This window comes from Sorex araneus, chromosome 1 (genome assembly GCF_027595985.1).
Source record: "Sorex araneus isolate mSorAra2 chromosome 1, mSorAra2.pri, whole genome shotgun sequence".
Lineage (NCBI taxonomy): Eukaryota > Metazoa > Chordata > Mammalia > Eulipotyphla > Soricidae > Sorex > Sorex araneus.
The window spans coordinates 35,120,439-35,192,527 of record NC_073302.1 but is presented as its reverse complement, the minus strand read 5'-3'; the positions used below and the strand labels follow the sequence as shown (position 1 = coordinate 35,192,527).

Genomic DNA, 72,089 nt, shown 5'->3' with positions numbered 1-72,089 from the left:
GATATTTCAGAAGGGCCACAGGTGAAAATCACATAAATAGGGGACCGTGCTGCAAGACTTGAGGGACAAATGGTGGGACCAGGGGTGGCCACAAGAGAGAAGGTGGGAAAGGGGCAAAGGTCAGAAAAAGGGGCAGAGGCAGCTCGAGGTGACATTCCTGGTTGCTGTCAGTGTGTTAACTCAGTGGCCTATGGGGTGGGTGATCTCCATATTTTACCCACAGTGACACAAGGCCGTGGAGACCCTGAGTGACTTGCCACAGATTGCGTGTGTGTGTGTGCACGCATGCACGCAGGGTGGAGCTAGGCAGTTTCCTGTAACTCACATGTTTGGCGAATTTTATCTTGTACAGCCATATGGTATCCCAGTAGATACCCAAAGCATTTGGTCAAGAGTCCAAATAAGAGTCCTCTGATTTAGTGCCGGTGGGATGGGGTGGAGGTAGTTGAACTTTCATAAAAAGGAATACGTGTATTTTCCTTTCTTGTATTGGAAAACTCTCAAACGGTCATTGTCAATTGATCATTAGTACTAGAAAAATTAAATGCATTTGATGGAGCAGTTTAAGTACAGTTCCTAGTAAATAATAGCAAAACAGGAAGCCACACCAAAACTTAGTTGGAGAACTGTAAGTAGGTTCCAGAGAAATGTTACCTACTATATCCATTTGATAAAATACTGTGTAGCTAGTCAAAACTGAACTATAAGAAGGTTTGAAGTTAACAGTGTTGGGACCAGAAGGATAGTACAGTGCATAGGGCATTTGCCTTATGCAGCTGACCTGGGTTCAATTCCTGGCATCCCATGTTGTCCCTCGAGCATCACCAGGAGTAATTCCTGTGAGTTTTGAGCCAGGAGTAACCCCTGAGCGTCACTGGGTATGACACACAAAGCAAAAAAAACAAAACAAAACAAAACAAAACACCAAAAAACCCAAAACCAAGTGCATTGTTGTACAGTTTGCTTTTTCACTTTTGGACCACACCCAGTGGAGGCCAGAGCTTATTCCTGGCTCTGGGTTTAGGGATCACTCCTGGAGATACTCAGGGGGCCGTATGGGATGCCAGGGATTGAACCCAGATCTGCCATATGCTAGGCAAACACCCTACTTGTTGTACTTGTAGTTTTAAAATGGTATCGTGGAGGCTGTGTCTGGGAGTGGGGGTGGTGAGGCGACTGAGGCAGACAGAGGCGTCTCCCCCTCAGCCTGAGCTGCAGAGAGCTGAGCAGTGGCAGCCAGAGGAGAGGCTGACTGCATATTTAATTAACTTAGGATTTTTTTGTTTCTCTGAAAACTTGTATTTTTAATGTAGAGCTTAAAAAAAAAAAACCTCAAAAAATCCCCCTCTTTTCTCTAGTGAATTTTGTGGGGGAAGGTTTGGGCCGCCTGTGACAGTGCTCTGGGCTTCCTCCTGTGTCTGCTCAGGGCTCGCCTGTGGCGTGTTGAGGGGGACACGGGGGAGCCAGGAAAGGAACGCACAGGGGTCGCTTACAAGGTGAGCGCCCTCCCCGTTGCACCATCTCTCTGACCCTCCTGCGGTGGGTTTTGACTGACTTCATTTACCCGACTGCCTCTGCAGTTTGACCCCAAGGAATCTCAGTTGACAGGTGATTCCACACCCATTACTCCCCAACCTGCCGGAATTGGAAAGACTTTCTCTCTCTGAACCATGCCTGACTTGGATTGTCCAGGTTTCAGTGGGCCACGTTTCCGGGCATGTGGGGACAGGCTTGTGGCTTCTTCCTAGTGCTTAACTGCATTCAGATCAGGACCCCCTGCTGCAGCGGTCAGTCTGGGGAGGGCTATCTGCTGGGCCTGTGCCGTGGTCAGCGATCTGCCTGGCTCAAGGGCTGGGAGTGGGTGGCTCAGGTTCTCAATTTATTTGGCCTAACTAACAACCCCCCTTCAGAAGAAAAAATATATCTTTACCTGCCCAGAGGGGTGTGTGGAGACACACACATCTCCAGTAATGTCTCCAGTGTGAGACTTGTTACTGTTTTTGACATTGAATATGCCATGGGGAGCTTGCCAGGCTCTTTTGTGTGGGCGGGATACTCTTGGTAGCTTGCCGGGCTCTCCGAGAGGGAACAGAGGAATCAAATCTGGGTTGGCCAACTACAAGGCAAATGCCCTACCGGTACGCTGTGCTATCGCTCCAGCCCGTGTGTGTGTGTGTGTGTGTGTGTGTGTTGGCCAACTACAAGGCAAATGCCCTACCCGCTGTGCTATCGCTCAGCCCGTGTGTGTGTGTGTGTGTGAGAGAGAGAATCAAATCTGGGTCGGCCAACTTACAAGGCAAATGCCCTACCCACTGTGCTATTGCTCTAGCAATGTGTGTGTGTGTGTGTGTGTGTGTGTGTGTGTCACATAGGGACCTCTTGAACTCCACCTGTATGCAAACAGGTCTCTCCAATTGTACTAAGGCCACTACTGCCCACCCCCCATTGCCTCCAGTGCCCCCCAAGTGGGCGGGTATGTTCCGCTTTGGAGCACACTGCAGTAGATGGAGCGTAATGCTTTTGCACTCCTCATCTTTCCCACATGGCCCCGGGCTCTTCTCAAAGTCACTGTCCTGAGAATGGGCGCGTGGGCCCTGGAACTGGACTTTCAGGGCCCCAGCTCCCCCCACACTGCTGTGGCAAAGGGCAGAACCCTCTTCTGCTTGGCGACGGGGGAGAGACTCATTTAGGGGACTGTCCTGAGAATGAACACCTTGGTGCCCGTGTGTGCGCCCCGGCCTCCCAGTGCCTCATGCCTGAAGGTGCTTTTGTGAGCACCCAGCACAGCACCGGCAGAGCACGTACCTGCCGGCCTTCCTGAGGCCCGGTCTCTGTGCCTTCTCCTGCTCTGAGTCTCGAGCGCCTCGCAGAGGCCTAGTTCAGAGCGGCCCCTCCAGAGGGTCTTTGTGGGCAGAGTGAAGGAGTGGCTGCTCCAGTTCTCCTGGGAGAACTTCAAATCTGTTTCAGAAGGTTAATTATGTTCCTACTGCTAGGTAGTACTTTCAGACTGATTCCCGAGATTCTCAGATTTTTCTGGTCTCATGACCACTGTCTGCTTCAGTAAGTTATTGTAGATTCCAAGGAATCTTTGTGCAAGTTAATAGTCATGGTCTTAAACCTTTTAAAAGAAGAAGAAAAAGTTAGATCTGGGGCCAGAAATTTAGGACAGGGGTTAAGTTGCTTGCTTTGCACACTGCCAATCCCAGTCCGTCCCTGGCACTGCCGAATGGTCTCTGAGCACTGCTAGAAATAATCCCTGAGCACCGCCATGTGTGGCCCAACACCCTCCCCTTCCCGATTAAATATGTATTAATATGCTTTGAGATGACATTTCTTGGGCCGGAAAGATGGGTCAACAACGCGCTGTAGCACTTGCATTGCGTGCAGAAGCCCCGGGTTTGATCTCCGGCTCCACCTATGTCCCCCTGCCTGTTGATACCCAGAAACCAACATGAAATGATAATAAGTTCAACCTGCCATTGATTTCATTCGTAGGTTAGAAATTCTTCATGAGGAAGGAAGCTCTGACGCATCATGATGGATTCGGAAGCTCACGAGAAGAGGCCGACCCTCCTGTCCTCGCCCACGCAAGAGCTGTCCCCTCACATCGCGAGCGTCAGTGAGATGAAGCATTACTTGTGTGGCTACTGTGCGGCTTTCAACAACGTGGCCCTCACCTTCCCCATCCAGAAGGTCCTCTTCCGGCAGCAGCTCTACGGCATCAAGACCCGGGACGCGGTGCTCCAGCTGCGGAAGGATGGGTTCCGGAACTTGTACCGCGGCATCCTCCCGCCGCTGATGCAGAAGACCACCACGCTGGCGCTCATGTTCGGGCTGTACGAGGATCTGTCCTGCCTGCTCCGCAGGCACCTCCGCTCCCCCGAGTTCGCCACCCGGAGCCTGGCGGCGGTCCTCGCGGGCACGACCGAGGCGATTTTCACTCCGCTGGAAAGGGTCCAGACCCTGCTTCAGGACCACCGGCACCACGACAAGTTCACCAACACTTACCAGGCGTTCAAGGCGCTGAAGTGCCACGGGATCCGAGAGTACTACCGGGGCCTGGTGCCCATTCTCTTCCGTAACGGCTTCAGCAACGTCCTCTTCTTCGGCCTCCGCGGCCCCATCAAGGAGCACCTGCCCGCCGCGGACACGCACAGCGCCCACCTGGTCAACGACTTCATCTGCGGAGGCCTGCTGGGCGCCATGCTGGGGATCCTGTTTTTCCCGGTCAACGTGGTGAAGACGCGCATGCAGTCTCAGATTGGGGGGGAGTTCCAGTCTTTCCCCAAGGTGTTCCAAAAAATCTGGCTGGAACGGGACCGGAAACTCACTAACCTCTTCAGAGGCGCCCATCTGAATTACCACCGCTCCCTCATTTCCTGGGGCATAATTAATGCGACTTACGAGTTCCTGTTAAAAATTATATGAAAGAAATCAGTAGCTCCCTGACATTTTATCAGTGCAGTAGACAGTTCTAAGGAGAATGCAATTTGGCTTCATTCCTAATTGGCAAAGTTGGTGTCTTAAGTCCAGGACACAGTGAAATACGGGGGCACAGCTCTTTTTTTTTTTTCCTGAAGCACCAACAAGTTCAGAATAAAAGGTTTCAGGAGGAAATTCTAAGGGTTTTGTTGCCTTTTTTTTTTTTTTTTGGTCAGAATTTTAACCAACTGCCTGGTTATCAATGTCTGTATGACGGGCTTTGCCAAGAGACGACTGGTCCCCTGTCTCTGCTGAACTGTGTTCAGTTAGAGACCGGACTTCCAGCCCAGAGGGAGATGCCTCAGGCTTGCTTTAACTCCTCCAGTGCTTGCGTCTGCCCCGAGGACTCGGAGGGCAGTTCCCGTTAAGCTTATGCATCACACAGTAGGACCGAGGAGCCGAGCACAGCAGCAAGAGCAGCTTCTTAGGGAGAAATCACTTCTGGTAATGAATCGCTTGCCTTTCTTTTGCTCAGAAAGCCCCTACGGCTAGTTGGGACCCGCTCTCTCTGCGTAGATGTGCTAGAGTCGGGCAGCGAATGGCATTGCCTGTCGAGTTCTGAATGTGACCTTAAACCCTTTCGATCCATTTTCATTGCCAGAACGTGGGGAGACTTGAATTTGCAAGTGTTTTCCCCCTAGTCAGAAATTTCCTATAAATTGCTTACAGGGCCCTTGGACTCCATTTCTTTGAATCGTTGCTGCCAAACGAGCCAAGTGCTTTGCCTGTCTCCCCTGTGATAGCAGTTGGTCATTTTCAGGTGTCAACTCTTGGAAAACAAGGATAGCTTTCTCACCTGTCGGGCTGCTGGCTGTGCTTGTTTTACTCTTGGAAATGAATTCCTGTTGGCAGTCTTAACATTGTGGGAATGCCGTTTACCGCTTCATCATTAAATCAATAAACCAGTGAAGATGCTGGAAAGGTTCATTTTAAGTTACAGGAGTTGGTGACAGGTGGAGAGCAGACTCCCTTCTGCCGGACACCTGTTGGTGACTAATGCTAGTGGAGTAAACCTGCCCGTCACCCTCGAGAAGCGGCTTCTGACTGTGCTGAGCTGCGCTTGTACATACTAGACGGTGAAGATCACATTCCAGCATCCGACCTGGCGGACACGTCCGGTCGCTCACGCCCAGGTTTCCGTCGTTCTGGGTAATTGCTTGTAAACATGTGCTCACCCTGACCAATCAGAGTCAGGCTCTCGGTTGTTTACTCTGTTTCTGGGCCGATAGTCTCCCCCCACCACACCTCCGAAAGAGTTACCTCTAAGATCCCAAACAGCTGGTCAGAGCAAACGAGCATCCTTCCGGCAGCAGCAGGCGCTCGCCAGGCAGTGAGGAAACACGATAGCTTTACAGCAGCTGGGAGCGGCGGTTTACGCTAGGAACCTCCATGCAGGTGCGGGGTTGTCAGAAACAAACTAACACCAAATAAATGTGAGTAGCATCCTCCGGTCCATGCCGTAGTCGGGATTGAAGTGGGTCAAGTTCCAGCAGGGACCCGGGCACTGCGGTGCTTTCATTCAGGCGGGTGTGTGTGTGCGTGGGTGTGTGGGCTTGGCTGTCCCTGAGTGTTCCCAGGTGTGTGTGTGTGCGTGCGTGTGTGTGTGCGTGGGCGTGTGCGAGCGCGAGCGCGAGCGCGTGCGCGCGTGACCCCCGCTCAAGCAGGTGAGTGATGCTGGGGTCCAGGGGTGGTCTCTAGGAGCCTCCCTTTGTCTGTACACTCCATGCTAGTGTTAGGAACCTGATTTCTAAGGCACTTAAGTGAAATCGAAATGAAGTGAGGCTGACGTGGCGGGCAGTGGGGGGAAGGGTGCCTTGGTTTCTGCTATCTCGGATGTGTTGCTTTTTATTTTTTTTTCTTGTAATAAACCAAGTTTATTTGACATTAAGTTTCAGTCGCTACAATCATACTAGAGCTCTGTGAGCATTTCTCTAGAACACTTCCTGGAGGCTAAGGTGAGGCACTCATCAAATATGTTGCTTTTAAAAATAATAAATGTTTTTAATGGTTTTAACTCAGAAATTTTGGCTTTATTTATCACTTTTTACAGCTTTTGAAGACCAAACCACAAAAACTTTACCAGGGAAGGTTGTCTATTATAGACTTTCTTCAGTTAGACAACAAAATAATTCAGACTGGTGGTTACAACAGCTTTGTATGAACTTTAAAGTAGCCAAACTGTGTTCGTAAGTGACTCTAACATGTTTTTACAACTTCATTGTGAACTGGTGTGATGGTAATTTTGAAAAGTCAAGATGATGGGATAATCTTACCTGAAAAGCTTTACAAGTGGCCTTTCTGGCACAGCCGGGCACAGAGGCCGTTTTGGGTTCTACATTTAACACAGTAGTTTGAGCCCCGGGAATTAGCCCGAGTAAAACACAGCCTGTATGGGGAAGCCAGTTGTCTTCATATTTAATTTGTGGCTGGAGACAGTTGATGCTTTGTCTGGATAGGCAACACTCCCCTTCTGGTGGGATCTTGTAGTTGGATCTACAAGCCTCTGCTCTAGCTTACGAACCGGTGCAATAAAAACAGTTGTGTGCGTAGTTCAGATTTAGAGACCCGAACATCCAAGTACGATAGAATTGGGACAGGCTGCAGAGAGGCAAGGGAATAGTGGGTGGTGGACAGAAAAGGACCCTGGGTGGCTGGGGGGGAGGGGGGAGCTTTACAGGGCTGATTGGGTTGGCCCATGCCGCTCGGCAGAGGAAGAATATTGTGTGCAGGCCCTGTGGGCATAGGGGAGGTGAGACGGGCCATTTTAGAAGGGAGAGTAAACCCTCGGGCTTGGTTTCTTCTGAGGTACAGTCTGGTTTTGTCCTTGGGTGAATCAGGGCACATTGAAGACTAGAAAGGTGGTTTCCTCGCTTTTGAGGATTTTTGGTTTTTAATGCTCTTTAATAAATGCTCGCCGAAGCGGCTCTCTCTAATTGTGTTGGTGTCGGCGTTTTCCCTTTTAAAGTTTCATCATCAAAAGTGGGTAAGACTACAAAAACACACAGCCTGTTTTTTTGATATATTGAGTTTTGTGACTTGAGTTTTGTGACAATGAGCTAAATGAAATCTGTTATATGTTTCAGAGTTACATGCTTTTCTCTCTCTCTCTTTTTTTTTGGTGATTATGTGGAATAAAGTTTTTTAAGTCCATTCTATTTGGTCTCTTTCCTAGCACTCGTTGTGGTAGCTGGGTCTGGGTTGTAGTTGGTTTGGAAATGTTCTTCCCCATTTGTTCTTGGGCCACGCCCCGTGGTGCTTCTGGCTCTGCACTCAGGGACGCTCCAGACCGTGTGGGGTGCTGGGGACTCGGGAGTGGCACCCGTGCGGGCTGCATCAAGGCAAGAGCCTTGTCTGGATTATCTTTTCGGCGCCAACTGTGAGGCATTTTGTTCTTAAAAGTGTTTTCTCATGAAATTCACTTCACAGAGGACGCGCTGTCTCGTTGATTCCGTTTATCCGCCCTTGTTGGGAAAGGTCTTCTAGGTCGTTCAACGTCGACTCTGGCTTTGCAGTTGTCTTTCTTCATCATCTGGCAGCTTCCTTCAGAGTGCGCTACTCTGTCAGATGGTGACGAAATCAAGCCTCGTAAGAAATTTGGGGAACTGGAATGATGGTAAAGCACTTGCCTTTCCTGCAGCTGACCCCGGTTTGAGCCCAGGCACCACCTGAGCCCCACCAGATAACAATTCTTGGGTGCAGTGCCAGGAACTAAACCCTGAGCACTGCCAGGTGAGGTCCCAAGCGCAACCATTCCTGTTGGTGCAGTCTGACGTTACATCCAAGTGTGAGGCACCAGTGTTACGCCCTGGCATCGGTGTGTTAATCCCAAGCCGGATGGAGTTCGGGGCTGTGTATTAATCTGCCCTGGCCTGGACAGCAGCTTTCACTCTGCGCGTGGGTTCTGTTGGTGCAGTCACCCCCCCCCGCCTGGGCGGCCCATGCTCGCCGTGCACGTGGTCCTGGCACAACAAAAAGGGAAAGTCGGCGTGGGGTCGTTGGTAGGTGTGTGTTCCTATAACAGATAGGAAGCCCACAGCGCTCTCTCGCCGCCTGCGTTCGGTGGTCTCAGGCCGCTTCCCCACCCTGGCCTGCAGCTGCTGCCAGCAAATGCATGAAGGAGGGAACAGGGCCGCCAGGCTGGCTGGTGATTCCATTCTCCCCACGCGCCTGTTCCAGTCTCACACTGCCCTCATTCCCATCCCTCCTCCCCCATGCTCGTCTCTCAGTCTCTCTCCCTTCCTCCAAACCTTGGCGGTAGTAACCACACCCAGGGCCCATAGCGCAGTCAATATATGAGAGTCTTGATCTCCAGCCGCCAAGGCCCAAGGGGTGTTTCGCCTCTTCTTACTCCACTAGCCCATTTACTCCTTAATGATAATATTTTGTATGGACACTTAAAAGGACAGTCAGTCATCCTATTCTAAAGATAAATTTCACCAATTTAAGTTATTTATAAGATCTTGTACTTATTTACTAAGGCAGAGCAACTTTCAGAGTCACAAGGTATTCATTGGTAAACATTACCTTTAATATTTCTCTTTCCAAATATTTGTTACATAAATCAATTTAAAGGATACTATTTGAGGAGATCAATTGTGTGTGTGTGTGTGTGTGTTTTATATTATTCTACGCCAAGACCTTGGGGTTATATATGCTATTGTCTCTTAATTACACTTTTTAAAAATTCAGTTCCTTATTTCTTCATTATATTACTGGACCGCGTGGCCAAAACACATCATCATAAAGGGAAATATACATATATATGTGTGTATGTGTGTATATATGTGTGTGTGTGTATATATATACACACACACACACACACACATATATATGCCTCTTGGAGAGCCCAGCAAGCTACCAAGAGTATCTTGCTGCATGGAAGAGCCTGGCAAGGTCTTCATGGCATATTCCATAAACCAAATACAGTAACAATAACAGGTCTCATTCCCCTGACCCTGAAAGAGCCTCCAATTGTTGGGAAAGATGAATAAGGAGAGGCTGCTAAAATCTCAGGGCTGGGAGGTGAATGGAGACGTAACTGGCACCCACTGGAGTAAATTGATGAACAACTGGATGACAGTGACAGTGTATGGACACAGAGATACATTAAGCTTGTTGGTTGGTCTCCTGGGGGCATCTCGATATAGATCTCAGACTATAGTGCTCAGGCCAGATTAGTCTTTCCTAACCCTAGCAGGGTTCAAATCTAGTTATTTTTGGATCATGACAGAATTTGTCCATGACCATGCTCTTACAGTTAACTATTATGGTGCTTCTGGCCTATTTCGATGCCAGGGTAGCTCACAGCTTGCCCTGGGTCTATCCAGTCCCTCGTCGGGACCCTGCTTTTGGGGTGCTAGGAAGTAAGGGCAATTTAGGCTTAAGTTGCGAGAACAGATGCCCAGGGGTGAATATTATTTGGAGTTTATTAACTCCCAAATTACAAAAGCATAGCATTAACTGTCTTCCTGTGTTTATACAGAAAGGACATTGCTCTGAATTAACTATGCAAAGGACTTAAAGAGAAGAGTAAAGCAATATTTATAAGTTAATAGCGTCTGATTAGGAGCATAAAGAAAGAGGTTACAAAGAAACACAGGAATGGGAGCACTGTGATGGGAGTAACCCAATAAACCTAAGCTCCCTGTGGCAAGGCGGAAAGGACAAACCAATGTTATCCTACAGGTGGATAATGCAACTGTGACTATCCTGAGCTCCCTGCTCAGGGATCCTGTTCAGTGCCTGGGCTCATAGGTCATGTAAGCACAGCGGGCTTAGCAGGGAAACTATTTGCATTCCTGTGTTTCTGGGGATGGGGCTGGACAGACCCTGGTTCCAGCTGAATCCATTTAGTGTCTGGAGTTCTGTGTAGACATTTTCTGGTGGCTTTGGTTTTGGGGACCCACCTAATCATGCTCAGAACTTATTCCTGGCTTGGCATCTCCTAGGGGCATCTCGCTATAGATCTCAGACTACAGTGCTCAGGTCTCGGGGGACCATATGGGGTGCCAGGGATTGAACCCTGGTTGACTGGGCGCCAGGCAAATGCCCTACCCTCTGTACTATCTCCCCAGCGTCCTAAAGTATGGAGATGCTTTAAAGTAGCATGTTACTTAGTTGAGGGCAGAGAAGGGGAGTCTACCTGCTGGTGCTCGGGGGGCGGGGGGGGGTTACTTCTGACTCTGTGTCTAGGTGCTGCTCCTGGTAGCACTTAGGGGATCCTGCAGTGCTGATGGTAAGCCTCACTGTATGCAAAGCGTGGTCCTCAGTCCGCTAAGCATCCTCTCCAGCCAGTATTTTATTTTTGGGTTTGGGGCCCACAATCAACGGTGCTCAGGTGATCACTCCTGGCAGGCAAGGGTGGGAACTGGGTTGGCCATGCTCAAGGCAGGCCCCCTACCCGCCACACTGTCTCTCGGCCCCCAACTTAGGTTATTTTATTCCGTCCCTTTCTGCCCTTCCCTTCACTCTTGCTGTGGTGACCGGGGGCCGTGCAGGCTATGGTGCCCACTGAGCTTCACGCTCCTTTGGCCGCAGTGCTTGTATGAGCACTCACTGGGACTCACACTCTTAGTTGAGGCTCACGGGCTGTGGTGGGGTAGCTCACGGGAAGCCTCTCCAGTACTGACACATGCTCACCGTGGTCACACTTACAGGCCCTGGCACTCAAACCCCTAATTTAAATTGTGATACTTTGGGGGATTACAGCCCCCTCTTTTTCTTTTTGGGGTCACACCTGGCAATGCACAGGGCTTATTCCTGGCTCTGCACTCAGGAATTACTCCTGGTGGTGCCTGGGGGACCATATGAGATGCTGGGAATCGAACCTGGGTCGGCCGTGTGCAAGGCAAACACCCTACCTGCTGTGCTATATCGCTCCAGCCCCAGGTTACAGCCCTTTTTGTGGTGCTCACATACACCTGGCTGCCATGTGGCTGGACTCCTGGATAAGCGCTGAACACTGTCAGGTGTGACCTACACCCCTGCCTCCCTAATAAAATTAGTTAAAAGCTTGTAGGAGGTGGAGGGTGGAGTTTTGTTTTTGGGTCACACCTGGGAATGCACAGGGGTTACTGCTGGCTCTGCACTCAGGAATCACCCCTGGCAGTGCTCAGAGGACCATATGGGATGCTGGGAATCGAATCCGGGTCGGCTGTGTGCAAGGCAAACACCCTACCTGCTGTACTAGTGCTCCAGCCCCAAGGTGGAGTTTTAATTTTAGATTTTTGAACACGTTTGAGTCCAGTTTTCCATGAACATCTTTACTAGAAGGTAAAAGATACTATAATACATTGTATGTCAAAAATAGTATCTAAGCAGGTTCAAGCTACGTAATCATTTGCCGAGTGCAAAATGAAAATGAAGACCCCTTGCTAAAGAATCCCAGGACAGAGCCGGAGTGATAGTACAATGGGTAGGTCACTTGCATTGCATGTGGCTGACCTGGGTTTGACCTTGGCCCCGTATGTGGTCCCCTGAGCCCCGCCAGGAGTGGTCCCTTGGTGCAGAGCCAGGAGTACACCCTGATCACCATGAGTGTGGCTCCAAAACAAGACAAAAAGGATTCCAAGATTAATTTTTTTTTTTTTTTTTTGCTTTTTGGGTCACACCCGGTGATGCACAGGGGTTACTACACTCAGGAATTACTCCTGGTGGTGCTCAGGGGACCATATGGGATGCTGGGATTCAAACCCGGGTCAGCCGCGTGCAAGGCAAACGCCCTACCCGTTGTGCTGTCACTCTAGCCCCTCCAACATAAATTTCAGCAGTGTCAACTGAGCGATACAGTCTTTCTCGGTGCTGGGTCCTATCTGAATGCACCTCACACACCCATGAAGCCAACCCAATATCTAGGGCAAATTCAGTTACACAGCTATGGACCACCAAGACCTTAGTTATCTGTTCCTTGCGTCCCTAGTACTAGATTAGGCCTGTAGTAGGGATTCATATGTTTGTTGAATGACAAAGTGGGTCTTGGCAGGTTTCCAAATCAGAAATGCTTAGCTTTTTGTTTTGGGGCCACACCTGGTGATGCTCAGGGGATCATATGGGATGCCAGGAATGGAACCCGGGTTGTCTGCATGCAAGGCGAGTGCCCTACCCACTATACTGTCTCTACGGCCCCAGAAATGCTTAGCTCTTTTTTTGTTTTTGGGTCACACCTGGCGATGTTCAGGGGTTCCCCCGGCTCTTCACTCAGGAATATACTCCAGTATATTATCTACAACACTTCCAATTTCCTGAAAATTTACCAGAAAGCAGAGTTTGCAAAAGGAAGATTGTGGTAAAATTTAAAAAAAAAATTCAAATACTCAGCCTTTAATGTAAAAACCATGACATCTAAATGTGAAACGTAGAAAAGCTGCACTTTCTAGTTTAAATGCTTTGAACCAGATTTAAATTTTAAAAATCATTATCATGATGCTCAGGGGTTACTCCCGGCTCTGCAGTCAGGAATTACTCCTGGCAGTGCTCAAGGGATCATTTGGGATGCTAGGGATCGAACCTGGGTCAGCTGCATGCAAGGCGAAGACCCTACTAGCTGCTGTATTGTCACTCTGGCCCCATGTCAGAACATATCTTACCTGAAAGAATACATTCTGTTCAGTGTAATAATAAATGATGGTTTCCTCTAGTGCTGAATAACTTGTACTTCATATTTTGGCTTTGTGGGAACTTGAGGTCACATACACTAAAAGTTCACTTGATTCAATCAACAAATATTTATTGAACAACTACTCTTGTCAGATCCTGTCCCAGGCACTGGGGATACAAGAATAAATAAGACAGTCCCTGCCCTCAAGGAGCTTACAGTCTAGCATAAAAACACACAGCACCTTAGAACCTTGTGAGAAAACTTTCTGGTGTCCAGTATAGTATCTGGAACACTTCCAATTTCCTGAAAATTTACCAGAAAGCACAGTTTGCAAAAGAAAGATGTAAAGTTTAAAAGAAAATTCAAATACTCAACCTTTAATGTAAAAACCATGACATCTAAATGAGACACTTAGAAAAGCTGCACTTTCTAGTTTAAACGCTTTGAACCAGATTTAAATTAAAAAAATTATTTTATTATCGCTGGGTGACATTTTAATTTATGACATTTACATACACACAGAGGAAGTGCATGTATTCCTTGAAGTTTTTGATAAAATCCACACTTACTAATTCATTTATAACTCAAGAGAGCAGCATACAGACAACTTTGAGACTTTCCTTTCGATAGTAATATTCATCATCATGTAAGTAGAGATGCTTAGAAAGTGTTTTTTTGGGTGCAAGGTTTGTTACAATTTTATTTTGCAATGAAACTAAACTGGGATTTTTGTAATAGTGATGCTTATATATTTAAATGGTCATTGACAAAGTTTAATGACATCAAAAATACTCTTTTAAGTCTAGATTTTATTTTTGTTATTTTTCTCCCCCCACCCCCCCACCCGCCCCACACTCTTCTTTTTTTTTTATTTTAATTTTTGAAAGCATAAAAGACCCCTGTACAAATACAGAGCCTTTGTTGTTGCTTTGGTACTTTGCTATTTATTCCTTAATCTAGCAGCATACTTAGTTTGTAATATTCTACTTAGTGGCAACTGAAAAGTCTCTAGCCTAGACTTAGCTGGGAACTTCTGTCGTCCAGAAGGTATCGTGAGCTGTGGGAAAGGAGTAAACAACCAAAAGAACGTCTCAAAGAATACGCGCCCAGAGCCCGTTACAGCTCTTCAGGCACGACGTGGGTTTGGTTGTCTCATGCCCCAGCTCACAACGGATGAACACAGCACGTAGCAGGACGTGGAAGCCTCCGGAAGCTGGAGACAGGCCTACTCATTAGGTGGTAGGAGACAAAACTACTTGGCGGACATACTTTTTTTTTTTTTTTAATTAAAATAAAAAAAAACAGCAATCTGAGGCAAATGATTTATGTACCTCAGGGCCCAGGGAATTACTTTATAATAATTGATATTCATTTTTGTATAGCCCTTTATATTTAATGAAGTTTTATATATATATACATCAGAGCTCATTGGGATTTTGTAACACATTATAAATATAATTTTTACTTTTCATCATGACAAAGTGAATGACACTGGACATGCATTTAAATAGAAGGCAGGGAGGTATACTAACATCTGAAAGACTTGCATCAAAAATAATTACAAGTTTTAAATTTTGGCACTTAAGAGATATGCATTAGTTATTCAAAAATTCACATAATATGGTTTCCTTCAAGACCAACACAGGATGTTACTGAGTGAATTTTCTAAGCTCTCAGTGACTGCTAGTCGGTCACTCAGTGGGGATGATTGTCATTGGTTATCAGACTATGTCTCCTGCATCAAATACAAGCTTAAAATATACTTACGGTGCCAATACCAATATTCCGACTAGTACGGTAAATGCTAAGCAGCTAAAAGATCTAAGTGTTTTTCCTATATTGCACTTTCTAGAAAACAACTTGATACATCATCTTGGTTCTCTCTGTAGGAGTGGGGAATGTGTGATTTACCTTCTTTGATTTCCAGAAAATTTTTCCTGTTAACATTTTCCTAATGTTCTTCCTCTTTGTTTCCCTAAATTTTTTTTTGGTAAAGCCTCTTCTCAGGGGTGTACCGAGGAGAAATAACAAAATGTCTGTGTTCTTTGGGTTTCTGAGAAAAAAAGACCACACACTTGAAAAAAAAAACAAAAACGAACATAGACTTGTTTTCTGCTTCAGCCACTCCATTTTTCATAACTGAAAATAAAATAGTATTTGATGTTCCTGCAACCACTCCACATAGCATTATCACATTGTTCTGCAGAAAGCCTTTTAAGACAGAAGTATGATTTATACTGTTTACCATATTACCAATTATAATACATTTGCCAATCACCATGAATAAAAATGACTGAATAAAACTGAATAAAAATGTCAGGTTAGATTTTTATACTCTATGTGAAATGGGGCCTCAAAATTGTAAGGGGTAATTTCTTCCACTGTTATAGCATCCCTGATGTCCTTTAATTCCTTTATTACTATCCTCTGGTAACATTTTGATGGTGACGGCAGCTCAAAGAGGACAAAGGTCATTATGTTGAGTTTGTTAGATGTTAATTTTATTGTTTTGGGGGAGGGCTGGGGATGGAACCTAGGGGACCCACACATGCAAGGCATGCCCTCACTGCTGAGCCAACATTCCTGGCCCCTGACTGTTAGTTTTCAACTCTCCTCTGTGTGTCTCTAATTTCATACTTATCCTCCACTTCCTTTATACATACTTTGAGGTGTTTTAGTTAGGAATGGACTATTGTACGGCCTGTAGCTTACGATAGTAATCCTAGTAGGAATTATCCATCTTTTTTTTTTTTTTTTTGCTTTTTGGGGTCAAACCTGGGGATACACAGGGGTTACTCCTGGCTCATGCACTCAGGAATCACTCCTGGCAGTGCTCAGGGGACCATATGGGATGCTGGGAATTGAACCCGGGTAGGCTGTGTGCAAGGCAAACACCTTACCCACTGTGCTATCGCTCCAGCCCCAGGAATTGTTCATCTTAAAAGTCTTCTTTTACATGGTGAAAATCAGCCAGCTCTGTAATAAAGGAGCTCCCAGATGATGCTAAACAGGCCAGCGTACCATCTTTACAAACTAAGGGACCCAGTGGAGGAGTGAGCATTAGGCAAGGGACCACAACAGACCGAGGCCTGAGCCCCAGTGCTGCCCCCAGCTGGCCACGCTCTGACTTCAGGCCAATCACTTAAATCTGCTGACCCTCCTTGTACTCCAAAACTAGTACATTCTCTTGCCCCTCTACCTTGTAAGGATTTTGTGGGGGTTAGTAGTACAGTGTGTACACTGTCTGACCCGTGATATCCTTGACAGGGGTTCGAGAACTAGAATCAGACTGAATTTATCGAGTTGGGGAACATGTGAACCCACCATTTAATGTGAAGTCCTCTCCAAAGGGATGCAATTGATGAAATTTTCTTTTATCTATACAGAAAATGAAATTTTATCAGTACATATTTTTAATGATTTCTTGTTGTGAATAATACCAACAAAAATAGTTTTTGTGTCCAAAACTATTTCTTTTAAATACTTATTTTTAAAATTTATAGTATTTCCTGCTGGGTTTTCACTGTGCTTTGTGGATATATATATATATATATATATATATATATATATATACATCTATATATGTATGTATGTATTTTTAGTTTTGGGGCCATACCTGGTAATGCTTAGGGGCTACTCATCACTCAGCACTTGGGGATCACTCCAGGTGGTAATCGGGGACCACACATTGTGGGGAATTAAGCTGGAGTTGGTCACATTCTAGGCAAGTACCTTAACCCTTAAACTATCTCCCCAGTTCCTGAGGCAAAATTAAATAATTTTTTTTTCTTGCTTTTTGGGTCACACCCGGCAATGCACAGGGGTTACTCCTGGCTCTGCACTCAGGAATTACCCCTGGCAGTGCTCAGGGGACCATATGGGATGCTGGGAATTGAACTGGGGTCGGCCTTGTGCCCTGAGGCAATTTTTTAAAACAATTATCTAATTTTTAACATTCTGTCCTAGAGCCCACATTGTTCCAAGGGAGATGCCACTGGTATAGATGTGTGTGAATGGCCATTTCAATAGATCCTAAAAAGAAATACCTTTTAATTGTTTTTTAATTCCCCTCCTACCCCCCTTACTTTGGGGCCAAACCCACGGTGCTCTAAGGCTGCTCCTGGCGGTGCTGGGGGACCAGGCAGTATCAAGTATCAGGCCAGCCCTCCTGCATGCCAAGCACGCCCTCCAGCCCGTCGGGCTACTTCTCTAGTCCCAAAATGTCATTTTTATTCATGTATTTGGGTTAAGTTCTTCTGTGAGGTTTTAAATGCTTTTCCTCTGCTGGCTGGAATTCCCAGCATCTAGTCCCATGCCTTCCTATTTAATCTACTGCTTAAAGGGTATTCACGATAATAGAGCTAAAGACAAATTGTTCAGAAATCATCGTTTCAAACTGAGAGAATATATACAGTACGAATTGCCCTGAGCAAGGAATGAGGGGACTTGGATTCCTGTCCTGACTCGGCCCCTGTTTTGCGGGGCCTCAGGCCACCACGGTTCACACTGGTCAAATAAGGAGACTGACAGCGGTTCAGTTATCTTCTATCTCTCCTTGTCATTTGCTTATTTATATTTTTAAAAATTTCAATGACAGAAACACCTTCTGGGAGTTGTGTTAATTAAGCACCTGGTGGGTACAGAAAGTTTACTGATTTTTTTTTTTTTTGGGTGTTATTTTTCCAACTGTGGGCCGGGATCACTGGAATAAAGATTACTTGTGGGGATTGATTTTCTCCCTGGCTAAATCAGAACCTCCTCAATTGCGGGCCAGGTTTCCACACAGATTCCCAAGCGCCCCGATTATTTGACTGTACCCTAATGTTTGAGAACCCCCTGCCTTAGAGAATGAGATCTGAGAGGGAAGGGGCGGCCCGCGGTGCGTGAGACTCCAGCCCTCCCTCCTGAGCTCAGCGCCTTTCTCTGAGGGGACTGGAAAAAGGCCGCTCGCCTCAGCAGCCCCGTGTGGGGCCCTGCTCGTGGGCGTAGTCGCCGTGTTCCGTTGACAGCACAGCAGAAGGGCTTCAGGTTCGCTCTTGATCTTGACATTCAAGTCACGACTAAAGTTAGACATCTCCCCTCACGAACGAAAGAGCGCTGAACTGGCGCCCCGGGCTTACAGGAAGAAAGACGAGTGACAGAGGCGCTGCTCCCTAACTCACCGCCCCACTCCGAGACTAGAAAACATCTCCACGTGTGAGTCAGAGAAGCGGGCAGAGAAGACAGAAATCTGAGTCACTTTGTTCTCATCACTCGGTGGCCAAAGCGAGTTACTACCCTAATAAATTAATCGTTTCTTACAGAAATCTAAGTCACTTTGCTCGCGTCACTCTGAGGCCAGAGAGAGTGCTAATCTAATAAATAAATCATTTTCTATACAAAAGAAACGACCAAAGTCCATTCTTTCTCCATGTTTCCTTTCTAACACAGTCAACAGGATCAAAATACCAAGTAAGGGTACATGCTGGGGGTTTTCAAGTTCATTAAGAAAAAATTACAGAGCGGTGGCGATCTTTTTTTCCCTAGAATTTCACAACAGAATCCTTCTTTGCTGAGGGAAAAAAAAATTGATAATTTTGACAGGAAAAAAAGACATTTTGTCGCAAGGCTGTCCAACAGGAATGAGAATGATGCCATTATCTGTGCTCACTGGGGAGAGATGTAATAGCAACTGCAAAGGCCCAATGTACTGAGAAGTCAAGATAGAATTTCTTTTATCAACAACCAGTGTGCCAATTATCAAACCTCTGGGCTTTATTCAACACTACAGTCGTGGGTTTCCTCCCACCTAAGCTCCTGCCAAACGTCCGTGAAATTCATACCGGAACAACAACAACAACGGAAAGGTGAAAGTCATGGAGAGAAATCAATCTGACAAGAGTCACCATGCAGAGGAACCGGGAGCGCAGGACGCCGCTGTCGGGAGGCTGACCTGGCGGGGGGGCCCCCTCGAAGCCCGATGGCCACACGCTCCGCTCACAGGGATGGATGCTCATGGACCCACAAGAACCAGGATCGGGACCCAAACTGATGAGATCTTCTACAAAGGAAATACTTCGGCTAAAATGGAAGCAATCTGTACGTCACATACCAGAGCAGTTCCTCGTTGGGATGTACTGTTGTGCCTAAAACTTTGGCTGATACAAAGAAACCCGTCCGCTAAGGCACCCTGAGGCAATCTGACAATGCGTTGGAGAGAATTTCGTCGTCAGGACCACGTCGTTGTGAGAGTACAGAGAGCGGATGACCCGCAGGGGACTGGCTTCTTTGGGCAAACAGTCGATGAGTTCACTGCATTGTTTGTCAAATCCCAACAAGCGAATCCCGTAGCCGTGCGGGGAAGAAATCATCCGCCCATCTGGGCTGAAGCAAAGTTCTTTGATATAGCCCCTGCCTACGTTAGCTTCTTCGATGTAGTGAGTCAGTCGCAGAGAACAGCGAGGGGAGACGGGTCGCACGGGGGCCCCTTCTTGAAATTCATAGACACAAGTCCACTAGGAGCAGAGAAGGAAAACAAATCAAACAATGCTTACAACGGTATTCCTTAATTTTTTGGGGGGGAGGGCGTATTTTTAGGTCACACCCGGTGATGCTCAGGGGTTACTCCTGGCTCTGCACTTAGGAATTATTCCTGGCGGTGTTTGGGAAACCAAATGAGATGCGGGTATTGAACCTGGGTCAGCCGCATGTAAGGCAAATGCCCTACCCACTGTGCTATCGCTCTGGCCCCTATTCCTTAATTTTTAAAAGCTCAAAACAGACCACTGAAAACATTAAAAATTGCCCAAACCAGATTGTTGCAGGAAATTATTCAGATGAATACTATCTCTAGTAATGAAACTTGTGGGTCTATTTCTTCTTATCTTCATAAGCTAAGATTATTCTGTAGCAGTTTTAAGTCCTTTATTATTTTCAGGCGTGTTGGCTGACACCTGGTGATATCCAGGGGCCACTCCCAGTAGTGGTGGAGTTGGGGTATGGAGTGATCATACGGCAGGCAGGGCACTTGCCTTGCATGCAGCCGACCCGAGTTTGGCCCCTAGCATCTCATATGGTCGCTGAGCACAAATAGTTTCTGAGTGCAGAGCCAGGAGTAAGCCTTGTGCACCACTGGGTGGGCGAACACCCCCTGGCACCCTAAAAAAGATACCAGTGTTGCTCAGGGGACCACATGAAACTGGGAATGGTAAGTCTGCAAGGCAAGTGTCTCACTCCCTGCATTATCTCTCTGGCCTCAAGTCTTTTATTCTCTAAGGCCACTGTGATCACTATATGAAAATTCCTTTTCCTGACAACAACAATCTTTTTTTAATTTTTTTGGCTTTTTGGGTCACACCTGGCGATGCACAGGGGTCACTCCTGGCTCTGCACTCAGGAATTACTCCCTGCGGTGCTCAGGGGACCATATGGGATGCTGGGAATCAAACCCGGGTCGGCCGTGTGCAAGGCAAACGCCCTACCCGCTGTGCTATCGCTCCAGCCCCGTGACAACAATAATCTTGGCAGACAAAAATTCTAGGTTTAGGACAGTTAAGCCCTTAGAATGCCTGTCCTATACAATTCCAAAGCTCTCTGGAACTAACATAATCCTCAGAAGACACTTGCTTTCCGGAGTAATGACAAGATCATCTGAGACTTTCCCTCTTTCACCTTGTTTTTTCACTTGTTTATTTTTGGTTTTGGGGCCACAGCTGGCAAAGTTCAAAGTACCTGTAGCTTGTGCCAGGGATCAACCTGAGCCTCCTGCATGCAAAGCGTGTACGCTACCCCATTGAGCTTTCTCTCTCTCTGCCCAATTTTCCCTAGTTTTAAAAAAACTGAGAAATGCTTTTTTTCTTTTTTCTTTTTCACAGGCCCTAGGAAGAGGGCTCTTAAGGGAGACACAGCATGGGCACACCCAGTGATGCTCAGGGGTAACTCCTGGCTCTGCACTCAGGAATTGCTCCTGGCAGTGCTCGGCGGACCATATGGGATGCCAGGGATTGAACTCGGACAAATGCCCTTCCTGCTGTGCTATCACTCTGGCCCGAAAAGCATAATATTAAACTGGCTTATCAAAACTTCACCTTTACCATCACTGGGTGTGACCCAAAAATCAAAAGCAAAAAAAGTTTCATGTTTAGCCAACTTGGCTGAAATTTCTCAATCATGTTTGCTATATGTTACTTAACACTGAGAGATAGAGGATGCTAGAATTTAGAAGCTGGTACTTCCCAATGTGCCATACTCAGGCTGGAGTGGAGGGAGGAGAAAGGGTTTTTTGTTTTTTTTTTTTTGTGTGTGTGTGTGTGGTGGGGGAATGAGGCCAAAAAAGACCGACAGTGTTCAGGGTTTACTCATGGCTCTGTGCTCAGGGATCACTCTTAGCAGGGCTCGGGGTGTTGGGGATGGAACCTGGGTTGGCCCTGTGCAAGGCACATGCCCTACCCGCTGTGCTGTCTCACGGGCCCTAGGAAGAGGGCTCTTAAGGGAGACACAGCATGGGCACACGCGGCAGTGGCCATCTGAGAGTCCTGCGGAAGGTTGAAGGGCGGCCGTCCGTACCTCCTGGTCATCAGTATTGCTCGAGCACCGGAGAAGAGTGGCCCAGCCTTTTGGGTGCAGCTGTAAGGATGTGATGCAGTTTCCGCGGTCTCTCTCACCAGGAACTTCAGGGGTTAAGACTTCAAGACTATTTCGAGGGGAAACTCCTACAATAAAGAAAGTTACAAGGTGATACTTGTTTTCTCCAGAGAGTAAGACTTTGTTACTCTTACTCTGAGTGAGAGCTCACCAGGGCTTTGATTTCTGGCAGCCACGCCCAGCACTGCCTTCATTTAGACTGTCTGCTCCTTAAGACGCCACCCAGGAAAGAACATCGTGCCCCGCTGTGGATGGGGGAGTGCGCCAGTGTCCCAGGGGGAGGGGTGGGAAGGAGTATGGCTGAAGAACCCACGTTCCAGCAGCAGGAATCATCAGGGATCTAAGACTTACTAGATCCTTTCTGTGCTTTGGAGCAACATCTGAAATGCTCTTTAAATAGGAATCAAGGTTCCATAACCTGAAAGGGATCTAGAAAATAAAAAGGGCAGTTTTCTTCTTAAAAGAACTGGTGCTCAAAGGGCTGGATCGATAGCACAGCGGGTAGGGCGTTTGCCTTGCACGCGGCTGACCCGGGTTTCAATTCCCAGCATCCCACATGGTCCCCTGAGCACCCCCAGGAATGATTCCCGAGTGCAGAGCCAGGAGTAAACCCTGAGCATCGCCGGGTGTGACCCAAAAAGAAAAGAAAACAAAACTGGTGCTCTTTAGTCCAGAGAAGGAACTACTTAGAAGCCATGAAGACTGAAGTTTTTGACAAGTTTATTTTTGTTTTGGGTCACACCCAGCAGTAGGCAGGATTTACGCCTAGCTTTGCACTCAGGGAGCACCCTGATGAGGCTCACGGGACCATAGGGGATGCCGAGGATGGAACCTGGTCTGTTTCATGCACGGCAAGTGCCCTACCTGCTATGCTACTGCTCCAATCCCTCAAACAAAAGTGGTTTTGTTTGTTTGTTTTTACCACACCCGGTGGTGGTGCTCAGGGATGACTCCTGGCTCTGTAATATACTCCTGGCTCTGTATCAAGGGATCACTCCTTGCTGGATTTGGGGGGGTGGGTGGGGAACATACAGAGTGCCCAAAGACTGCATTTATATAAATAAAAGGCTAGGAACAGGATTATGGCTCCCAAGGAGAGTACTAAATGTAACAAACAGACCTTTAACTTTGGAGGTGAGGGAGGATAACCTCATAAAGGGGTGCATGGAAACAAGGGCTGGAGAACACTGACAGTTAGCATATTCCTGGTACTATGCTACTGCCCACCATTTCCTTCCTCCTAGCCCTCGGTGAAAATCGCTGCCAAAGGAAGTCGGTATTACTAATGTCATATTCCTTACAAAAGTTTAAAAATTTATTTTAAAAAATTTTAATTTTTATTAAAACATCGTGTTTTACAAAATTGTTCCTAATACAGTTGTTTTAGTCATTTAGTATTTCAACACCACCAGTGTGACTTTCCCTTCACCAATGTCCCATTCCCTTCCCAACCCCAACCTGCCCCCTAGTCACATAACAAATTTATTTTATATTGCTTGCTTCAACAAAATGAAATGGCAAACAGAATGCTCAGAAAACAAATAAGTTAAAGTCAATTTATGATTGCTATATGATTTTCACCTATGTAAATAAGAAAATTAAACCATTCAATAAAATGCCTATTTTCATTTATAGAAGTAAGTTTTCAACTCTGGCATTGAAAGTATATTGCATTAAATTTTATTTTATACTTGGAAATCTCATTATGGTAACAGTCATGTCTAACAATCATTAATAAACTTAAAAAAATTATAAACCTTTAAAGGTTAAAAATTTAAAGAAAGACATCACAGTTTTCATGTCCAGAGGAACATGGATAAGCAGTTTCTTCTCAAAACCAAATGCTACTAGTACAGAAAAGAAAACTACATGCAAACTCCAAGGTCTGAGGCCAGAGATCTTGGTCATGCTTTTGAAAATGATGACTGGCTGGCAAGAAACAGCCTCATCTCTACTGACTTGTATTTTTATGGATTTTACGTAGTACTGGACCCTTGAATACCTGACTTTTTTTTTTTTTTTTTCCTTTTTGGGTCATAGCCGGCACTGCACAGGGGTTACTCCTTGGTTCTGCACTCAGGAATTACTGCTGGCTACGCTCAGGGGGCCATATGGATTGCTGGGAATCAAACACAGGTCGGCCTCGTGCAAGGCAAATGCCCTACCCGCTGTGCTATCTCTCCAGTTCCCCATGATAGACTTTTGTTTTATGAATTTTACATAAGTTTTTAGGTAAAGTTTATCGTTGCAGGATTCTAAGATCAAATGTTCAACCTACCTTCTCTCTGTGAGGCTCGTGACATGTGTTTCTCAGAAGACGAATTAGACTCGTTATGATGACAAGGTGAAGCAGAGACTCTAGGACCAGGTGAACTTGATGAAGTGGTCAGATCTTGAAAATACAAAACAGCCTGACAATAAACCCAGCAAAACTCTGGTAATGTCTCTTACCCTCTTTTCTCCGGGACCCCCAGGCTGCACCTGGTGGTGCTCAGGAGGTGACACAGGGACCCTACCTGGGACCTTGTGTATGCCTGGTGTGTGTTCTACCACCTGAGTCACATCTCCAGTGTCTCTTCAACTTATGTATTTGAACCATACAGTTAAAATGATGCACACGTGCTAAGTACTCATTCCTTTTTTTTCCCTCCACACTGGGTAAGGCTCAGGGCTTACTCCTGGCTCTGCCCTCAGGAGTCACTCCTGGCAGAATGCAGGGGACCTATCGCACACCAGCGATGCTACCTGAGCTGTGTGCAAGGCAGGCATCTTACCTCCTGCACTATTTCTCCAGCCCCAGTACTGGTCCCTTTCTAAAAGCTTTTATATCAGTGACTTAAGTGAAATAAAAATGAAAAAAGAAATCCAATAAATATAGGAGCACCTTTGGTTCCCAGCCTTGACTGCTGAAATGGACCAGGAAATTTCAGTAGCGACTGAAAACTGAGCTACTTCAGTTTACTCCCCAGTATTAGAATAGGGTCCAAGCAATGGGGCCCATTGCCGAGAACACGAACAGTAACATCCTTCTGAAAGTCCATCAAAAACATCTACTGTCCCCCTCGGAACTAGGTAAATGCTACCTTTGCAATGGAATACAAAGTTGACATTAAAATCTGAGGAAAAATAAAATGAATATCAAATAGTAATCTCTCTCATCACACTTTCCTAGTGACTGTACCTTTCTATGGAGCCTTTTTTTTTTTTTTGCTTTTTGGGTCACACCTAGTGATGCACAGGGGTTACTCCTGGCTCATGCACTCAGGAATTACTCCTGGCGGTGCTCAGGGGGCCATATAGGATGCTGGGAATCGAACCGCGTGCAGGGCAAATGCCCTACCCTCTGTCCTATCGCTCCAGCCCCCTCTATGGAGCCTTCTTAACCTAAATCCCATGATTAAGTATTTGTATTAGAATTACTCTTAGAACAGAAATCAGAAAACCTTCTTGGTTTTAAGTGGAAAAAAATAAAGGTTACGTAGACCTTCTAAGCCGCCCTTTTCCACTAGGCTAAGGCTGATTAATGTTGAACCTGAGAGAAAGGTACCCAATAAGCTGGCACACAGGCTTTGCACCCCCGCCACCTCATGGTCCTCTGAGCACTGCCAGGAGTAACCCCTGGGTGTGGCCCCCTAACCAAAAGAGATAATTCTGAATCTGAAAGAACTGCAATGACATATTTCAGAACAGACCCTCGATCTCCCGAACTCGAAGGATGTACTCCAGCCCCCTCAGCCACCTCTTAACCCTGGAGCGGATTTTTAAAAGCAGTTTATGAACATTCTATGTTCCAGACACCTGTCTTTTTTTCTTGGCTCTTATGAATATGAGCACACTCTTAAACAGGCCAATTCTCAGACAAGTCCCCCCCCCTTTTTTTTTTTTTGCAAAGGTAGGTGAAATATAACTTCAATCATATAAAATCCATAAATTGTAGGAAACACGTTTTCCTGAGCCCGAATATCACTTAAATCGAAATAAGGAACAATAGTTTTAGGAAGAAGATACTTAAATAAGAGAGCACCGGCTACCTACATCTGAGTATCTGGAAGTTTAGGCTCTAATAAAGACCATAAAAAAAAATCAAAACTTTATACTATGCTTTAAAGACTTTGCTGGGCTCCAGAAGGTTGTAGAAATGATTGATACAATCACTAATTCTTAGGCAGTGATGTCTTAAAATACTGATGACAGGTTGGCAGAGAACTAAAAAAATTATTTTAAAGTTAGCATTCTTCTGTCATTAAAAAGTAATGATAAAGATAAATGTAGACGGGGCTGGAGCGATAGCACAGTGGGTAGGGCGTTTGCCTTGCATGCAGCCAACCCGGATTCGAATCCCAGCATCCCATATGGTCCCCTGAGCACCGCCAGAAGTAACCCCTGTGCATCGCCGGGTGTGACCCAAAAAGCAAATTAAAAAATTAAAAAAAAAGATAAATGTAGACTATTATAAGTCCTTGGGAAAAAAGCTCTTGCTGAACTTTGCAAAAAATGTCTTTGAGGGGCCAGAGAGCTAGTGCATCAGGTAAGGCATTTGCCTTGCATGTGGCCACTCCAGGTTCAATCCCTGGATTGAGTTCAGTCCCACTGGCTCCAAACACCACCTCCGGAGTGATTCCTGAGCACTGCTGGGTGGCCCCAAGCCAAAAATAATTAAAATTTAAAAATTTTCAAAAGTCTTTCAATTTTCCTCCCTTCTTATCATTCTCATAATGGAAATATAGAAGAATCAATGCCTAAGCTTCTTTGGAAAATTATTTAATAAAAAATGCAAAGCTTACCTGAACTTGATGTAGTTCTTCTTGCTCTCAAAATGGGATAGCTGCCTACTTCTAACGACTTAGTTAAGTCAAGATCATGCAAAATCAAGAGATACCCAGAGGACGTTGAGATCAACATTTTGGAACAGTCTGGTGTTAATCTCATTCGCATGAGAAAACGAGTGTGAAAGAATTTCTTATGTGGACAACCATCTTCTGTACACCTGTAGGATGAATCAAGCCAACAAAACCTCCAGTTATCATCAATATAAGGACTTATTGACAGTCATATTTTTGCCCTTCTCACTAGAATTTACAGAACTATAAGCCCAGTTAACCTTATTTTCACCCTTACTCACCATTCCTACCTACTTTTTAAAGGATTATTTTCTTCCTGGAAACATTACTTTAAAGTTTCAAACTGTGGGGCTGGACAAAGTGTACAGTGAGCAGGGCACCTGCCTTGTGTGTGGGTACCTGGGTTTGATCCCCAGCACCATACATGGTCTCCTGAGCCCACCAGGAGTGATCCCTGAGCACAAACCCAGAGTAACCCTTGAGCACTGCTGGGTATTGCCCCCAAACAGAAACAAGTAGAGCTTTTTTTTAAAGTTGCATCACATCTACAGAAGAGAACATAATTAAAACATAGAATTAAGAGGCCAGAGGGACCGGAGCGATAGCACAGCGGGTAGGGCATTTGCCTTGCATGTGGCCGACCCGGGTTCGATCCCCGCCATCCCATATGGTCCCCCAAGCACCGCCAGGAGTAATTCCTGAGTGCAAAGCCAGGAGTAACCCCTGAGCATTGCTGGGTGTGACCCAAAAAGCAAAAAAAAAAAAAAAAAAAAGAGAGAGAGAGAGGCCAGAGTGATAGTAAGCAGGTAGGGTGTTTGCCTTGTAGGCGGCTGACCCAAGTTCTATCCCCAGCACCCCATAGGGTCCCTCGAATCTCAAAAGAAGGATCACTTCTATTTGGAATACCTGAATAGACCTATCACCATCAAGGAAATTGAAATGGTAATCAAAAGTCTTCCCAGAAACAAAAGCCCAGGTCCAGATGAATTCACTAGTGAGTTCTTCCAAACCTTTAAAAAGGACCTACTTCCAGTCCTTTTCAAGCTTTTCAGGAAATTGAAGAAAGAGAAATACTCCCAAACAGATTTATGAGGCACACATCACCCTGATACCAAAAGCAGACAGAGAAACCACACAAAAAGAAAATTACAGGCTGATATCCCTAATGAACACAGATGCAAAGATCCTTAACAAAATATTAACAAATAGAATTCAATGACTCATCAAAAAGATCATATACCTGGGGCCAGAGCAAAAGGCATTTGCCTTGCATGTGGCTGACCCAGGTTCGATCCCCAGAATCCCACATGGTCCCCTGAGCACTGCCAGGAGTAACCTCTGAGCATTGCTGGGTGTGTCCCAAAAAGCAAAAGAAAAGTCAAAAACCAAAAAACAACCATATACCATGACCAAGTGGGATTCATCTCAGGGATGCAAGGATGGTTTCATATTTGCAATTCAATCAACATAATTCATCATATAAAAAAAGATAAAAAAGTATGATCATATCAATATATGCAGAGAAAGCATTTGACAAGATCCAGCACCCATTTATGATGAAAATTCTTAACAAAATGGGAATTGAAGGAACTTTCCTCAATATAGTCAAAGCCATCTACCACAAGCCCACAGTAAGCATTATTCTCAATGGGGAAAAACTAAAAGCTTCTCCTCTAAGATCAGGGACAAGACAAGGATGCCCACTCCTGCCACTTCTATTCATGACACAGTTAAGGAAGAAAAAGATACTAAGGGCATCCAGGTAAGAAAGGAAGAAGTCAAGCTCTCACTATTTGCAGGTGACATGATACTAAGAGAACCAAGAAGCTCCTAGAAACAATAGATTTATATAGTAAAGTGGCAGATTACAAAATCAATACCCAAAGCCCATGGCTTTCCTATGTGCAAATAATGAAAGAGAAGAAAGTGATATTAAAAAAACCTGTTCACAACCATGGCTCAGAAAATCAAATACCTCAGAATCAGCTTAACTAAGGAGGTAAAGGACCTGTGCAAAGAAAACTACAAAATGATACTTCAAGAAATAACAGAAGACATAAGGAAATGGAGACACACCCCCTACTCATGGATCGGGAGGATTAACATTGCCAAAATGGCAAAACTCCCCAAAGCATTATACAGATTCAATGAAGCTCCTATAAAGATACCCATGACATATTTCAAAGAAATTAATCAAACACGCCTGAAATTGATATGGAACAATAAACCCCCATGAATGGCTAAAGCAATTCTTGGAGAAAAGGAGTGGGAAGCATCACCTTCCCCAACTTCAAGCTGTATTACAAAGTAGTAATTAAAACATCATGGTATTAATAAAGACAGACCCGCAGACCACTGGAACAGGGTTGAATATCCTGACATACTCAAATATATGATCAATTAATCTTTGATAAGTGAGCAGAACTATGAAGCAAGGAAAGCCTACTTAACAAGTGGTGCGGGCAAAACTGGACAGCTACATGCAAAAAAAAAAAATGGATTCAGATGCTATTTAATGCCGTGCACAAAAGTCAGATCAAAATGGGTTATAGACCTCAACATCAGAGCTGAATCCATAAGGTATATGGAAGAAAATGTAGGCAAAACCCTCCACAACACTGAAGCTAAAGGCTTTCATCTTTAAAGATGAAACGCCACTGACCAACCAAGTGGGAGCAAAAGGGAAACAAACTGGACCGCATTAATCTAAGAAGCTTCTGCACCTCAAAAGAAACAGTGCCGAGGACACAAAGACAGCCTATGGAATTATTTACCTAATAGCCTTCTGATAAGGGGTTAATATCAAAGACATACAAGGCACTGGTTGAACTCTACAAGAAAAACCATCCAACCCCATCAAAAAATGGGGCAAAGAAATGAACAGAAACCTTATCAAAGAAATTCAGATGGCCAAAAGACACATGAAAAAATGCTCTTCATCACTAATCATCAGGGAGATGCAAATCAAAACAACAATGAGATATCACACAACACAGAAACTGGCACACATCCTAAGGAACAAGAGAAACCAGCACTGGTGTGGATGCAGGGAGAAAGGGACTCTCCTGCATTGTTGGTGGGAATTCTGACTGGTCCAGCTTTTTTAGAAAACAATATGGACATTCCTCAAAAAACTAGAAATTGAGCTCGCATTTGGCCCAGCAATACCACTTCTAGGAATATAACCTGGGGCCCCCAAAACGTACAGCAAAAACATCATCTGCACTCCTGTGTTCATTGCAGCCCTATTCACCATAGCCAGAATCTGAAAACAACCTGAGTGATGAGTTCAGACGAATGAATAAAGAAACTATGACACATCTACATAATGAAATACTATGCAGCTGTTTGGAAAAATGAAGTCATGAAGTTCACCTCTAAGTGGATTAACATGGAGAGTATCATGCTGATTGAAATGAGTCAGAAAGAGAGGGACAGATACAGAACAACTGCATTCATTTGTGATATATGGTAGAAGACTAATATTCACGGCCAGGGAAAATGGGCTAGGAAGACTGGTCAACAGGTGGAATCAATCACAAGTGTGTATGGGGCAGGGGGTAGGTGTTCATTGCAGCTCTATATAAGATAGAGAAGACCAGAACAATAGCTGAAAATTAGCATGCTGGACAAGAACTGAGTGCTAGTGTTAAGAGTAGGTAAAGGGATAGATCTGATTGATAACCTTTTAGGTATATTGCAACCTCAATGCCAAAAATGGGGATGGGGGAGGGAGAGAGCGAGCGAGCGAGCGAGCGAGAGAGAGAGAGAGAGAGAGAGAGAGAGAGCTCAAGGCAGGCTGGATGGGAGGTGATGGGGGAGGGAAATTGGGGACTTGGGGACACTGGTACTGGGAAATCTACCCTCGTGGAGGGATGGGTGATGGAACAGTGTATGACTGAAACCTAATCACGAAAAGCTTTGTAAGGGTCTATCTCAGTGATTCAATAAAAAAATTAAAAAAGGGATCACTTCTGTGCAACAAAGCCAGAAGTGAGCCCTGAACAACCCCCCAACTAGCAAAAAAAACAAAAAACAAAAAACCCTGTGATTCATCACTCATAAAACGTAGAATACCAGTAGAAATCCCCATTTCTCTATTTCCTAAATCTCTGCTTCTCTCTGTTGCATCCTTTAAATATCAGGTACCAAAAAATCATAAAGTGACTTTTTTGGGGGGAGATGGTTCACACCTGGCCACATTCAGGGCTTACTCCGGCTCTGCATTCTGGGGTCACTCCTGGTGGTGCTCGGGGAACCATATGGGGTGCCAAGGATCAAATCCAGATCACCTGTGTGACAGGCCAGCACCCTACCCACTGTGCTATCTATCTAGCCTACTAAAGGGACTTGTCTTTTCTCCTGAGGATACTGAATCTTAATTTTATTACAGTTTAGGTAATCTGGTTACAATGTGTTAATAATGTTTATGGTATTGAAGTACAAAGGTAGTGTACCCCACCACCAAAAATGTTTTTAAGTTTTGTTTTCTTCTTCCTATGTAGCTTCTACTTATAAAACATTTCCCCACTAGGGGCTGGAGAGATAGGTGAGGCATTTCCTTTGCATGCAGCTGACCTGGGTTCATCTAATATGGTCCCCAAAGCACCGCCAGGAATGATTCCTGAGTACAGAGCCAGGAGTAAGTGCTGAGCACCACCAGGTAAGGCCCCCCAATAAAAACAAGCAATAAAATTTCCCCACTTTTGCGGGTCTTTCCATTACAAATTCCTTTTATTTTTCTGCTTTTTGAGTCACACCCAGCAATGCACAGGGGTTACTCCCAGCTTTTGCACTCAGGAATTACTCCTGGCGGTGCTTGGGGGACCATATGGGATGCTGGGAATCAAACCTGGATTGGCCACGTGCAAGGCAAACACCTATCTGCTGGTGTTATCGCTCCAGTCCCGCAAATTTTTCATACTAACCTGGCACTGTTCAGGGCTTACTTCTGGCTCTGCGCTCAGGGTTCACTCCTGGCAGAGCTCAGGGGACCATATGGGATGGTGGGGATCGAACTCTGATTGGTCAAGAGCAAAGTGAGCACTCAACCTCTTACATTATTGCTCTGCCCCCCTTTTTTTTTGAAATTTCTCAGATGTCTAGTTATATTTGTTGTCTGCTCATAACTGAGAAGCACCAAAAGACTGATGGAAATTGTTTGTGCAGGGGTAGTGACTTGAGTGTAATTCTAACAAAGGAAGCCTTCCACTGCACCTTCCGTTGCCCCCAAACAATTTGTAAGTTTAATTTTCTATTCCCCAGCCCCCTTCTCTTCTGAAGAAAGGAAATCACACACTGCTTGCCTGCGGTGTCTGCAGTCAGCTGTGGGGATTACTGAAGGCTGCACATCTGGTTGTGGCCATGGCACCTGCTGGTCACACTCTCTTTAAGGAGTCCAGGGTCCCAGACAGCAGTGCTGATGGGACTGCAATTGCCATGTGTGTGCAGGATAGGAGACGGGTCTCATGCTTGCAAAGCAGGCCCCCTTAACCACTGAGCTATACTGGGCACCCCCATAGTCAGTTTCTTTAGATGACCACTACAAGAATTCGGTATTCAGTATGCATACGCTCACTTCATCTCCCTGACTGTGGCGAGATACCTAAGTCTTCAATATACTGACGTCCTTCAACTGGAGTATTTCTTCTGAGGGTGGGAGCGGGGATGGTGTCTGGGTCACACCCAGTGGTGCCCAGGGATTCAGCCTCCCCTGGGTCAGTGCTCAGGGGTGGCTCCCGGCAGTGCTTGGGGGTCATACAGTGCTGAGGACAGAACTGAGGTCAGGGGCACACAAGGCAAGTGCCTGGACGCCTCCCATCACTCTGGTTCAGATTTCCTGTTACTCTGCTTTAGAGAAAAAAGCTGGACACTCCTGTTGAAATAGGTCAGTCAGCCTCCCTTTGGGCTTAAGTGACACAAAATAAGTTCTTAAACATCTTTCACTTAAATCCTTTAGCTAGTACCACCAGTGTGCCAAGATGGTGAGTCCTGGGATAGGTTTGTTTTTTAGTTTTTTTTTGGTTTTTCTGTTTTGTAAATTGTAAAAAGTTCTCAACTTTCCCCACAGCTGGCTTCAGATCAGACTTTTATCTACTAGCTGCTCCCCCAAATCTCCATGTTCTGTGTTCCCCAGAGCCATTCGCAGTGATATTCTGTCAAACGTGGTCAATTCAGTGCTAGGATCTGGTGATCCAATGCCTGGGCCAATAGGGTAGTTCTTTTATTAGGAGGCGAGGTTTGGGTCAAGTCTGGTGGTTCTTGGGACCACATGTGGTACTGGGGATTGAGATGGAGTCAGCTGTAAACAAGGCAAGCTCCTTACACATTGTACTGTCTTCTAGCCCCTAGCCCCTAGTTTGAATCCCTCTTGTCACAAGCTATGGTCTCCTCAGCACCGCCAGGGGTTACCCCTGCACACAGAGACAGAGAGACCCTGGAGCAGCACCAGGATGGTCCCCAAACCAACTCACTTACTAAAATGTCATACAAATCTTACTCATTCCTAGGTACCAATTAGTATAATTAGTACTGAAAATGATAATACTTTTTTTAAAAAATATTTTTTAATTTATTTATTTTTTTTGCTTTTTTGGGTCACACCTGGTAATGCACAGGGGTTACTCCTGGCTCTGCATTCAGGAATTACTCCTGTAGTGCTCAGGGGACCATATGGGATGCTGGGAATCAAACCCGGGTCGGCCGCGCGCTAGGCAAATGCCCTACCCGCTGTGCTATTGCTCCAGCCCCCATGACAATACTTTTTAAATTTTAAAGTTGTGATGTTTAGGAACACTAATTTTTCCATTGTGATTGTGTACTTATCAATCTTGGTCAGTTTTTTGTTTTAAATCGTTTGTGTTTTTTGCCATACTATGTCTCTGGCTCCTGCCATGGTTAACTCTTATTCTGATAATTCGTCAACAAAATATCTAGAATTTCCTACAAATCAGATGTTTAAAAAAAACTATGGCCTATGGGCCAACTCCGTTTTTACTGATCACTGCCTGTTTTTGTTTGTATTTTGGTTTTTCATTTTGGACCACACCTGGTGATGCTCAGGAATTACTTTTGATGGTGCTCTGGGGACCTTATGGGATGCTAGGGATTAAACCCAGGTCGGCTGCATGCAAGGCTAATGCCTACCCACTATACTATCGCTCTGGCCCCCCACTGCCTGTTTCTACTGAAAATGTGTGTTCAAACACAGCAATACCCATTCACTTATTTTCGGTGGCTGCCAGGGGCCAGAGTACACAATGCCTAAGTTATTACTTGGTCCTTTATAGAAAGTCTGTCGGAGAAAAGGCAGCTCAGATAGTGAAGGGACCACCAAGTAAAATGTGGTTGGAGGCCACGCAGGGGAAAGGTGATGCATGCTGAAAGTAGACTAGAGACTTAACACGATGGCCACTCAACACCCCTATTGCAAACCACAACACCCAACTGGAGAGAGAGATCAAAAAGGAATACCCTGCCACAGAGGCAGGGGGGGGGGGGGAGATGAGACTGGGGGGTGGGAGGGATGCTGGGTTTATTTGTGGTGGAGAATGGGCACTGGTGAAGGGATGGGTTCTCGAACATTGTATGAGGGAAACACGAGCACGAAAATGTATAAATTTGTAACTGTACCCTCATGGTGATTCACTAGTTAAACAAATAATTTTTAAAAAGCCTGTCAATCACTGAATATTGACAATCATATATCATCTATGAATAATGAGGTTTCACTTTTTCTCTTTCTAACCACTGAATCCTTTTTGGACTCCATCAACGAGGATAGAGTTGCCTCCACTCCAAAACAATGGTGAGCAACAGTAACAGGCAGCTTCTCTTTCCTGACTGCTTAAAGTTGGGGACTTGGAGGGACAGCACCACAGTCCCGAGTACCATTGGGAGTGGCTCCTGAGCACAGAGCTGGGAGCAACCCCAAGCACAGAGAAGCATGACCTCCCAAAAAGTTAATTAAAAATGTTCAAGTGACACCACCAAGAATCGTGCTGAAATTTTAGAGCATACATTTCAGATGTGTTTCCTTCTATAGTAGCTCTATTATTGTTGCAAATATTTTATTCCCTCACCCAGCCCCAGCCACCTCTGTTTGGTTTTTGTTTTGGGGAACCCACAGCCTGGCTCTGGGCTCAGCATCACTCCCAGTGCTCAGCGGGTGGAGGCACGGTTTCCTGGAGATCAAACCCAAGCTTCTGGATTGCAAAGGATGTGCACAGCCAGTTAAGATCTCTCCAGGCCTCCTATTAGTAGTTGCTGCTACAAACAGGCTTGTGCATGTAGTGACAGTGCTTGCATATCTGGCTGCAGTTCTTTGCTGGGGTTTGCACACTTGGTGATATTGTGTGTATGGGTAGAGGTGACACACTATTAATATTTGAACTGCAGTGCTAGCACACATTTGGCTACAATGCACTGGAAATCTCACATTTTTTTTGGTGTGGTGCAAAGGGTCATACAGTGGTAGTGAAACTGGGGTGACCAGAGCTGTACTTAACTTCGGGGGCAATGGCAGACATACACTCTACCACCGGGTTTCAATATCAGGCCCAGTTAACTGTTTTCTAATAGCTTTTATGAGGTATGAAGTATCTGTCATAAATGTACTCATTTTGATTGTATAATTAGGTAGTTTTTTGTAAATTTACAGAGCTGTACAATTAACAGCACAACTCAATTCTAGGATACTTCTATCAGTCTAAAAATTCCTCCTATCCACTGGTTCCCATTCAATCTTAAAATAGATCTATGGAGACTGAGAGTTTCAGTTTCCGAAAATCTGCCTATTCTGAACACTTTATATATATACAGAATCATATAGTAAGCAGTCTTTTTTTTTTTTCTCTTCTTTTTGGGTCACACCCGGCGATGCACAGGGGTTACTCCTGGCTCTGCACTCAGGAATTACTCCTGGCCATGCTCAGGGGACCATGCTGGGATTCGAACTCGGGTCGGTTATATGCAAAGCAAATGCCCTACCCGCTGTGCTATCACTCCAGCCTGTAAGTGGTCTTTCAATGAAGTTTTTGTCACAACGTAAGTTCTGAATTTTATTCTTTCATCCTTGTAGTACATAGAAGTGTATTCCTTCTCATAATCATATACCACATCTTATTCACTTACCAGGTGATAAATATTTGAATTGGTTCTGTTTAAAAAAATATTTTTACTGTAAGCATGCATGTTTTAAGTCTTTCTGTGGACAAAGTATTCATTTTTCTTAGCTATCTAACAGTGGATTTTCTAGAGCATTTGGTAATTAAGATGTTTAAGAAACTATTTTCTAAATGTACTATTCTAAATGTAGTTTTACATTTTTCCTTTTTTACTTGATTTGGGGCCCACATGGGACTAATCCTGGCATGATGTCAGAGGGTACCTGGGGGAATACCATCATACGGTGTTGGGCATTGGACCTGGGCTTCTTGCATGCAAAGCATGTGCTACAAGCTATTTCAAGGCCCATTTTGTATTTCTGTGTTGTTTTGGGGCCACAATTGGCATTGTGCTTGGGGCTCCGGGCTTACTCACGGCTCTGCTCTAATGGGACTCAGGAAACTGTGAGGTACTGATCAAACCCATGTCGACTGTGTGCAAGGCAAGCACCCTGCCTGCTGAATATTTCTTCAGCCCCCTATTTTGTATTCTTACCAGCAACATATGGACTTCCAAATTCTCATTTTTGCCAATACTTGGTATGTTTTTCCATTAAAGGTATCCTAGTGGGTGTAAAAGGGTACCTCACTGTGGTTTTCACTTACATTTCCCTAATGGTGAACATTTTTCCTTTTCCTTTTTGGGGGCAGGGAAAAGGGCAGTTGGAGCCACATCAGTGATGCTCAGGAGTTCCCCCTGGCTCTGCACGCAGGAATTACTCGGGTGGTGCTCAGGGGACCATACAGGATGCAGGGGATTAAACCTGGTTGGCCTGCTGTACTATCTCTGGCCCACTGAGTATCTTTTCATACGGTTACTCATCACTTCTAGAACTTCCTTAGTGAAATAGTTATGCGAATCTATGCAAATTTATTTTTGTTTGGTTGTGTACATATGTAGCAGAAGTTATCAGAAATGCATTCAGCTTTTAATTTTAATTTGGTTTTTCATAAATACTGTAACAGTTTGAGGAAGTATCCTTTTATTCCTAGTTTTATCACAAATATATGCTACATTTTATCAATGCTTTTCTGCTTTTATTGTTACTATTTATAAGTAGTCACATACATATATACCTTATGTAATAGACATTTCTCCCTTTTTCACTACTAGTTGGTTGTGTTGACTGGGGGGTTGCTCCATGCCTGGCTGTGGCGTTCACACTCTTGGTTACGGTGCTTCCCGGGGTTACACATCAGGCTGTGGTGCTCATTCAGCCATGGAGCTCACTATGGTGTTGCTCATACACACGCTGCTGGGGGTGACACTCCTGCCCAGGGGGCTCCCACATCTTTAGCTGCAGTGTATCAAAGACTGCACACAATGATGACGTACTGGGTTCCCCAGCCACAAAGCTGCTGGAACTGCACTCAAGAGCAGCTGGGTGACACTGAGGATCAAACTTCTGACCTCATACTCACAAGGTGGGCAATTTGAGTCATGGAGTCATTCCTTGTCCCCTTTACTGTTTTTGGAGGTTAGGTCAATCCTCTATCCCCGAGCTAAATTCCAATTAGCATGTTGTTGTAGAATTGTGTGTAAAAAATACTTTGTTCTAAAATTTCTATTACTTGGGGGGAGGTCCTCCCAAGCATAACTCAAGGGAACTGAGGGCCACTTGTGGAGATTCTCACAGGATGATGGTTCAATGTGAGGGCTCAGGGATGCAGCTGCCTGGCCCTGCAGAGCCAGAGTCCACCAGGACCTTCCCAGCAGTGCACAGGGCCAGAAGGGTCAATGGCCTCCAGGGTGACATTCAACAATGCTCAGGGCTCAAACCTGGGTTGGGTGCATGTGTCCCAACCTCTGTACTATATTCCTGGGCCCTAGTTTTTTGTTTTTTTTTTGCCACACTGGTGGTGCTCAGGGGTTACTTCTGGCTCAGCACTTAGGGACCACTCCCAGTCGATGTATGTTGTGCAGGAACAGAACCTGGGTCTGCTGTGTGCAAGGCAAGCAGCTAACCCCTGTACGATCTTTCCAGCTCCAATTTTTTATTCTAGTGCTACAATCATTAAACGAGTTAAAAAGTGTCCTCTACTTTCTGAGAATTTGTGAAGTCTAATCATTCTGTAAATGTTTGCTAGTACTCATCAGTATGACTTTTTAGATGTGGGCTTTTAATCATGGGCAGATAATCACGGGGAGGGTGCTTTGGGTCACACCCAGTGGCACTCACTCCCGTGGTGCTGGACAGACCATATGCAGTGAGGGGGAGTTGAACCCGGGTTAGTCCTGTGCAAGGGAAACATCCTACCCACTGTACTATCTTTCCAGCCGCCGATCATGACTTTCTAAATGAACACTTTACAGGATTCAAATTTTTCAAAAAAGACTATTTAATACAGATTAATTTTTTAAACTTTTTTCTTCTAATATTATCCTTGAGTTTAGATACCCTGGTTCTAATAGTTTCATACATAAAGAAGGATATTTTTCTGGAATTTGAGCAGTTTGATAAAACTGGAATACTTTGCTTATTATAATGTTTCAGAAGTCCCCTATAAAACTTTAGTTTTGGGGTCACATCCAAAAAAGCTTACCCCGGGGCTGGAGCAATAGCACAGCGGGTAGGGCGTTTGCCTTGCACGCGGTCGACCCGGGTTCGATTCCCAGCATCCCATATGGTCCCCTGAGCATCACCAGGGGTAATTCCTGAGTGCAGAGCCAGGAGTAACCCCTGTGCATTGCCAGGTGTGACCCAAAAAAAAGCGAAAAAAAAAAAAAAAAAAAAAAAAAAAAAAGACAAAAAAGCTTACCCCTGGCTCTGCACTCAGGGGTCACTCCCGGCAGGGCCTGGGGGACGATATGGGGTGCTGAGGATCGAACCTGGGTTGGGTGTAAGGTAAGTACCTTACCCACTGTACTATCTCTGCAGCCCCTCATTGGGCTTATTCTTGTTATTTTTCTGAGTTAGATGGATTAATTTATTAATTTTTTTGTCTATCTTCTGACTACAATTTTTTCCCCAGATTATTTAGAAAGTTTATTTATCTACAAACATGAGAATATTTAGTTTTGTGCTATGTGTGCTGAATTTGTGTGACAATGATTCTTTGAGAGTGAGATCTACTTTGTAGCCCAGTATATGTTCAGTCATTGGATATGTTCTTAGTTTCAGACGTATATTCACCACTCGAGGGGGCAGAATTCAAACTATGCAGGCAATAGGTTTGCTTAATGGCAGAGGATGAGGATTTCACACTTTTTTTGGGTAATTTTATTCATTTTGCCTTTTACGGTTTGAATCTGTTACTATATGCATATAAGATGTGAATTATTTGGGTGCTACTTTTAACTATTTGTTCTAATGGGCATTTTTTTCTCCCTGAGGGAGTGGGGAGGGGCTTGGACACTTTTGGTTGTGCTCAGGGCTAACGCTTGGGCTCCACACTCACGGAGCACTCCCTCAGTGCTTGGAGTACCACATGGAGTTGGGGCATTGAACCTGGACTGGGCTATATGCAAGGCATGTGCCCTATCCATCTGCTTTCTCTCCAGCTTCATCAACACACATTTTAATATACATCTTTTACCACTAACAATGTCAACGCCTTAAACGTTATGTTGTTTGCCACTTATGAAGATAAAGTTGTTTCTTTGACTAGTTATTGCTTGTTATTTCCCATTATTTTACTTTCAATTTTTTTTTTTTTTTTTTGCTTTTTGGGTCACACCCAGGAATGCTCAGGGGGTTATCCTGGCTCTGCACTCAGGAATTACTCCTGGCAGTGCTTGGGGGACCATATGGTATGTTGGGATCTAACCTGGGTCGGTTTTGTGCAAGGCAAGCACCCTACCTGCTGTGCTATCGCTCCGGCTCCTACTTTCAATCTTTCTACATTAGTAGTTTTTAGGTTTGTCCATTAAAAAGAATAGCTTCGCTGTTTGTTTGGCTGCTCTGCGTTTGGGAGTGCTCAGGGGCTGCTCCTGGGGGCACTGAGGGGTCATGCCATGCGGGATCCACTGAGTAACCTCTCCAGCACGGGGGCAGACCTTGTGCATGGGGACTACGCTTGACCTGATGCTGAGAGGCTGCTTCCTGCAGTGCCTAGAGTCAAGCCCAGGGTCTCAGACATGCAAGGCAAGTGCTCTACCACTGGCATTTTTTTGTTTGTTTTAGGGCCACACCTGGCAATGCTCCGTGGAGCACCTGGGATGCCAGAGATCTAACTGGGTTGGCCACAAGCACCTACTTGCTGAACTCTGGCCCTTAAGTCACAGACATTTTTAACTAAGATCTTTTTTTAAACTAAATTCTCTTGTTAGACCTGGCCTCAGGAGAATATCTCAGAAATTCTTATTCTGAAATACTCTTATTCAGAAATAACACCTTAATGAGAAAGAACAAAGGGAAGAGATTGATGTATTATTGCACTGCTATTTCACCATAACTAGCAATCAGTATATTTATTTCTAAAACCTCAACTTTGTGCAGGAGGGAGGGGGCACATACTGTGATGTCAGGGATTGCTCTGAGCTCTGTGCTCAGAGGTTGTTCCTGGTGGTTCAAGAGGGCAGCGAGGGGCCCTGGTCATGCAGTGCTAGGAATTAAATCTGGGTCTTTTGCATGAAAAGCATGCACTCAACAAGGACCCTACCTGCTTACTACCTCTCCATCCCAGAGATCTACACTTTTAACACATACAAACAAAGTGCAAAAATTACAAATAGATTTAGAAATAAACTAAAAAAATTCAAAAACACTGCAGTCCCACAAAGAAAATACAAAAATAATTTCCCTTAAATTCACAGAGCCTAGGCTGGAGAGACAAGGCCGCTGTCTTTTATGTCTGATGCCAGTTTGATCTCCCCAGCACCACCCAGAGACCCCGAGCACCACCAGGAGTGGCCCAACCCCCTCCCCGCCAAATAATTTAAAAAAAAAAAATTCAGGACACTTCTTATAAGCCAGTTTTCATAATTAGTCTTTCCATTAAAAGAAAAAAGATTTTGTTTTACTTTGGGGCCACCCCCACGGTGCTCAAGCCTACTCCTGGCTCTGTGCTCAGGAGTTTCTTAGGGGGGGTCTAGATATGGTGCCACGGAGTTGAACTGGGCTGGTCACATGCAAGGCTTCTGCATTATTTCCCTGGTCCTCTTCATAAAATTTTGTCTAAAAATTATAGTATATAGTTAATTGCAAGTAACAAAAGACAGAATCTTTCTTTCCCTGGCTTTGGGGCCATACTTGTTGGTGCTCAGGGGGTGTGCCCAGATTGGGTTGGGGTTCTTTGCTGATGGTACCCATGGGACCAGGTGGTGCCAGGGATCATACCCAAGGCTCCAGCATGCAGAGCATATTCTTCAGTTCAGCCCTCTGAGCTATCTCCCTGGCCCTGAAATCTTTTTTTTTTTTCTTTTTGGGTCACATACGGCGATGCACAGGGGTTGCTCCTGGCTTTGCACTCAGGAATTACTCCTGGCAGTGCGCAGGGGATCATATGGGATGATGGGAATTGAACCCAGGTTGGCCGCATGCAAGGCAAATGCCCTACCCACTGTACTATCACTCCAGCCCCATGGAATCATTTTTTGATTGTTTTACCCAAAAGCAGTTTCTTTATGCTAGAGAGATATAGGAAGCTAGGATATAACACCAGATTTATTTACCATTTTTAAAAAACCTTTTTCTCAAAATCCTAACATGGTCTCCTATTCACAAACCTGTTGGTGTCCCAAATAATGACATTTCCATCAAATCCTGATGTTACTAAAAGTCTTGTATTAGTATCATATTCGATGTTCTTCACCCAGCTAGTATGACCATGTAAAGTGCATACTTTGGTGTTCAATTTTCTCAGATCCCATAGTGCTATTGTAGTGTCATCAGAGCAGGTAGCGAACAGCCGGTTATCAAGAAATCTACAAAGCAGAAAAGAAAAACTGGTTCATTTAATATTTCACTTAATATTTTAATAAAAAACCTGGACTTCAGTCTCTATATCACCTAAGCAAGAGGAAAAAAAAAAACCAGGATGACTACAAACTCATTATTAAGCCTGCTGATTTCTGATATATAAATAAAAAAAAAATCACCATGGCAGGATACTGTAATTTAACAGGGGCTATGTTACAATTTTATCCACTCATCCACAAAGAAAATTTTATCCACCTGCTTTATATATTGATTTTTATTTGAAGCTAGGAATAGGAATAGATGTTTGGAAAACTATCAAAAAGAAAAAAACTAAAAAATTTAGATAGAAAATGCAATTGGCAAGAGACAATTTAATAAGAGACAAAAAAAAAAAAGATTGGAAGACTGCTAATAAAGGTATAGGGGCTGGAGCGATAGCACAGCGGGTAGGAAGTTTGCCTTGCACTCGACCAACCCGGGTTGATTCCCAGCATCCCATATGGTTCCCTGAGCACTGCCAGAGGTAATTCCTGAGTGCAGAGCCAGAAGTAACCCCTGTGCATCGCTGGGTGTGACCCAAAAAGGGAAAAAAAAAACAAGGTATGTTAAAAGCAATCAGTATAGAATTATAAAAAATGTTTACTGGGCTATAAATACTATCTTTACTTAGAACACATTTCTAAATAAAAGTTGACATTAAAATGCCGTCTTTTTTGATTGTTTTGTGCCATACCCAGAGGTGTTCGGGGGGGACGATGCCACCATTTTCCATCTTTATAATTCAAAGGTATTCTCCAAATCATCTCACTTAGCACCTCTCTGTTAGGTTCTGTCAAGACTACTAGACAATCAACCTTGGTTTTGTTTTGTTTTTGGGTCACACCCAGTGATGTTCAGGGCTTACTCCTGGCTCTGCATTCAGGAATTACTCCTGGTGGTGCTTGGCAGATTATATGGGATGCCAGGGATTGAACCTGGGTTGACTGTGCAAGTCAAATGCCTTACCCATTGTACTATCTCTCCAGCTGCAAAGTCTATTATTTTACGGTAACTTTTCAATCCTAAATGAAAATGTACTTTATACAAATACTTTAAAAATAACAAACCTATGAATCATACTTTAATCTCTGCCTCATTCAACAGGATGTGTACGGTTTCTCTGATATATGTGTGTATATATATGTATATATATAATTTCTGCCCTATTCAATATTAGGATCCGTTGTCTCTACCTCTGGTATGTGTGTGTGTGTGTAGAGAGAAAGAGAGAGTGCATCCTGACATATATAACTTTCTAATCTCTTACAAAATAAATAATTTCTGGGATTTCTTCTAGAAGGTATTATACACACATAATTTTATGGGAGAGGTGTCACTGTATCACTGTCATCCTGTTGTTCATCGATTTGCTCGAGTGGACACCAGTAACGTCTTCATTGTGAGACTTGTTGTTACTGTTTTTGGCATATCGAATACGCCATAGGTAGCTTGCCAGGCTCTGATGTGTGGGTGGGATACTCTCGGTAGCTTGCTGGCTCTTTGAGAGGGACGGAGGAATTGAACTCTGGCCAGCCATGTGCAAGGCAAATGCCCTACCTGCTGTGCTATCGCTCCAGCCCAGGGAGAGGTGTATAGAATAAAATAGTGAAGAAAGATTTCAAGGTGTTATCACTGTAATTTAAATTTTCTTTTGGCAAGGTCACACCCAGCAGTGCTCAGGGGCTTCTGAGTGGTGCCTGGAAGAGTGGGATAGAATTTGGAGTCCTCATACAGTGCCAGGGATCAAGGGCAGGGCTCCTATGCAAGCAGCCTAGCCCTCTGAACCAGCTTCCTGGCTCTGAACTGACTTAAACCACAGCAGGAATTCCCCAAGGGGTCAGGGTACACAGCCATGTAGGGGGTGGGTATATTCTGAGAGAAGCAACAGTAGGAGTACTGTGGGGGAAAAGCAGACAAGAGAATATCACTTATTCCATAGAGATCCCCAGTAACTACTCCTTAGTCATAAATATATGCCCACCAAGACTTTCTTTTTTTTAACTGGGGGTGGGCTGGGTCACATCCCTGGGGTACCAGGGATCCAAACCAAGTCAGCAGGATTCCAGGCAAATGCCTTAACCCTATAATGTCTCTCTCGCCCATAAGACTTTTGTTTGTTTCAGGGGGTCACACTCAGCTATTTTCAGCTCTTACTCCTGGCTCTGAACTCAGGGTCCACTCCTAGCAGGGCTCATTCGAACATATGGGGTGTCAGGTAAAGAAACCATGTCAGCCACGTGCAAGGCAAGAGCCCTGTCCACCTTACTCTCTCTTTTCCCCCATGACAATTTTTTGGTTTGTCTTGGGGCCATATCTGGTGATGCTCAGGGATTACTCCTAGCTCTGCACTCAGGAAATCACTCCTGGCGGTGCTCACGGGACCATGTGGGATGCTAGGGATAGAACCTGGGTCTGCAGATTACAAGGCATATGCCTCACCCACTATACTATCACTCTGGCCCCCATAACAATTTTAATCCAAAATAAGCAGCAGATAATTCAAAGTAAGTAGACAATGTAAAGTATAAATTCTCACAGACATTACTCAAGTCTATCAAATTAAAACTTAGCCTACAGTAATAAATTGATACTTATAACTACATAGTATCTGATAAAAGATGCTCCATGCACAATCAAGCCTGTAAGTTTTTTGAATTATAGAACTTTTCCAGAAGTTCCCAAGAAACCACAATTTATAACTGTAACAGCTGTAGGTAAATTAACAGCTATGCAAATTGAAGTCTTTACCATAAAAAGACAATGGGTAAAGGAAAACAGTAATTGAAAGTTAAGTCTCTTAAAATAGGTACCAACATTTCATAATACTAACGAAAGATTACTGAATTTTTAATATGTATAAATTATTTTTAAAAACTTTATTTAAACGGTAAGCAAATTTTTGGAGTAAGGGTAAATTCAGTTTTTTTTTTTTTTTAAAAAGTCATTATATGACATCCTGATTTCACATTTGAGATTTTGTTTGTTTTGGGGTTTGGGGCCACACACAAGTGATGCTCTGAGCATCCTGACTCTGAACTCAGGAATTACTCTTGGCAGTGCTTGGGGATCATACAGGATGCCAGGAATCAAACCTGGATCAGTCGCATTCAAGGCAAATGTACCCATAGTACTATCACTCTAGCCCCTAAGTTTTATTTTTATAATAAAAAATGGCCATGGCCATGCAATATTCCCGGGGTTTATCAATTTTCAAAGGGTCTTACTCTTGTGAGCTATTCACATAATTCTTTGAGGTTCCTATTATGTAATCACTTGTAATTTTCTTTTCTCTAATAACTAGTTTTATTAAATTCTTGGTTGCAAATGATCTTATTTATAATTTGGTAAGTTCTCCAGCATTACTTTCAGGGTTTTGTGAAATTCTACATCCTTCCAATATAAGAAATTTTAATTCCTATTGATAAGCACTGCATTACATAATACTGTTATATATAACAGTATAATTTATGAAATATAACGTTTCGTATTTAACCAACAAAATCAGAAGGTAAAAGTAAATCCTGAGGTATCTAAACAGATACTGATTTCTCAACTGTCCTACACTATGTAAATATTCTTGCTTGTTTGGGGGTCATAACCAGAAATCTTGAAAAACCGTGTTGGGCTGGGGGCTGAGTTCGAGCATCCTACATGCAAAGCAGAGCTCCAACCCTTGCCCCATCTCCCTAGCCTGCTAAGTAGATCTTTTCATGATAACTTCAGTTCCTTCTACAGCCTCATCAATGAAGGAGGTCTTCTTGACCTTTAATTTGGCTGGGGTTCCCACGTAGTACAACACCTGACCTGGCTGTGTGGACAAGGCGATGTTCTGGTCCACTTGTGCTGGGGAGTGTTGTGGACAGAACTTGTGGTACTCAGTGATCCTGCAGTGCTGAGGACTGCACTCAAGGCTGGCACATTCCAGGCAGAAGCGGCAGTCCTTTGAGCTATCTTCCTGGTTCAGCACCTTGTTCCATTTACTTGGGTTTTTGGACCACATCCAGCGGTGCTCAGGGCTTACCCCTGGCACTGCTTGGGGACCATATGGGATGCCAGGAATCGAACCCAGGTCAGCTGTTTGCAGGGAAAGCAACCTTCCTGATGTACTATCGCTCAGCTACCAGTGCCTTGTTTTCAAATGAACTCTTAAATCTGTGTACAAGGTCCTCATGAGGGAAAAGTGAACTGGTTTACAGACTTTCCTCCAAATAAATATGAAGCAACAAAAACAGCATCATATTGATAAGTATACCCCAAAACTAAGAAATAAATTGGAAGACATTAATAAGGATGCAAAAAATTACTATCTAGAACCAAATAAGAAAATGTAAGTTCACATCTCTGAACAGTGCAGTGAAGTCTAATAGAACAGCTCTATCTGGCTCTACACTACGTAAAATCACTGTCACTGTCACTATCATCCCGTTGCTCATCGATTTGCTCGAATGGGAACCAGTAACGTCTCCATTGTGAGACTTCTTGTTACTGTAGTTGGCATATCGAATATGCCACAGGTAGCTTGCCAGGCTCTCTGAGAGGGACAGATGAATCGAACCTGGGTTGGCCTCGTCAAAGGCGAACGCCCTACCCACTGTGCTAGCGCTCCAGCCCACTATGTAAAATACTATGTAAAAAGTTTGGACACCTTTGAGTTGTGATTTCTCTCCTCCTTAAAACTGATTAAGTATCTGTCTCCCATTAGGATACAGTGAGGATTAAGTAACAGATCTGAAAAGTGGTCTACAAAATATTTGACACATGGTAAATACTCAGAAGATGAAAGCTAGTATTGTTAATAGGTAATACAAGCCGTAGCACTTCTGAGGATCCTCATCAGAACTCATGTTGAGTATCTGCGTACTCCTAAAAACATTTTTCAAAATCTGGTTTTCCTATCCAGCAGTTAAGAAGCAGATTCAAATTTTCAGGGAAGGTGTGATAACAAGCAAGTGCCGACACTGATAAAGGACACAGATTCTAACAACCCATGAGTCAAAAGTCACTTTCAGTAAGGGGAAACAACTTGCCATAAATCTTTTCTTTTGGAGGTGAGGAAAATTTTATATGTAAAATACCAGAAACAGAGAAATTATGAAAAAAATATAACAAAACCTGTAATACCCACCATTGGGTTTTATCAAATTTTAACATTCTGTTATCTTTCAGATTTTTGACATCCCACAAACAGATGAAGCACCATGTGTATCCCGCCCCAATCCCATCCCCCTCCCTCCCTCCCTCTCCAGAGGGAACCACTATCCAAAATTTATTGTTTGTCACTCCCCATAGAAGTTTTCAATACCATAAATTTATATGTATCCACCAACAATTTATAGTATTGTTTTGGCCTTCAATTTATTCTGCAAGTATTTAATGAGCACTCATAAGTGACAGGCACAGTTTGAGGTGCTGGGAATATAGCCGAGAACAGAAAGACAAATACATGCCCTCTTCAAGCTCATTTGTTTATTTTTAAGCTTTATATAAATGGTATCACACTATACAGCATATCTTACAATTTGCTCTTCTGAGTCAACCTGAAATTTCTGAGATGTAGTGCAGAAGCCAATACTTACAGTTAATTAATTTTAACTGATGTATAGTATTCCATTATGAGTATACAAGAATTGATCTGTCCTCTTAAGATTTAAATTATTTCTAATTTATATTACTAAAAAATTAGACAACAAACCTTCTAACCTTTTTTATACATTCTCCTTTTTTTTCCCCTGTCTATTTGTTGTTTTTTTTTTTTTTTCAGGTTTTGGCCCCTGGCTGAGCTCAGGGCTGATTCCTGGTGTGCTTGAGGGACCTTATGGGGTCCCAGGGGTAGAAACTGGGCTGGACACGTGCAAGGCAAGAACTCTACCCACTGTACTATTGCCCCCCTTCTCAATTTCCTACCCAAAAATATGGTCTTCAACTTTACAAGGAATTAGGAAATTGCTCACAAAATAATCCCACCAGTTTTTCTTCCATCAATATTTCAAAGAATCAGCTTTTCTTTTCTTCTTGAATTTTTGGGCCACATCCAGTGATACCCAGTGGTTATTCCAGATTCTGCACTCAGAAGTTACTTCTGGCAGTGCTCAGGGCACCGTATGGGATGCTGAGGATCAAATCTGGGTCAGTTGAGAGCAAGGCAAGTGCCCTACACTGTACTATCTCTCCAGCCCAAAGAGTATCAGTTTCTAAACATTTTTGAAAATACGTCTTCATTGGTGTTTCTTCATTATTGTTGTTTTTGGCTTTTGGGCCACACCTGGCATGCCCAGGGCCTACTCCTGGACCTGTACTTAGGTCCTGGTGACACTCAGATCATAATCGGTCTTTGAACTCAAACCTGCATCAGCCATAAGCAAGCCAAGTGCATTACTTTCTGGACTTTGTCTCCAGTCCATTCACTGGTGTTTTTTATTAGCATTTCCATGACAACTAGTAAAATTGAATATATTTATTGCTTGTTTTAGTTTTTTTTTTTAATTTGGTTTTTGAGCCACATCTGGCAGTACTTGGGTTTACTCCTGGCTCTGCACCCAGGAATTACTCCTGAAGGTTCTGGGGGGACGATATAGGATGCTGGGGATTGTACCTGGGATCAGCTACACACAAGGCAAGTGCCTTCTCACTATACTATCTTTCCAGTTCATAGTCCCTCGGTTTATGCTTTTAATGTCATGAAATTCCTTTCTCATACTTAGAACATTAAAATATTATACATTTCTTCTAAAGTTTTGCTTTTATAATTAGGTCTAGAAACTGGAAGTTATTTTTAGTAGGAAAGCAAAATCTCACTATTTTATATGTATATAGCAAATTCTCTCTTTCGTTTTCATTCTCTCTTTTGTTTCACATACACTAATTTTTCTTTTGCCACCTACCTTTTTTTTTCTTTTTGGGTCACACCTGGTGATTCACAGGGGTTACTCCTGGTTCTGCACTCGGGAATTACTCCTGGCGGTGCTCAGGGGACCATATGGGATGCTGGGAATCAAACCCGGGTCGGCCGCGTGCAAGGCAAACGCCCTACCTACTGTGCTATTGCTCCAGCCCTATGCATATATTTCATATATGCATAGGTCTTTTTCTTTATTCTATTTCACTGGTCACTTAAACTATCTACTACATTTATTATCCAAAAGGCTAAGCACACCTATGCTCAAAATTTCACACAGCTAATCCCAATTTGATCCCTGAGCACTGAGTATGGAGTAAGCCCTGAGCATTGCTGAGTATGACCCAAAAAGCAAAATCAAGTTTTAAAAAAATCTGTTGGAATTTTTATTCAATTATAGACTAGTATGAGGAAAATTAAATTCTTTATAATATTGAGTTTCTCCTCCAGAGATGCGCATTAGTAACTAATCTGTGTGGGCAAGAAGATGCCCTGGTCCACTTGTGCTAGTAACTAACCAGGATCAAATTTTAAATTTTTGGCTGGGGGCTGCAGAGATAGTATAGAGGCAAGTATCACTCGCCCTGCAGTGAGCCAACCCAAGTTGGACCCGTGGCACTGCAAATGATCCCCTGAGCACTTCTGGGAGTGATGTCTGAACACAGAGTCAGGAGTAAGCCCTAACCATAGCTAGGTGTGGTTTGGCCTCCCCGACAAAATAGATAAAAATTGTCGTTTGTGTCTTTTTAAAACTAGGGGCCCTCCCAGAGGTGCTTGGTTCAACTGTGATGTAGTGCTGAGGATCACCGGGACTACACTTCTAGTGCTCGGGGTGCAAACTGTGCAGGGATCAAACTTGGGGCTTTGAGTGCACACTGTCTGTACTCTCTCCTTTTGAGGTACCTCCCCAAGCCTGTCTCGGTCCATTCATACTGTAAACTATCATACATTTGAAAATATTTCTGCTTATTATTTTCTATTTCTATGCTTTTAAATTTACTCTTCTAAGCTTTCTTTTCTTCTAATGATCAAATTTTCAATATACTTTCCACCACTACCCTCCCTCCTCCTAGTTTGAAAACTATAAATCGTATTATTGTATAACCTTTCATTTTTTTTCATCATATGTAATCATACATCATTCCAAAAGCATAAATTTACATGATTTTTCTACCTTCCTGATTATGACAAAGAGCTTACCATACTATGTTTTCCTACTGACAAAACTCACCATACAACAACCTCCTTGTTGTATCTGTCTGAAGTTACATTGTTTGGGGCTGGGGCAGTAGTATGCCATGTAAAATATATGCCTTGCACATGGCAGAGCCAGGTTTGTTCCCTGGCACCCCTATGGTCCTCCAAACCCATCAGAAGTGATTTCTGAGTGCAGAGCCAGAAGCCCCAAACACTGCTCAGGTGTGCCCTGCGCCCCCAGGTATACTGTGCAACTAGTCACCACATGCAGACATGTGGCTTTTGACAGGTGGCTTATCTAAACTGAGATGCACTCTGTATGTAAAAAATGCAGTGAAACCTGACGACTGGGTTTAAAACAAAGTTTTAAAACTACACTAATTATATACTGAAAGAGTATTTCAGCATACTGTGTTCAATGCATTACTGAAAAATTTTCCTGCTTTTCTTTTAACGTGAACGCTTAAAAAATTACTTTATATGTGGGGCTGGAGCAACAGCACAGTGGGTAGGGCGTTTGCCTTGCAGGCGGCCCGACCCGGGTTCGGTTTCTAGCATCCCATATGGTCCCCTGAGCACTGCCAGGGGTAATTCCTGAGTGCAGACCCAGGAGTGACCCTTGTGCATCACCAGGTGTGACCCAAAAAGAAAAAAAAAATACTTTATATGTTTATATGTAGCTATCATTACAACTCTGAAAAATATTTAGTTTTAAATTTTGTTGGGGGTGGTGGTGAGGGGCCACACCCAACTGTGCTCACGGCTTACTCCTGGCTCTGAGCTCAGGGATCACTCCTGAGTGTAAGCTGACTTCTAACTTTGGTGACTTAAGATTTTTTCATTATCTTTGATATTCAAGAGTTCACCACAACATGTATAAATTTATCTTTATATAGTTATTTGACACTGAGCTTACTTTTCATTTAAGGAATCAAATTCTTCAATGCTATTTTAAATAGTCTCAATGTCTTCAAAAATTAGTTTTCTGACCTCTGCGTTTTCTTTTTGTGTAATTCTTATTATATGTACACTGGTTCACTCAAATAATCCTGTCAGTCTTTTATCTACTTTCAGTTTTCCCTTTTTCTATGTTCTAGGTGAAATTTTTAGTATTCTTTTCTAATTTACTAATACTCAGCAATGTAAAGGGTGCACTATATAAATGTGGGTTTTTTTTCTTTTGGGGTCATACCCGGTGATGCACAGGGGTTATTCCTGGCTCTGCACTCAGGAATTACCCCTGGTGGTGCTCAGGGGACCATATGGGGTGCTAGGAATTGAACCTGGGTTGGTCGCATGCAAGGCAAAGCCCTACCCGCTATGCTATTGCTCCATCCCCTGTTTTGTTTTTTAAATGATAAAAATTCAAGTTGGCTCTTTTCAGCATTAACTTGTTTTAACTCTTTTATTTCATAAGGTTGAACTCTCTTTAAGTAAAAATTAACTCATTTCTTGAAGCATCCTAAAAATGCTTTAGTTTCACCTACTCGATGGAATACTATGCAGCCGTTAAAAAGATTAAGATCACTTGATGAGTAATAATATGGAATGATCTTTAACTATGTCATTATACCGTGAAAAAAAGTCACAGTATATAACAGTATGTGTAGAATACTACCATTTATATAAAAGCATGTATATGTACATGAGTATCTATCTGTGTATGCTTAAACTTATCCTAGAAAGGATAGCAAGAAATTGGTAATAGTGGTTGCCTCTGGGGAGGAGTACTGGGTGGCTAGGGGACAGAGGTGGGAGACAGACTTACTTTTCACTGTTTACCCTTTTGTACCTTTGAATTTTGTACCACGTGCATGTATTACCTAGTCAAAAAAAAATAAATAAAAATTTATTTTTTTAAGTCTTTGTTGGACTACTCCATAAAATTAATTTCATCCAGAGAAAATGCCTATTATAACTGGTTTGGTTATATTAATATTAGATGTCCTCATCAGTTTTATAATTTTGGTTATAGGTTCATTTTAAGAATGGTTTTCTGTCTTTTCCTTTTTAAACAATTTTGTAGTTGTTTCACCTGGATTTCAAAGTCCCTAGTTCACAACTAAATCATATAAATGATGTAACTAAACCATATAATGACATAACAGATTTCTAATTTCATGATGATACTGGTGCTATTGTATTTATACATTCAACCACTAACTTAAGAAGTGACTAACTTTAAGTTGTGGTCATGAGGCTGTATATTATCAACTAAAACTTAGAGCAACTGGTAATTAATACTTTTTTCTTATGTCAGCTCTTCACATAGTCCAGCCAAAACCCTTTGTTGCATGTCCCTGTTCTGGCTGATTCCTGTCTCATAGGAAGCACTTTAGCACGTATGAACCTCATAGGAGTAAACCATTAGCGTCAGTGCTAGACTGAACAAGCTTGTAATTTGCACTCTGTGGCTTTGTGCAAAAAGGCAAACAGAGTGCAAATAGTTTTGTGCACATGCCCCATTTCTGGTCCACAAAAACATTTATGTTGTTTTAGAGGTTGGCTATGTCTTTTATGCTATTTAATCTATTGTTTATGTATCTAATACATAGGATTATAGCAGCCAGGTTCTAATCAGCCAATTCCTGTCTCATCTGAGACAGAAATCTTGATTAGAACAAATGTTCAAAGCTACTATTTTAAAACATTAAAAGTAGTAAATATAAAATAAAATCTTATTAAACATTAGAAAATAAAAAATTACTTATAACCCATCCATTCCATATTCCATCTATTGTTCGCATTTTTAAATGTCCTTCCAGTACTTTTCCTCTAAATAATTTGCATTTTTTGGGGGTGGTGGTGGTGGTGGTGGGGCAATATCCACTGGTGTTCTGGCTCTGTGTTCAGGGATCACTCCTGGCAGGCTCAGGGTGCTCCTGCCTGCTTTACGGGGTGCCAGGAATCAAAGTGAAGTCGGCCACATGCAAGGCAAGTGCCCTACTCACTGTAGTATCTCTCTAGCCCTATTTGTATAATTTTTTTTAATGATTTGGACCCAATATTATCTCAAAGGTTTGCCTATGTTGATATGTAATCTCTATTACCATCATTTTAATGACTGCATATTAATCCAACAAGATATTCAACATTTATTCTCATTTTGTTGAGAATTTAAAGGGGTTTCCAACGATGGTATAAAAGAAATTCTCTGTGCACATGTGTTTTTCCCCTCAGTTGTTTGGATTTAGGTAGTGATGAGAAACGTTAGCCAAGGGACAGCCACCTTTTATTTAGCAAAACTCATAGCTATTTAACTCAAAGGCATAATACATGACTAAGATTCATTCACAATGATGACCCTGGCATACAAAGAGAAAAGGCATAATCATATGGAAGCGAAAATGTATCTCAGAAAAATTTTTATCAAAATAGTTAACAGCAAGCTTTGTTATTAAAGAGATACAAGGAATAAGTCACAAAACACAAACGTCTACCACTGCTGGTAATACTAACCTGATATTATTAACACAGTCTTCGTGGGCTTCAGAAAGTGTTTTTATGTGCTTTGAAGATATAGGGTCAAAAAGCAGAACCTCCGTCTGTTCACAAGCAACTGTCAGCACTGACCTGAAAGCAAGGAACATATTTCTTTGGTTTAGTTTTCTAGCATTCTCTGGGTATCAATATACAGTTATAAGCTATATGTGAGTAACTTCTTTTTGCTCTTTTTTTACATGTTAGTACCAAATAAGGGATTAACACTGTCACTAGCAATAGTAGGAAACAGTACCCTCATTTGTATGGTTCTGGAAATTTAAATGATGTTTGGAGAGTTCTCTAAACCATCACAACTTTAAAAAATGTAAATTTTTGGGGTGGCATTTGTTTTTGGGTCACACCTGCCAGTGCTCAGGACTTACTCCTGGCTCTTTGCTCAGGGATCACTCCTTATGGGATGCCTGGGATTGAATCCAGGTCAGCCTAATGCAAGGCAAACACCTTACCAGCTGTACTACCATGTAGGCCCCAAAATGTGTATACTTTTGACACACTAATATTTTAAGAATTTAATCTGGAGAAATTAACACTATAAAGATTTTTATAAAAAGCATGCCAGAAAAACATGTAGATATGCAAATTAGAAAAAAACAGAAAATAAAATCATGTAATTATCAATGTCTATAAAATGTACTAAAAAAGGTTTAGCAATGTATCCTACTACATCAGCCAACTACTATCAAACTTGATATTTTTCTTTAGTTTTTTCAGTTTTATTTCTTTGTGTGCACTCAAATGGTAGTTCCACATCTTTGGCTTCCTTCGTTTTTTGTATATCTTGTAACTTACTTAATTATCCAATCACTTTTAATTTTTTTTTTCTTTTTGAGTCACACCTGGCATTGCACAGGGGTTACTCCTGGCTTTGCACTCAGGAATTACTCCTGGCAGTGCTTGGGGGACCATATGGGATGCTGGGAACTGAACCTAGGTCAACCACATGCAAGGCAAACGCCCTCCCCACTGTACTATCGTTCCAGCCCCCCTATCCAATCTCTTTAAGTAAAAGTTTTTTCATATCATAATTGAGGTCTTTTATACTTTCTCTAGCTTTCCTAAATTTTCTCATGGAGTAGAACAAATCAGAGATTGTCACTTTTGAAAAGCTACAAATTGATGTCATGTTACCTTTTTTTATTCTAAAAAAAGTGTTTATTTGGGTATTCTCTTAATCAAATGATACTATTTTTCATTTCTGCCTCTTAAGAGAACATATTTTTCTGATGAGTATCTCTACTGAAACACTAATTCTATTCTTTGTTACTGTTACATACTTCTTAGCTTTTATCACTTTGCTACTAATGACTGATAACTTTACCTTTTGCTCTATATTAAAATGGTTACTTAGTTCATTAGTTTTCCAGCCATTCCATAGTTTTACCTACTGCTTTATATCAAAAAATTTGAAGCATTTGCTTTCATTATTACTTACTTCAACTATGTCAAATTTCAACACCCATCTCTCCTTTGGCCTCTGATTTATAAATGTTTATCTTGAAAACATGATTTTTTTCTAGTTACATTTTTGTTATTCACTTCTAGAGATGACAATGTACACTGTACTCCATGATAGTATTTTGAAATGTGTGGCCTTATAAGTGAAAATCCTTTAAATCTTCCTTGCGTAAATAAAACAGGCTATTACATATAGTCGCTGTTCGTTACTGGTTTTGGCATATCAAATACACCACAGACAGCTTGCCAGGCTCAGCCGTGCAGGCGAGATACTCTCGGTAGTTTGCTGGGCTCTCCGAGAGGGGTGGAGGAATTGAACCCTGATCAACTTGCGTGCAAAGCAAATGCCCTACCTGCTGTGCTATCAAAAATGGAGACGTTACTGGTGCCCGCTCGAGCAAATCAATGAGCAATGGGATGACAGTGATACAGTGACAGTGATTACATATAGTCAGGTGTGATATTAGAAATGTTATATACATTCAGTTGTAATATAAATAACAAGTAAAACATATTTTTTATTTTTATTTTATGAATCGTTGTGAGATACATTTATGGACTTACAGATGTAAAACATATTTTTTTTAATTAATTTTTATTAAGACACCAACCTGAATAAAAATTTGAAACTAACTTGTAACATTAGAGAGATAGCACAGGAGAAATAATTTCCGTAAGAGGGATCCTGGTTGGATTCCTGGCAACACATGCCCAGTCAGCAATGGGTGTGGCCCAGGTATCTGGTAAGTAATGCCAGGAGAAGCCCTTGGTTCCCTGAGCATTACTTCAGAGGTCACAGTCAGTCATCCCGTTGCTCATCGATTTGCTCAAGCGGGCACCAGTAACATTTCATTGTGAGACTTATTGTTACTGTTTTTGGCATATCGAATATGCCATCGGTAGCTTGCCTGGCTCTGCCGTGCATGTGGGATACTCTCGGTAGCTAGCCGGGCTCTCCGAGAAGGGCGAAGGAATTGAACCTGGGTCGGCCGAGTGCAAGGCGAACGCCCTACCGCTGTGCTACGGCCATACCACCCTGAATGTGCCCGATCTCGTCTGATCTTGGAAGCTAAGCAGGTTTGGGCCTGGTGAGTACTTGGATGGGAGACTCCAGAGGTACCTCCTAAAAAACAAACAACCCCCTTAACCAACAGATTCTAAAAATGCTTTTCAAGTGATACCATAATCTCCAAATACTGTCATATTTTTCTAGTATTCCCATTTATTAATTTTAAAACTCATAATCTTTTTTCTGAATCATGACAGATACTGCATAAAACCTTCCAAGAATTTCCATAATAAAAAAATAATAATCATTAACTTGTAGTTTTTATAAACAAAAAAGTCACTGAAAATCAATACAATGTTCATGGGCTAAAATCTTTTTTGCTTCTGAAATATTAAGTATATTTAAAGGTGTTTTAGCCCGTATAATGCTTGCTATTATATTTTCTATATTTAATATACAAATTATATTCATAACAAAGTTTAAAAAATGGACGTTTAACCATATTAAACTTTTTTTGGGGGGGGCTTTGGGGCCACACCCAGTGGTGCTCAGGGGTTACTTCTGACTCTGCTCTCAGGAATTACTCCTATTGGTGTCTGAGGGACCATATGGGATGCCAGGGATCAAACTTGGGCTGGCCACTTGCAAAGGAAGCACCCAATCTACTATACTATCACTCTGGCCCCAAATCCTATCAAACCTGATCCCTCAACCCAGGTGAAAGAATGAAATAGGCAGCCAAGAGCTGAAGCCAGGGTACAAATCCTTAGTGTTTAGTGATGTTTCTGCTTCTCAGTTCAACAAAATAAATGTGCCTGATACAGAGAAAGATTTATATATCTCCGCATCCCAGGAGTCATTCATCCATAAACTATCCCCATAGACCTCATTCATCTGTTGCATATTTGATTCTGCCATGGGAGTACACACTATGCCAATTACAAAGCACTAATATGTTTGGATGGTGCCTGCAGCATTGCGATTACGCTCATCTGATTGCTCTCTTCATCTCTCTGGGTCTCTTGGGAAGCTGATGTTCGATCAAGACCATGTTAGAATGACTGACTGGCAAAGTGCCTCAGAAGGCAGTTCTACACTAAGTGAAGTCTAAAGGTGATTGGGCATTCACCAATGGATATGGAGGGTGGGTATAAATAAGCAAGAGGAAGGAAAAATGAGAAGGGCTACTGGCCCATTGCTCTCCAGTGAGATGTTTGTTTGGCAGCATGCTGTGCTAGTTTCTTAATTCTTTAATTGCTTACTTAATGGATTACTCCAGCAAGTCCCCTTAAAATGCTAAAGCATTATGAGGGCACTCAGTGGGTTTGGGGTAGTAACTAATCAACCACTACGCACATATATCTAACTGGGATAGCCAAACCAATGTGTAACAGTTGAATATTATTAGGTCTGATGGAGTATTTTTTATATTACCTCTAGAGCAAGATTTTTTCTCTTTTGTATTTTTATATACCTGGTACCCAGTATGCTCAGGGCTTACTGCTGGTGGGGCTCAGGAGACCATATAGGGTGCTGGGGATTGAACCCACATTGGTTGTACGCAAGGCCAGCGCCCTACCCACTCATACAATTTTTCCAGCTCCTACAGCAAGATGTTGAACAATCAAATTAAGGCAAATTTGTCATTTTCTCCCTGTATTTGTCAATTTGTCACATATGTGTGTGTGTGCATGTGTGTATGTGACAAATTCAAGTTCCAAATTTTTACTTTTCATGTAAACTGAACTTTCGTCATTGTCAAGTAATCATCTCTCTAGTAATATTTTTGACTTTAAGCCCATTTTGTACATTAATAGTTTATCAGCTTTGTTTATATGAATTTGACCTTTCTGTGTTTGAACATCTCCATCCATTTGAACAAAATACGTATTATATTTAGTAATGTAGAACTTCTTTTAAGCCATTCTTTGTACTTCATTTCTTCCCTTTCATCTTGTGTTTCTTTCATCTACCAGAGACTGAACCCAGAACATATCTTATACCTGTGAGTCATATCCCAGGCCCTTGTGTTAGCACCTAAAAATGAAGTCTAGAAATTTGTTTTGACTTTTTAAAAATACGCCCTTTCATCTTTAGATGATTATTCTACAAATTTTAATATAGACACCAAACTTTGAACCTTAATTAATGTAATTCTTCCTTTAAAAAAATTTAAGGTTGGGGTTGGAGCAATAGCACAGTGGGTAGGGCGTTTGCATTGCACACGGCCAACCCGGGTTTGATTTCCAGCATCCCATATGGTCCCCCAAGCACCGCCAGGAATAATTCTTGAGTGCAGAGCCAGGAGTCACCCCTGAGCAGAGCATCGCCAGGTGTGACCCAAAAAGAAAAAAAAAATTTAAGGCATTTAGAAACTCCTCTAATTTATATGCCACGGTCATCTTCTATTTTAATTCAGTTTTGTTAATCCCCAAAGGTAACTCTGACCTTCTAGAGTCTTAGATTTTCCATTTGTTTTGATTTTTTTTTCTTTTAAGCCACACCTTGGAGGTGCTCAGGGGACAACCGTATGTGATGTCAGGAAAGGAACCCCAGTGGGCTCTGCAAAAGATAAGGGGCTTTAACCACTGTACTATCTCTCTGCCCCTTAGATCTTCTATTAAAAAGTCACTTTCTCTGAATTTAGTATTCTTGCTGTTTACTAATAAATTCATGCAGCTTTTCTTACACATACACAGAGTATAATATATATATTACACACACAAAGTGTATATATATTCCCACCCACCCCCTGCTCCCCAACTCCCAGCAGTATTTGGCCTTGTAGAGCAGGCCTAAAGATTTGGTGCTTGGGTCTGCTGGCGTTAGGGATTACCAGGGCCACCCTGATGGTGCTGGGAGGCTGCCAGGGCTAACTCTGGTGGTGTACCAAGAACCATACAGTGCTGGGGACCAAATCTGGAGTCTTGGCCAGAAAAATAACATGGGAGGTAAGACATTGGCCTTGCATACAGCTGACCCCAGTTGAGTCTTTAGTACCATATACGGTCCCTGAGCACTGCCAGGAGTCACACCGGAGTACAGGTGTGGCACTCCCCAAAACAAGTAAAACCAAAAACACTAACTTTGAAATCCGGCACCTGTATGGCATACACTCCTCCCCTTTGAGCTATCTCTCCAGTCATCACCGCTGTAACTTAAAGGAACAATAACCCATCTGTACTGGTTAGTGATGTAGGCTAGTGACAGGTCCCTCCTAAGCCCCCTAGCCCCCACACTGAAAGTAAATAACAATATACTCTAATTTATGCTATTGTTGCTGACTAATTAATTGGCTATCAGCCATAACAGTTATTCCTTAGTTTTTCCTATCATTTATAACAGTTATTCGAGAAGTTTCACTATGATTTGGGAGGATTACTGCTTGGGTTTGAACTACTTAAATCATGGCTGGCACTTTTTTCCTCATTCTGGAAGGTTCCTTAGTTACTCTCTCTTCAAGTAGTCTCCTCCCACCCCCATTAGCTATCTGATTTTCTTTAGTAATTCTATAGCACAGTGGTTGGGCATTCGCCTTTCACGTGGCCGACCCGAGTTTGATTCCTCCGCCTCTCTCCGAGAGCCCGGCAAGCTACCGAGAGTATCGAGCCCGCGCGGCAGAGCCTGGCAAGCTACCCATGTGTACTGGATATGCCAAAAACAGTAACAATAAGTCTCTCAATGAGAGACGTTATTGGTGCCCACTCGAACAAATCGATGAGCAACGGAATGACAGTGCATTCTATGTTCTATCATGAAACCTTAATGTTTCCTCTATTGCTTACATTTTGAATTCGTTCTTCACTTTGTTTTCCAATATATAAATTCTCTCTAACATAGTGCCTAATGTGTCCTCATAATCATTTGAGTAAAACCCACATATTATTATCAAATCAAGTAACGATAACCTCCTTTTTCAAAATCATCTTTGGAGGTGATACACTCCAATAAATTGCTATCACTTAAAACATTTTGGAATTCATCAGAAATTATCTTCTAGTCCATGTTTCCTTTCTTTGTTAGTGCCAAATTCTTTCTAGTCTGATCTCTAATAATAAATTCATAATTAAAATTTTTACCTTCTGTGTCAGTTCTTTTTCTCTGTACTAACAAGTTCCAGTAAGTGACAATGATTACAGTAATCCATAAATTGATTTGACTTATAAAGAATGAGAAGTTACCTCATTTACCACATATATATACATATATATATGTCTTTTCTATACCACTTTGGAGCATATTAGTAAGTGTACTAAAGCAATAAAAAAATTAAACACAACTATTTTCACCTTGATGGAGATGAAGAATTACAATGTGAGATGTTGGCAAGAGTACAGGGAATCAGGCACTTTTGTGTATGTATCTGCTAGGAATGAACATTGGTAGTCTTCACAAAGAGCGATTTGACTGACACCTTAATTTGTTTGGGGGCCACACCCAGTGGTGCTCAGGGCTTACTCCTGACTCTGTCCTCAGGGATCACTCCTGGTGGGCTCAGGGGACCATATGGAGCGCCAGGGATGGAACCCAGGTAGGCCATAGGGAAGATAAATGCCCTACCTGCTGTAGTATTGCTTCAGTCCCAAGAAATCTTAATTTCTTTATTCCTTCTAAGGATTTATCATAAGGACAGGACATCTGTCATAAGGACATAAATCCAAGATACTTGTTTATGGGGATTTAAATTAATAAAAATGCAAATAATGTTAACAGATATTAATATAGCTTAAAATAATTCACAATATATTATGAAAAACAAGGCACAAAACAGTGTTTCCACATTTATATTAAATAGGATGGAGCAATAGTACAGCAGGTTGGGCGTTTGCCTTGTGAATGGCCAACCTGGGTTTGATGCTTGGCACCTAATATGGTCCCTGAACCTGCCAGGAGTGATGCCTGCCTGAATGCAGAGCCAGGAGTACGCCCTGAGCACCACTGGGCATGGCCCCAAAACAAAAAGCCCAAAAGAGTGGGCAAGGGAAAAATTTCCTGCAATATTCATGTCATCTCTGGGATTATAACTATTTAACTTTACTGCCTAAGCTTTCTACAGTGAGTATTAATTACAATAATTAGACATTATTGAATTATTTTGCTTTTAGTATCAGAGTAGCTAACCACCCGGTACAAAGATACTTCTATGGGTTAATGTAGTTCTGATAAAGTCAGATTAGCAATATACTTCTCACAGTACTGGCAATGGAAAAATCCTTCCTCATAACACATTCTACCACTGTCATCATCCTACCTAAAATTCTGCCTCCAAGAATGGAAACAGTTACTTCTACAGGCCTGACAGAATAAGTAGGAGGGGGGAGGGACTAGGATACAGAGAAGACTGGAAATGAATGTTCATTGAGGAATGAACTCCTACCTAGTATTTCAGGAGAAGCGTTAGGGACGGGTCTTGGTTGGAGGTGGGAAAAGAAAAAAAGAAGAAGTTCCAGGAGTATGTCAGCTCTCACTTTCCCCCTTACCCAGATGAAAATTCACCACTTCTGGATCACCCGACCAGGTCCCCACCCAATGGCTTAAGGAGAAAACTCATCCCATCACCACCCATCTGGAAACAAAAAAGAACACCATGTGCTCGAATGCAATGGCTCAGGGTGCACCTGCGTCTTCCCTAACTCCCTGCGCCCTCACCGTGGGTCCTCCTAGGGGCGGCGCCGGGTCGAGTCCTTTCTTGGGAAATACTCCCACTCCCTCCCCTGCCCTACCTCCACGGATTCATCTCCACTGATTTTTCTAACCTTAGTCCACATGCCCCTTCCTTGCAGGAGGGAAACCCTGGTCCTCCTAGACGCACGGCAGGTCCCTCCCCGCGTAAACCCGCATTAGGACTTCGCCGGGGAAGAGCGCGCGGGCGGGCGCGCGCGCAGGAGCCCCGAGTCCCCGCGCACCGGCGGGGCCGCGCCACGGGCGGGCCGGGCTCTACGGCGCGCCTCCGCCCCGGGCACAGTCCGTGCGCTCGGCCAATACCTGCTGCGGGCAGAAATAAAAACGGCAGGAGGGGGCTGGGATCCCATCGACCGACCGCGGGGGGTCACCTGGGGGTGGGGGGGGAGGGAACGGTGTGCCACTTGCCCCTCCTCGGATTGCTGGTGCATTTCCGGTACTCGCATAACCAAGTTTTTGGGGAAAAAAACCCCAAAATTGTGTTCTTTTGCAGATACCCTAAAAAGTGGACTGACACCTTCTCTTTTTCCTCCTCCTCCTCTTCTTATTCTTATTTTATTATTATTTTCCTCTTTGCACGCCTGGGTCTAGGCACCGCATCATCCTCCCTCCACACGCGAGACAGGTGCTCCGGCCCCGCGCCTCATCCCGGGGGTTCTGCCCCGGCACCGACGCCCCACGCCCCGGAGCGCCCCCCTCTCCGGCCCAGATAGACGGGGGGAGTGGGGTGTGTGTGTGGGGGGGGGGTGGGCAGGGCTGTCTGTGCCCCGCGAGCCGGGGGTGGGGTGGGGGCACCGGAGGGGCGCGGGCGTCCCGGGCCGCGCTTACCCGTCGGGCGAGTACTCGAGGTTGAAGACGGCGCCGTGGGTGCGCGTGCTGAGGTACACCGAGTCGGCGGGGTGGATGGAGCCGTACAGGTTGGTCATGGTGCGGAAATTGTCCCGCGCCGGGTCCACGCACGGCCCGCGGCCCAGGCTGCGCTCCCGCAGCCACCCGAACAGGCCGGCGCCCGGCGGCCGGCGCGGCGGCGGCGGCGTCCACGGCTCCCCGGGCCCCGGCGCCTCGGCCGCTCCCGGCTCCTCGGGCTCCCCCGCGCGCGCCGGGGACAGCGCCGGGGCGCGGCCCGGGCAGCGGGCGGGCGCCGGCCCCTCGGCCCCGCCGCCGCCGCCGCCGCCGCCGCCGCCGGCCGCCCCTCCCGGGCTAGCGGGCCCGAAGGGAAACATGACCGACGCCCCCGCCCCCCGCGCCCGGCCGCGGCCCCGCCGCCGACAGCTCAGCGCGCCCGCTGCGGCCGCCACTTCCGGCGCGCCGTCGCCTAACCTCTCCGGCTGGGAAACGCGCGCCGCCGGGGACCGGGAACGCGGGGACACCGCGGGCCCGCCTCGGCCTGTCCTCCCCCCCCACCCCTTCCCGGGTGGACGCTTCCCCCCCCCACCCACCCAGAGCAGCAGCCGAGGCAGCGCGGGCGACGGTCTTTCCTGGGGCAGTGACGGTGACCCGAGGGCGCGTTTGTGCCCGGGCCTCTTTCAAAGCGGGCAAAAAAATCAGCAGTTCTGGGCGGGCCACAGCACGTGACTTGCCGCCTGAGCGCCTCGAGCCTGAGTTTCAGCCGGTCACGGTGCGCCCAAGATGATGCCCGCGGCCTGTTGGTGCCCCCTGAATAGCCCATCCCGAGACTGACCGCCCAGTTGGGCAAGCCTTGACCAAGACCCAAGCTTTCCTCTCCCGGAGAGGGTGTCCAGGAGCCAGGAAGCCCCGCAGGGAGCTGGAGCCCTGAGGCCAGTCCAAGTTCAAGTCCAAGCCGTGCAGCCGGGCCTTGAGCCTCTGATGGATGCAAAGCCCTGGTCCAGCGCCAGTGAAGAGAAACACCTCGAGGCCGGGTGTGGGAAAGGCTGAACAGGACCACAAGGAGATTTGGGAGGAGGGATGAATCTTCCAGAAAAGTCCTCATGAGGTTCAAGGAGAGGACAACCAACAGCTTCCAGACCTAGACCAAGAGCTCCCTGCTGTCCAGGGATGGGAGCAATAGTGCATCTGGAAGGGCACTTGTCTTGCATATGGCCCACCTGGGTTTGATTCTAGGTGGTCAAGAATCACCTAGAATCTATGGTCCCCCAGAGCCTGCCAGGAGTGATCCCTGAGCACAAAGCCAAGAGTAAGCCCTGAGTACCGGCCGCACCACCGGAGTGGCTCCAAAAAAGTCCTGCTGTGGAGAGCTCGAATTCCGTGACAGAGAGGAAGGAATCCTGTGAGGTCCTTCGGAAGGATCCGGGAGGAAGGAGAGCGCTGAGTATCCAGCCGGTCCTTCCACCAAGAAAGCAAGTTCTCGGTTCTCCTGTCCGGGAGCTCATTGGAAAGGAGCAGGAAGCAAGAGACCCCAGTTCAGGGATCAAAGTGTTCCTCTGAGACACTGGTGCCCACACAATCAGGAGAGGAGGTCCGCGGTTCATGATCAACAAAGAAGGACAGTTTATGACCTACAACTTCTGGCTCTAACAGCTAGTTAGCAGAGGCCCACTGATTCCCAAGTTCTGACCACTGGCCGAACTTTATGGTCTATAAAACCTCACCTTCGTTGTTCCAACAGAATTTGCTTAATCACACTGAGACCATTCTTAGGCAAGAAAGCAAGGAGATCTTATTAATTAATGTCTAGATGGGCCACAACTGTATAATTATCTGAAATGGCAGCCTTATATCATAAAATTCCTGGCAACATGGTACACTTGTGGGACAAAGGGGAGAAGGACCAAAGAATTGATTGGTTGTGTTATGACAACACTTTGAGGTACATTGTGGTAGGAGGGGCATAACATGGAGGGGGCCCCTGTAGCTGGGAATCTTTGTGGTGGATCCATTCTGTTTTCGGTTCCATACTGACATAGACTAATGGTACTAATTGTTTCTGTGGTTCCCACTCCTGCCCCTTGCCTAGGTAAACAGGTCGGCCTGGTTCTCCTGTTCTATTCTGGTCAGTCTTATGATTTATGAACTATTCATCTTGTCAGGTTCCCATAATAGGCCACTCCGAGGTTCCTACCTCTTACATTTTCACTCTGAGATTTCTACCTGCTTATAGTTCTAACTTTCCCACCACTACAACAAAAAATCAAGACACGGCATTGACATTGAGAGCAGAGTGAAACTGCAATGTAACCCTTTATATCACATGATAATTCATGGGCTTATTAAACAATTTTGTCACTATTATTTTATTTTGTTTTTGTTTGGGGACTGGAGCGATAGCACAGCAGGTAGGGCGTTTGCCTTGCATACGGCCTACTGATTCGATTCCTCCATCCCTCTCGGAGAGCCCGGCGAGAGTATCCCGTCTGCACAGCAGAGCCTGGCAAGCTTCCCGTGGTTATTCGATATGCCAAAAACAGTAACAACAAGTCTCACAATGGAGATGTTACTGGTGCCCGCTCAGGCAAATCAATAAACAATGGGATGGCAGTGCTACGGTGACAGTGCTTTGTTTGGGGCCTGTACTTAGCTTACATCTGGTCAGCTGCATGCATGCCAAGCACCCTATCCACTCAACTCTTTCCAGCCCCTACATAAAGTTAATTTTTATTGTAATTATTTTTTTTCGGTTCTTGGGCCAAATTCAGAATTTCTCAGGGGCTATTTCTGGCTCTGTGCTCAGGAATGCCCCTTGGCACTGCTCCAGAGACCATGTGTAGAGCCAGAGATATAGCTGCTTGCAGGGTGAAGCACCTTGCCTCCCGTACTATTCTGTGGTCCCTAAACTCAATTTTAACAGGTTACAGAAAGGCTAGGGAGAGTTCAAAGAGCCGGGGGCATTCTATGCATAGGGGAGGCTCAGGTTCAATCCTTGGAACCTTCTGGTTTCCTGAGTTTTAGGAATAAAACCCTTAACAGTGAGTCAACAATAGCCCCTGAACCCTGCTGAGTTGTGACCCAAAATCAACCGGTCATATTTCGAGGTACTTAAGATCCAATTCAACAAAAAAACACAAGCTGCGGCTCAGGTTTCATAGTTCAAGTAATTAAAAGGAACAAGGTGTTCCTCTAGACTGATAGAGAACTTTCACTGACAGCAGAGATTCTAGAGAAGCCAAGTGGAAATGAGAACACTTTGGAGGTTTGTATTTAATTCTTACCAGCTAAAACACGAGAATGATTCACTGTTTGGTCTTTAAGGTAATACTACGGGTTGTTCCCGTTCGTGTTTACCTTCCCAGCCCTTCCCTTGATTGTTGTGTGACCAGCACATCTGATTGTGGAGCTCACACACTGGGTCATGGTGCTCATCGAGTGGGCCTTATATTGACCCCAAACGAGACACAATAACTGCAAAATTAGTAGGTGACATATATAGCACCTACTATTGCTAAGAAAGCACTCCATGTTAGTTCTCATTTTTAAAATCCTAGGCTGTAGGGCTAGTGAGGTAGTATAGTGGGTTGCCTTGCACACGGCCCACCTGGGTTTGATCCCCAGAACTTCATATAATCCCCCATGCCTGTAAGCACAGAGCCAGGAGGAAGCCCTGAACACTGCCAGGTATGTTCCCCAAACAAAATAAAAACAAAATCCTAGATATAGCTTTTTTTTTCTTTTGCTTTTTGTGTCATACCTGGCGATGAACTCAGGAATTACTCCTGGCGGTGCTCAGGGGACCATATAGGATGCTGGGAATTGAACCCGGGTTGGCTGCGTGCAAGGCAAACACCCTGCCTGCTGTGCTATCGCTCCAGCCCCCAGGTATGGCACTTAAAAAATATTGTCAACCTTATTTTCTTGGCAAAAGAACAGAAGTGAAGTGACTTCCACAAGGTGACGGAGATGGACTCAATCCATGTGAACTAGATTCCAGAGACTATTATCACCTTAGCTGAAGCAAAATACTGGAAACCCCCAAATAGAAGAAGAGTTTGGCAAACCATGGTACAGCAGCACACCCTATAGTCAGGGGGGAAGCAATGCCTGAGAGACCAGCCCAAGTAAGCAGGGTCTGGCAAGGTGAGAGGGACCCTTAGCACAGCAAAGGGAACATTAGGCTAGTCCCAAGCAGTATTATCTCCCAGCTCCTCCCCAGCTGCTAACTCTTCTTCCTGTAGAGTTGAGCTCCCCTAAAGAAGCCTCACTCCCCCTTCTGTGTCACCCAGTGCACAGGGAGATAGCCCCATGGCACCCAGAACTTCCACTCTCCAGTGCTTTCAGACTTGTCAAGAATTGGGACCCAGAGTATGGTGCAGGGTTTACGGTACTTGCCTTGCTAGCCAACTCTTGTTAAATTTCTGATGTCACATGGGATCCCTGAGCTCCTCCAGGAGTGACCCCTGAGCACAGAGCCAGAATTAAGTCCTAACCACAGCTAGAATTGGCCCAAAACATTAAAGAGAGAGAGAGAGAGAGAAGAAAATGTAGGAACAGTGAACTGTATCAATGCTCAGTGATGACATGTCACAAAACTTTAGGACAAAGGGTGTTTCGTGAGTGACCATTATAGGTTCATCAGGAAGGCCTTTCTTTTCTTTCCTCTTCCCTTCTCTCTCTTTTTCAATTGAACTCACTGTATCACTGTCATCTCATGCTCATCGATTTGCTCGAGTGGGCACCAGTAACATCTTCATTGTGAGACTTCTTGTTATTATTTTTGGCATATTGAATACACCACGGGTAGCTTGCCAGGTTCTGCTGTGTGGGCAAGATACTCTCAGTAGCTTGCCGGGCTCTCCGAGAGGGATGGAGGAATTGAACCCAGGTTGGCTGCATGCAAGGCAAACGCCCTACCCGCTGTGCTATCGCTCCAGCCCTTCAATTGAATTACAGAGTTGTAAAGGTATTTATTAAGTTTTATGTGTACAATGTTCCAACACCAATCGTTTCACCAGTGCCCACTTTCTTCCCGTTTCCCTACCGTCCCCAGCCTGCCTCTAGGGCAGGTATTCCCCCCCACCCCCCACCATACTAGTGTTCCCTTCCCTGACTTAACCCTCTCTAACTCCACCCCGGTGGCAAGCTTCCTGTTGATGACCAGTTCTCCCTACTCTTCCTTCCTCCCGGATCCTTCCGAAGGACCTCACAGGATTCCTTCCTCTCAGTCACTGAATGCAAGCTCTCCACAGCAGGACTTTTTTGGAGCCACTCCGGTGGTGCGGCCGGTGCTCAGGCTTACTCTTGGCTTTGTGCTCAGGGATCACTCCTGGAGGGCTCTGGGGGACCATATGGGATGCCTGGGATCAAACCCAGGTGGGCCACATGCAAGACAGATGCCCTTCTGGTTGTACTATTGCTCCCATCTCTGGACAGCAGGGAGCTCTTGGTCTAGGTCTGGAAACTGTCTGTTGTCCTCTCCTTGAACCTTGAGAGAAATGTTCTGGAAGATTCCTCCAGTTCTGAATTGTGGCTCACTGGTGGGGCATCTTGTGTCATTTCCTGACATCTTAGGGGCCCTGCACCAAGGCGGGCCAGACTGATGGCACCAGCCAGGGCTCCCTGCACCTGACATTAACCGACAGAGGAGAGAGAAGCGCCGCGCCAGGTGATCACCCAGTAGCTGTCTGAGTAGGTGTCCTGGGAGTCACTGTGTTAAAACTCTGCTGTTGGGCTTGACTATCTCAGCAGCCTCTCTGAGAATGGGGAGTGCTCAGGAACCAAGGTGACCCCTCCTTGGGGCCCCATTCTTGGCCCCTGCACACACTCAATTCTCTCTCTCTCTCTCTCTCTCTCTCTCTCTCTCTCTCTCTCTCTCTCTCTCTCTCTCTCCAGAGGGGGTCCTCACTGCCTAGGAGAAGCTCCCCACAACCCCTGGGCTTCCCCAACCCCTGCCTCCTGCCCCCAGCTCAGTCTGGGCAACCTTTGAGTGTTTTCTCTTTAAGTAAAAAAAATTTTGTTTTCTTTTTGGGTCGCACCTGGCGATGCACAGGGATTACTCCTGGCTGTGCACTCAGGAACCATGCCTGGCGGTGCTCAGAGGACCATATGGGATGCTGGGAATCAAACCCGGGTCGGCCGCATGCAAGGCAAACGCCCTACCTGCTGTGCTATCACTCCAGGCCCCTCTTTAAGTAAAAATTAAAAAACTGAAAAGAAGGTAGTTTTCGAGGTTGGCACTATTTGTAGTCCTTTTTATTCTGAGCAGGGGGTGGTAGCTGTCTGAAAGTTTTGGGGCAGTGTTCTAGGGAGACACCCAGAAGGAAAACAGGTTTTGCTCCCTGGGGGAATCACATTTTTTTTTAATAACAATTTTATTTTATTGAATCACCGTGTGGAAAATTACAGTGCTTTCAGGCTTAAGTCTCAGTTATACAATGCTGAAACAACCGTCCCTTCACCAGTGCCCATATCCCACCACCAAAAAAAAAAAACCCCACACAGTACACCTCCCATCCCACCCCCCCATCACCCCCCCACGCCTTGTAACTGTAAGTAAAGTTTCACTTTACTTTCTGTTTACTTTGGTTACATTCAATATTTCCACACAAACATCACTATTATTGTTAGGAGTACCCCACTAGAGTCAGACCTGTTGTGAAGAGAAATGAGGCCACACGGTTTTGGATTTCTGTACTTTAACAACTAAGTCCAGGGAGATTTCTTCTAGATATTGGTTCATTGCAAGCTTGTAAACCCCATCTGTGGTCGTCATAATATGGCGGACACCACGCCCTTCATCCCCGGAAGGGAAGAGGCGAGAGAGAGAAATGTCTTTCCCCTCCTGGGTGGGCATGGGACCTAGGCTTAGTTCTCAGGCTGGAGACATTCTGCGAGGAGCTGCCCATGCTGAAAGTAGTTTAGCTGGGTCTGGATTCACGCTCGTGCAGCTGCGGAGAGGCCATACACACGTGCGCCCCCCGGGATCACATCTCGGCAGCAGGAGGGGCCAGTGCCACCCACCTTCCCAAGAGCACCCTCTTGTCCTTTTGCTGCAGTTTTTGTCATAAATCCCATCTGTGGTCGTCATAATATGGCAGTTGGGGGAATCACATTTTAAGGCGGGGGAGACAAAGAGAGAAGAACCGTTTCTTCAGCACTGCCTGTCCTCTCTGATTAGGACAGAGGGCGACATGCTCTCCCACACAGAGAGGAGCTGCGGGGCTCAGAGGAGGGGAGCCCCTCACACAGGGCAGCTCCCCCCATGGCCCTGCCCTGAGACCTGGACACATTCTGTTCTCATTCGTCCTGACGATCACTTGGCCCCAACTTCTCTTTCGTTATTTGCACAAAGCGATTCTACAGCCAGGACAGCAGCTCAGCGGGGGCCTGGCCCGTCACCTCCCCCATTCCTGCAGGGACTCCTGCTCACTTGCAATAGTGCCTTGGCCTCCTCAGGGTCAGGTGATTTTGTGGGGGTACTTTCTAGCCCCCCATCTCGGGGAATGCTGCCTCCTGCTCCTGACAGCACGGAGGAACCATTCTGATCTGCTCCAGATACAGGTTCTTTCCCTCTTGCTGCCACGGGAACAGGTCCACCTTGGCTACGGCTGAGATTTCCAGCGGTGTGTGAGAGGTAGGACGGGGTGTGCTTGTGGGGTGTGCTTGGGAAGGACACTCCCTTCTGGCCCTCGCAGGACATGTGGGGTTTCAAGGAGGGTGTGGGTGGAGGCCAGCCCAGACTGCCGGGAGGAAGTTGGCCACTGAGGAAATCAAGGAATGGTACCAAGGGTTAAGTAGCGGGTGACCCAGGGGGCCACAGAGGGGGTTTCAGGCCTCTTCAGAAACCTCTTGGTCATCTGGCAGACTCAAGTTCCTTGGTGTTCACTCCACCATCTCCACTGTCTCTGCCACCTGTGTCTTTTCTGGTGTTATCACCTTTGCCCCTTCCCCCTAGCCTGTCTCTATGGCAGACTCTCTCTCTCTCTCTCTCTCTCTCTCTCTCTCTCTCTCTCTCTTTCCCTCTTTCCCCTTTTCCCTTTGGACTGTGGTTTGCAATAATATTACTGAAGGGTTATCATGCATATCACTTTATCTCCTTTCAGCACCCAGTTCTCATGCAGAGTGATCATTTCCTACTATCATGATCAAAATGGTCCGTTGTCCATCCTAACTGCATTCCCCCTCCCCCCCACTTTGTAGCAGGCTTCCTATCAAGAACCAGTCCTCCGGGTCCTCATTTCCACTGTCTTTGGGTTATTATTCTCATACTATGTTTTTTTTTTAATGTCCCACACATGAGTGCAATTATTCTAGTCTCTCCCTCTCCCTCTGACTTATTTCACTCAGCACGATCCTTTTCATGTCCATCTGTGCAGAAGCAACTATCATGACTTTATTTTTCCTAACAGCTGAGTAGTGTTCCATTGTGGGCTCCATCCAGCTATTGCCAAGTGAGCTGAGCCACAAATGCAATTCAGAGCTTCCATAGGTTCAATGTAGGAAACATCAGTTCTACAGGAGTGGTTTTCTTTCTTTTTTTTTTTTTTATTGAATCACCATGAGATACAGTTACAACCCTTCATATTTGAGTTGCAATCATACAATGTTCAAACACCCATCCCTCCACCAGTGCACATTCCCCACCACCAATTTCCCCAGTATACCCCTCCTTTCCCACCCCCCCCTGCCTCCATGGCAGACAATTTCCCTCATACTCTCTCTCTCCTTTTGGGCATTATCGTTTGCAATACAGACACTGAGAGGTCATCACGTTTGGTCCTTTATCTACTTTCAGCACACATCTCCCATCTCGACCGATCCCTCCAACCATCTTTGTCTTAGTGATCCCTTCTCTATTCCAGCTGCCTTCTCCCCCAGCTCATGAGGCAGGCTGCCAACTATGGGGCAATCTTCCTGGCCCTTGAGTCTACTGTCCTTGGGTGTCAGTCTCATGTTATGTTATTTTATACTCCACAGAGTTAAGAGTGCAGTCCTTCTATGTCTGTCCCTCTCTTTCTGACTCGTTTCACTTACATGATATTCTGGTGTGTTTAAACAGCAGTTGCTGACATGGTTGCTAACGTCCATAGTTGGTCCAATCAGAGCTGGGTACTATTAGTTTCTAAGTTCCATGCAGACAATTACTAATTGTTTTGGTGACCCCATTTTGATCCTGCTCTTGCGCCCTGATGGTACTTGCTCTCGTGTCTGTCTGTCGTACCTTGGTGATTTCTGACCTATCCATCTTTGCCCACCTCCTGGAATGGGTCACTGAGAGATCCTGCCTTTAGTTTCCTGTCTCTGCCTCCCACTTTCCCCCACTTTGGTTCCTTCTCTTCATGTCTTGTGATAGTATCACTTTTAAGCCTACTTTCCTGCATCTCGATGAACTAGGAGCTGCAGCTTCCTCCGCTGCAGTCACTCAGTGATGAGTCCTGGACTCTGTTTATGAGGCACAGCCCAACTCTGAGAGATGCCGAAGCTACACTAAGGGCTCCCGAGGTGGAGGAAGTCATGGGTACCATGACAGAAACTAGCACCATGGCCGGGCCTGAGGAGTCTCATACTTAGCTCCATCTCTAACTTAGCTGCTTCAGAGTCTCCCTCACTCCTGATTGGTTAGCGTGACAGCAGCATTCCCTTCTCACTGATGGAGATACAGTTTCCTCCCTGCTGTACAGTTACCAGGTCTCAGAGTCTGTGTGTATGTATTTTTTTTTAAAAAAAGTTTTTAACTGAATCACCATGAGATACACAGTTACAAGGTTGCTCATGATTGGGTTTCAGCCATTGAAACATTGTTCAACAGGTATTGGGCAGTGTTTTAATACTCATCACTTCACTGGTATACATTTCCAACCACCAATGTCTCCAGTGGCTTTGGAATGACTGCT

At 44.6% G+C, this 72,089-nt stretch overlaps 2 protein-coding genes across 3 annotated transcripts in view; one reads left to right on the top strand and one right to left on the bottom strand.

The window, feature by feature from the left end:
* SLC25A51 (solute carrier family 25 member 51) overlaps positions 1-7,630 on the top strand; it is a 16,670-nt gene extending 9,040 nt beyond the window's left edge. For both annotated transcript variants that reach the window (XM_055143112.1, XM_055143114.1), the window contains one exon: positions 3,496-7,630. In XM_055143112.1, coding sequence (XP_054999087.1) covers positions 3,535-4,428 — 894 coding nt within the window. In that variant the 5' untranslated portion in view covers positions 3,496-3,534 and the 3' untranslated portion in view covers positions 4,429-7,630. The remainder of the gene's footprint in view (positions 1-3,495) is intronic.
* A 5,560-nt stretch (positions 7,631-13,190) lies between these two features.
* Positions 13,191-62,451, bottom strand: DCAF10 (DDB1 and CUL4 associated factor 10). Its single transcript, XM_055123649.1, has 7 exons — positions 62,176-62,451; positions 53,157-53,270; positions 41,374-41,571; positions 26,485-26,687; positions 23,979-24,092; positions 21,623-21,768; positions 13,191-19,572 (listed from the first exon to the last, which is right to left on the bottom strand). The coding sequence occupies exons 1-7, from the start codon at positions 62,271-62,273 to the stop codon at positions 19,204-19,206; spliced, it is 1,242 nt and encodes a 413-aa protein (XP_054979624.1). The 5' UTR covers positions 62,274-62,451; the 3' UTR covers positions 13,191-19,203.
* Between the last annotated feature and the right edge of the window lie 9,638 nt (positions 62,452-72,089).

What these genes read in the sequence shown, in the direction of transcription:
- DCAF10 (XM_055123649.1), bottom strand. Translation starts at nt 62,273, where the DNA reads ATGACCAACCTGTACGGCTCCATCCACCCCGCCGACTCGGTGTACCTC. An exon ending in GACTGTGTTAATAATATCAG is followed by an intron (nt 41,572 to 53,156) that starts GTTAGTATTACC and finishes TCTGCTTTGTAG; the next exon opens with ATTTCTTGATAACCGGCTGT. An exon ending in ACGAGCCTCACAGAGAGAAG is followed by an intron (nt 21,769 to 23,978) that starts GTAGGTTGAACA and finishes TCTTTATTGTAG; the next exon opens with GAGTTTCCCCTCGAAATAGT.